General features: G+C 36.6%; 1 protein-coding gene across 1 annotated transcript; it reads right to left on the bottom strand.

Annotated features, from left to right (window-relative positions):
* Positions 1–31,492: 31,492 nt before the first annotated feature.
* Positions 31,493–52,392, bottom strand: LOC145670531 (uncharacterized). The gene is made up of 3 exons (XM_081739312.1): positions 52,206–52,392; positions 42,988–43,498; positions 31,493–33,243 (listed from the first exon to the last, which is right to left on the bottom strand). Exons 2-3 carry the CDS (start codon positions 43,359–43,361, stop codon positions 32,397–32,399), a joined length of 1,221 nt encoding a protein of 406 aa, XP_081595438.1. The 5' UTR covers positions 43,362–43,498; positions 52,206–52,392; the 3' UTR covers positions 31,493–32,396.
* Between the last annotated feature and the right edge of the window lie 19,697 nt (positions 52,393–72,089).

Here is a 72,089-nt window from a genome sequence, read left to right as displayed (position 1 = left end):
TCTGGAAGACCTAGAGACGTTCGGTGGATTATGTGGGATATGTTCGTGAAATATTCTGGGCATTTTTGAAGCATTACTGTTAATTTGGACTACGTATTAGTTTCAATTTTACAGCTATTTATTTATTTTTTATATCCTAGAATTATCCAGATTACATCATCATCATCATTATAGTTATTCTGCCATTATTGGCAGCCGTGCTCGTGGGTTTTCTCGGGGTTCTCCCGTTTCCTCCCACTTTCTTCATTCCACCATTTCACTCATCTCTCATCATCACCGTCTCCTTTAGCCTAACCGGCATAATCGTGGGACGTAAAACTTGAAGATTTCATTTTTTTTCATTATTGGCAGGTCATTTGATGCAACTGAGAAACATACATGCTCCACAGTCTTCCGCTAACCTCTTCGTCTTCACTTATGGTCTTTCTGTTTTTATGTCGTAAATTAATTGTAGTCTTCTTCGCCCTCTTCCTCTCTTTCCTGCCATCATATCCTCTAGGACGTCCTTCATGATACAATTTCTTCTTAGCCAATGTCCCGACCAGTTTCTCTTCTTGTTCTTAACGATATCTAAAATTATTCTTTTCTCCACCACCATTTCTAACACTCTCTCATTCGTTTTCCGCTTGAGCCAACTAATTCTCTCAGCTCTTCTCCACACCCACATTTCGAAAGCTTTCAGTCGTTTTTCATCATTTTTGCGTAATGTCATGTTTCTGACACATACAGTACAATACTCCACACGAAGCACTTTATGAGTCTTTTTTTCAGCTCTTGATTCAAGGTCCCACAAAATAGTATTGTTTTCCTCCTAAGGGCTTCTTTCAACATTTTAATCCTTCCTTTTATTTTACATTCACACTTCATATCATTACAAATAATACCACTCAGGTATCGAGAACTAATGAAATGTTTTATTTTATTCCCTCCTACTTCTATATTTGACACCGACTCCCTCGTTCCATTCACTATGGCTTTTGTCTTTTTAACATTTTTAACACCCGATTACGTAATAATGAAATATTCTTAAATAATAACTTTTAATGAATGCGAGTGCCACATTTTCAGTACAGAATGTAACTACACGATCTTAACTCTCAGTAAGTCAATTGTGTTCATTCAATTTACTAACTGTAACTTTCTCTTCACTGGATTATCAACTCCTGTGTACTTTTCTGTGATATCTCGTGTAAAACTGCAGTTAATAACATCAGCCTTAAGAGCAAATAAAAGAAAATGTTATCCGTAATGAAACGGACTTCCAACAGTTTGTTTTCACATTAACCTCAGAGAGAAGAAAAATGTCAGATTAGTTAAATCTTCCATGAGGAAGACCATGAAATTTTTCCTCGATTTATTGACTAGATGTTGAAATTAATCAGGTGAGAAAACAATTACAAATCGGTAACACTTTAGCAAATGGAATGCTCATTAATTGTTTCGCAATCTGTATGTTCTATATTTATAAATATGCTTATCGTTATTTTACCCCCAAAAAAATCATAGATGGAAAATAACTGCACAATGTAGAAAGATTAACATTCATTCTTTTATTTTGCGTATCATCATAAATTTGTTGGAGTTAAATACTTAACTTGTCTAAGTGTGGCTCTTTGTCGTTGTGCAGTTTTTGTTTATGTTGATATGAAGCCTGATATAGAGGTCATCGTGTAATTCCTTAATAGCAGCTTTCGGCTAATGGTCAGATTTATTGGTCTCTATAGGGCCTAGATGTTACGGAACTAGATTATTGCTTTATAATTGGATAGAAATATATGCATTCTTGATAGAGAGTTCGAGGTAGGCCTATATGAAGTCAAACTTTTGATTGGATTTCAAGATATTAGGTGTTTGTTAACATTCAAGTCCATGTTTCTCGAATTTGAAATAGGCCTCTTGAAATTCGGCTTTTTCGCGATTTTGGACAGGTCTAGCTCTGAAATTATGAACTTTTCCCCACAGATCCATATGAACTTTTTCTCTTATTTTGATGTGAGAAAGTGCCTCTTACAGTTTGTCGGTATAGTTCATTAACACCCTGTATATACTGAATAAGCCCCAAAACTAAGAGCCTCACTGGAGTTCTAGTACCTATTTTTAGGTACTAAACAGGCCGGTAGCCAGCCCAAAAATGTAGGGGGGGGGGGGTCGATCCAACCATATCATAGTTAATCACCATATTATAGTTCATTTGCAAGGCTACCGTAAAAATTTTAGGGGGCCAGCAAAAATTTAGGGGGGCCGGCCCCCGTAGACCGATCTGGATACGGGCCTGGTACTAAAGTAGTGTTTTCATTATTCGATTAAAAGAGAACCAATAAAGCTTTTTACTTCGTTTTTTTTTTCTTTTTTTTCTTCTTCACGCCTTTCCGCGTCGAGATATAGCAGGTGTTGATGTCATAACTTTAAAAAATATATTTTGTTTGTTAGGCCTATTTTTATTATCTTATGGAGGGCTTACTTTTGCACCTAGAAGATTAAAATTTTGCACATTCAGTCCACCGAGTAGTATTTATCAGATTTTTTTCAAAAGCTCTGCTTTAACACAAGGGGCATGATTCAGAGGGACAAAACGGTTTTTAAAAAAAGGCGATTTTTTAAACCAAAAATCCATTTTTGGCGATTTTTACGCCTTAGATACACGATAGAGATATATGAATGGTATCGTTTGAAAGGCAGTTCTATTCTGAAGAGAATGATTCTCGAACCATGATCCTAGGATAAATAGGGATGTCTCAGGAAATATTTACCTGAGATCCTGCTTTTTTTTTAGCTCTATTTTTATTATTTTATGATAGGCTTACTTTTCCACCTAGAAGATTTTTTGCACAAACATTCAGTCCACCGATTAGTATTTATCAAATTTTTGAGATCCCTGCGTTAACACAGGGGGCGTCTAGAGGGCTCAAACTTTGAAAAAAAAATATTTTCAGAGAAAAATCCAGATTTCTCTGAAAATTCCCCGCCTCAGGGACATGATAGCGAAATGTGAATAGTACCATTTGAAAGATTGTTCTATTGTGAAATAAACGAGGTATAAAACATGATCTACGATAAATAGGGATAATGCTGTAACCACTTGACTGAAAGTCTATAATTTACTTTAAAAGCCGGAATTTAAAAGAGTTTAAAAAAAAAACACCTCTCGTCAATCAACACCAAAGATAAAATTCTGGTTACTGCTCTGATGGATCCTCACTTTGCTGTACTCAGAACGTACAAGATTCCTGTAAAGAAAATTGAATATAAGTGTGTAATAATGTAGTGGTACAGTGACATTCAAGGGCACCGATCCTGGGGGACCGTCTTCCCCCCCCCCAAAGCTCATGTGGGCCTCCTATTTTATTTATAAATTGGCATAATTTGAATGCAATTTGTCTTAAGGGGGCAAACTACTAAATATTTTTGAAAAGCTAATAATTTTTCTTTTGTCCGTTTTACGTAAGTGGAAAGAGGTAATAAAATGTAACTTACCACAATAATAGATAATGTTATTCTACACCCGAAAATACGAATCGGAAGAATTTTCAGTGTTGCCATCCATAGAAATTACAGTGTGACCAGAATTTGAATTACTCAAAAATCTAGGTAAAGGCAGGGAGTAGAAAAATGACCTCAACGGTAATTGATGACTTATCATACTGTCTATGTTCCTTGTTTACTACTTTTTAAATAATGCTTCTATTTATTTTGTAATAACTTATTTATTTTGTAATAATTTATGTAAGTTTTATAAAATAAATAGAAATATTATTTAAAAAGCAGTAAACAAGAAACCTAAACTGGATGATAAGTCATCAATTACCGTTGAGTTCATTTTTCTAGTCGCTGCCTTTACCTAGATTTTTAAGTAATTCAAATTCTGGTCACACTGTAATTTCTATGGATAGCAACACTGAAAATTCTTCCGATTAGTATTTTTGGGTGTAGAATAACATTATATATTATTGTGGTAAGTTACATTTTGTTACCTCTTTGCACCTACGAAAAACGGGCAAAAGAAAAAATATAAGTTTCTCAAAAATATTTAGTAGTCTACCGTCTTAAAATCCTCATATATATACCTTCTGCAACTGAATGTCTCGCCCCCCCCCCAAATTTACAGAGAAATCGGCACCCTTGATGACATGTGTATGCGTGTATAGGATGTAGTTGTAAAATAACACGTTACACACATACACATACGCTCGATCGTTTTCAAAAATGTAGTGTGTATCCACGTACGCAGTGGCGGCGATTGGACGTTAAAAGGGGGGGGAGGGCAAAACATGATCTGAATATTTTTATATCAATAGTAGTTTCCCTGGTTGTTTCTAACACTTTGTTTAACGAAAGGTTGTATAACTAATAGGATACTATCTTTTTCAGTTAAAATACCGTATATCGTATTTCATATTTTATTAAGTAAATTTACAAGAAGAACGCGAGTAGGTCGGTAAGTAGCCCTTTGTACTCGTAAACAACGAAGGTGTATGAGGAGATTTGATTCCTTGCTCATAAACATCTTAAAATTCTTTCTGGAAAATTGTGTCATCAGATTATTTAATAACAAATTTGCAAAACAAATAGATGGAGAGGATAATATTAATCATAGTAATGAATAATGAGGCTTGTTTTGCAAGTTATATTGAAACTGGGGATTAATGAAACAGCTTATATTTTTAATACCACACATGCTATTAAATGTATGTTATTACTTTTAGAAAGACAGTAAATACTACAAGCATATGCTACGACATTTAAAGAAATACTTCTGCAGCTTCCCGAAACATGTTCGTTGCCATTAGATGTAGTTTTCACTTTCTTGGAACACATCAAAACACAACAATACTTAGAATCACTCCACCCTCCAGCTGTACAAAATAATCCAAACACCTAGAATTATGTTGAATTCATAAATTTAATTGTATATACACTCGTACAACCCTAAATACACCACTTCACTCATGTATTACACTGCAAAACAATGGAAAAAGATAGAAGTTACTTTTATTACTCTCTTTTTAAACAATATTCTTTACTTTAGAAAGAAGAAAAGACATTTTAGGAACTTTCAGTTTTTGTGCAATCAAAGAATAAATTGTGAAAGACTTCGTTTTTTGAAATGTTCTTTCAATCAGTTTCAAAGCGGCTGATTAACATATCAAGCCCTTGTAAGAAGAAATGAAAGTACGCTGGAATTGTTGGGCTCCAATGGGTTAATTTTTGGACCATTTTCCGTGGCAGTTAAAATGTAATTCCTATAGTTTCCTTAACTCCACGGGAAGACAACCAATTCGTACTCACGCAACGACAAATATTATATGGCACCATTTTTTCTGCGAACCAGTAATACACACAGAACTTTACATTTCCAAATGAAACTATAGACATTACTGGGTCACTTCAAAAAAAGTGGGGGAAACTGCCCCCTTTGCCCCCCTAATCGCCGCCCATGCACCTACGTGTACGATTGTTCTTCCGTACACGACCGCTCAAAAGTTTTCGAACATTCCCGATTTTTTTGTATCTACTGTGAACCTATTATTTTGAGACGAGAAGTTTGCCACCATGTTTCACAGGTATTTCTGTCTAAAGTATAATAGTCGACGGGAATTGAATCGAGATATTAGAGATACTGCTGAATATGTATAATTATATTTTTTAAAGTTGAAACTAAAAGGCAATTTGATATGGATATCGCACCGTATAAACAGAAGTGTGAAGGGTCAGGCAACATATTTGCTTGATTTGTAAGATCTAGAAATAGGGGGGCCAAAGCAGTGACAGAAATTTGAAAGAAAAAGCAGTTTTCCAAATTATGCAGTTCTCTATAGGCTCGTTGATATGCTGACATTTGAAAAGAAAAAAACAGAATATTTTAAAAGGTGTTTACGACGGCCAATATACGAGCTTCTGTGCTCCATTATCGCTCTGTGGGAGCATATATGTAGTGCTCGACGTTAGCAATTCAACTAGCAACAACGGGGTATATATATATATATATATATATATATATATATATATATATATATATATATATATGAAAAAACTATAAACATATTTTAAAGTACGTATTTTTGGGTTTTTAAATACTTTCATATCAAGATATAAAGAACTGCTATATTTGGAAAACTGATTTTTGTTTCAAATTTCTGTCACTGCTCTGACTAGGGATGCGCACGAGTCGAGACATGTCTCGAATCTCGACTCGACTCGACTCGAATTCGAGTCGAGATTCGAGTCGAGACACACTTTGTAAAATTCGAGACGAGTCGAGACAAACGTATTTCTCGACTCGAATTTTAGAGTCGAGACTCGAGTCGAGTCGAGACAGCTGCTAAAAATCTCGACTCGACTCTGATGTCTCGAAAATTTTTCTATAATTTTTAATATTATTTCGAAGAAAGTGCTCGCTCAGAAACACTCGGCACGAGTATTTCGGAAACTGCAGGACTTGTCAGGTGTTCGAGGAGTGCTGTGGTGATTGTCTTCAGCAAGTGGCGAAACCAAGGGGAAAAGACGTCCAAATGTCGAGGGGTTGGGTGCCCCACCTCATTACAGATGTCGAACGTCGTAGGCTGGGCAGACTGGTAAAACAGAAAAGGCGGCGAACTGCGTCGGAACTAATGCTGGGCAAAGTACAAGTGTATCGTAACTAGTTTTGTCAAATTTCCGGAAATTTTGAACCTGTTTTTTTAAAAAAACGTTTTTTCGATTTTCTGGAAAAATTGAAAAAATAAATATGTTTGTATTAGGTTAATTTTGCTAGTAATGATATCTTTTTTTTTCAAACACGGGAAAAATTTAAGTTCAAAAATTTCAATATTGCGAATATTAAAAAATAGCACTCGAAAATAAAATTATTCCAATTATTATCTATATATTAAAATACTAGATTTACGCGTATGTTTCTCCTCACAGGAAAGTTTATATGTTTGTCTCCATCCTTTCAACAATGAGACCTCGAACCCACAAGTGCTAGAAACGTGCCGTTTTCATTTGTCGATTCCAAATTTTGTGTAAATTGTCCAGTTCTAATTGAATATTTTTGTAAAAAAAAAAAAAAAAGCCATTAGTTCTTTATTGTATTTATAGGGGTACACAAGAAGTACTGTGGGGGCGCGGTGGCTCAGTGGTAGGACGTTCACCTCCGGTGCATGGGGTCCCTGGTTTGATCCCAGATCGCGCCATGTGGACTTTGTGGTGGACAAACACCATGCTCGTGGGTTTTCTCGGGGTTCTCCCGTTTCCTCCCACTTTCTTCATTCCACCATTTCATTCATTTCTCATCATCACCGTCTCTTTTAGCCTAACCGGCATAATCGTGGGACGTAAATCTAAATATATCATTTCACTAGAAGTACTGAAATTTTTGAAAAAGTAAAGCATCATACCCTACGAGTTATATATTCCAACATCATATAGTTGTATATAGGAGTTGTATATCTGTCAAGCGTTTGTTTCATGGCCAAATGATAATGAAAACGAAGGATAACCATTTGTCCAGTCTAAGATTAATCTTCATTGTTTGGAGAGTTTTTTTTTTCAATAAACACCGTTTATCACTGACATAATTAATTGTGTGTGTACTTTATTTACTTATTAAATAATGCATGCAAATGCATGCATACACGATATGGGCATTCAGTAAATGGATACTTGAAAATTTGAACTCAATTATCTATACAAGCCGGCTACGAGTCTTTTGTTAGCCGGCTACGGGTGCAGTGCAAACTACTCTTTGGATTGAGCTTCTTACCGGATGTGTAGCCTACCGAAGGACCACACAGATGTTATCGAAACTATTGTGCTTTGTGTTTTTTTGTATGCTTTGGCAGAAAGTTCTGTAGATATCGAAGCCCGCCAGTGAAGCCATATCTAGCATCTTGGTGCTAGATCTAGCATAATTCACTCCCATCTAGCATCTAGCATCTTGACTTTAGCATCTTGGCAAAATCTCATTCTTTCCTCTGGAGAACAGAAAAAGAACGAAAATTTAAATGGCTCACTGAGCGTTGGGAATTACCCTTAGTTGAAGCGATGGTTGGAGTAATAAAACCAGTTAGTATTTCCGCTGTTGTATTGTTGAATTCACAGAAATGTTCAAAAATAAGCAAAACGTGACTCTGTACAAGCTGTTTACTTATTCATAGTTTTATTATTGTCAACTGAACCCTGAGTGTCTGGGATGTTTCTGTCCCTTCTCACTTTACAACTTGAGCGGGAAGGGGGGTATGACCGCTAAAAGAAATGCTTCAGTGCTGCGTCGGAAGCGGCATGTTTTGTATATATTTCTTCCCCTGATTCTCTTTCCAATACAGAGATTCGACTCTTTAAATGAAGAAAGAACCCTGAACCCTCCCGAAAATGCAAAAATGAATGATGCGTACAAATAACAAATCTATGGATGAATCAAATAATGCAGATACATGAGAGGATGATGACGTGTGTCTTGTAATTGTTATATTAATATCCACTGGATTAAGTGAAAGTATAAAATGGATTTGATGACTACCAAATTGACGTCACCTTGGTAAGTCATTATTTTTTAATATTTAGTAATATTAAATTAGATTATAGTTTAGCGTCGTTTTCAGGAGCAAAGCTCTACAAGACGTGAACGTACAGTTTAAAATCGGATTTGAAACACATGAGCTCCTGCCATGAATCAAACCTCGTTCGAGAAAGGCGCATACGCTAACCACTTAGCAACGGGGAGCTCAACATTTAGTGATATGTATATTAAGTTGTAAAATTATATTCGTTTAATTTTCACTAATATAATCTTCACAATTTAAAGCATTCGCTAGGCACGTTATCTTGTTTAAAAACAAAAAGCCTATCTCTTATGTTTCCGTCTCGGGGTTGGACTGCGGGATGATAGAAATCCGAAAGAGATGTTTTTATTATATTTTGTGCAGTAGATCTGCTCCTTCATAATCTCCGTGTTTGATAAGAATGAACCTCCCTGGCTCACGAAAATGTACACGTAATATAACAAAATCATGCACATTAAATGCCAGACTAATATAGCAAACATTGAAGATGCCCCCCTACAAAATTTTCTTCGGCCGCCCATGTCTGGAAGTACACAATTTCGCAACTTAGTGGATACGATGTGGATGTATTCAAAGTCTACTGATTTACCCATAAATTTTAAATTTTATAACAATATTCTCAGTGAATACTATTATGGAGAACTATTTTTTTAATTCGATCGCTAAATGTTTTTTTTTTTTTGTTTGTTTGTTTGTTTGTTTGTTTTTTTGTTCACCAGGTCTCGGTAATCATCTGGCACGAAAAATGAAGTTTCTACAAGTGTTTCCCCAGCATTTTTTTTTTTTTTTTTTTTTTTTGAGAAAGGGGTCCTCCAGGAGCGTTATTGATGGTGTAATTCCTACGTTTGTTATATAATATATAGATATAGATAGATATAAATATAGAGATACTGCGTATATATATAAAGATAAGTAGGAGCGGGTCTTTAAAATTAGTTCGGAAAGATAATATGAAAATCTGGCATAATTTGCAAGAATCTATCTAGTCTAATATATATAAAATAAATAGTTTGTTTGTGTTTGTCTGTTTGTATGCGGCCTGGGGACCAGACGAGTGGACCGAGAGTTACCAAAGTTTAGTCAGGGGTATCCTGGCCCAGGCCCCAGATCAAGACGAATCTTTTTTTTTTTTAATTCGGACTAGGAGGTCTCAGGGGGCGCTTACAGGGACATGTAAAAGTGATAGAAAATGGCCGATATTACTGTCGAATTCATAGTTTTCGCGGTCGCTGAAATCAATGGTGAAACTCTGATCACATTAACTTACAAATTCACCCTATTCGGGCCGGGGGTCACCGGGGGGATCGGATACCGAGATAAGTAAAAGTAATTCAAAATGACCGATATTAGTGTCAAATCCATAGTTTTCGCAGTCGCTGAAATCAATGGTGACAATTCCATTAGCGATGATATGCAAATTCAGCTATAATTGTATGCGGACCGGGAAAAATCTTTAAGTTTCTACGTCCCACGCTTATGCCGGTTAGGCTAAAGGAGACGGTGATGATGAGAGATGAGTGAAAGGATGGAATGAAGAAAGTGGGAGGAAACGGGACAACCCCGAGAAAACCCACGCACACGGTGTTTGTACACCACAAAGCTCACTTGGCAGGGGCTGGGATCGAACCCGGGACCCCAAGCACCAGAGGTGAACGTTCTACCACTGAGCCACCGCGGCCCCCAATGAGGTTGGAAGCTGGTCAGTCATGGCGGGAGGTGGCACATGCCATAGGAGTGGCACAAAGTGTGATTTGCCGATTGTGGAATCGATTTCAAACAACTGGAAGTGTTCGAAGAAGACAAGGACAGGGCCGTCCACTAGCAACTAAAGCCTGAGACGATCGTTATCTGTTGTTAACAGCCCGTCGAAACCAGAATACAACTCTGCTACCGCGAGCCTTCCGAACAACAACAGGACGCATAATATCTACTCAAACGGTCCGCAATCGCCTTCGAGAAGGTGGTATCTACGCACATAGGCCTATGGTGTGTGTCCCATTAACTGCACGACACCCTATTGATCGAAGAGCGTAGGCGGAGGAACATCGTGGGTGGGGACGCAATGAATGGGGCAATGTTTTGTTCTCTGACGAGTCTCGATTCAGTGTAGAGCCTAATAATCGACGTGTTTTCATCTGGAGAGAGTGTGGAACACGACACAATCCCATGTTTGTGCGAGAAAGATCCCAGTATCATAGTGGTGGACTGATGGTGTAGGCAGGAATCAGCATTGGTGAGCGTACTGAGCTCCACATCATCCGAAATGGATCTTTGACGGCTCTCAGATATAGGGATGAGATCACGAAAACTTGTTCTTCCTTATGCTGGTGCCATTGGTGATTCGTTCCTTTTTATGGATGATAATACTCGTCCTCACAGAGCTCGGTTAGTGGATGAGATGCTGAGGGTATCGCTCGGATGAAGCGGCTAGCATGCTCTCCGGATCTCGTTCCAGTTGAGCATGTCTGGGATATGCTTGGCAGACGAATTGCCGCTAGGCCAGTAAATCCAACAACCATTCCAGAGCTGGAAGTCGCTCTTCTGGATGAGTGGCACAACATCCCCCAAGAACTCATCGATAATCTGATTGAATCCATGCCACGCAGGTGCGAGGCTCTGTTGGCTATTCGAAGTGATCATATGACATATTAAGGAACAATCAGTGTTGTTGCTTTGCCTGTTTATGGACAGTTCGAGAGGTGCACACATAACCGTCTTGTGTCATGAGCCATGTGAACAAGGTTTTCCGTGCAACAACACCAGTATGTGCCCCATTTTTCTAGTGTATCTTAAAGCATTCCTTCTTGTATGATATATATGAGTCAAACACAAGCTTATTCATACACAAGCTTATCTTAAGGTCTTGTGTGATATTTCAGCTGAACCCCTAATTTTTTTTAGCATTATATACAGTATATATATATATATATATATATATATATATATATATATATATATATATATATATATATATAGTGGCGGATTCAGGATATGATCAAGGGAGGGGCTAAACCATAGTTTGCAGTTTTATCCAGTGTAAAGCAGGATTGAAGCCCATTTTATGCAGTGTATACTTGAGTGTGAAGGGGAAGGGGGCTATAGCCCCCTTGGATCCGCCTCTGTATGTATGTATATATATATATATATATATATATATATATATATATATATATATATATATATATATATATATATATATATATATGATCGAAAATGGCCTCGAATCCATACTCGCTGAGATGAGCAGAAGATGCCGTTTAAATCCACAAATTCAGCCCCATTAGTACTCTAAGGAGGATGATGACATGTAAAGATAATTGAAAATTTTTCGATATTAATGTCAAATTCATAGTTTTGGGGCTCCACAAGTTCATTAGTGACAGTTTTGGTGCCCTTTGTGTCCAAAATGAAACGTATTCTCCCCGTGCGAAGAATGGATATTCTGCTAGTCTGTAATAATAACTAACGGAAGTTTCACTTAATATATTTCTCGCTGCTCAAATTTACTCACTTGTGCGGTATATGTGTGTAAAATAGAATTAAAACCTATTGCTTTAAGTATTTTTCCGTTAGCGAAATGCATTGTATATACAGTAGGACGTCGATAATCCTAACGTCAAAAATCCGAATGCGGTCCCTAGAAGCTTTTTACATTTTGTCTTAACGCTAGCGATAAACAAACAATAGCGTGTCCATCGACGTTATGTGAAGTCAGTGTTTTTACAAAAGTTCATTTATATGTAATTGTTTGTCATGTATTTTTATTTTTTCTTAGGCCTATAAGTTTTAAGTGTGACTTACAAGAACAGTGTTATTTAGAGTACAAGCAAGTTCTTCAGAAACATTAAATGTAAGTAGCCCTACGTACGGTATTGTAATTACTGTATGTACTGAATAACCACTGTATCGATAGAAGAACATACCGTACAGTATGTAAGCCTAAATGGCATTTTCTTGGTCATTTTCGAAAATCCGAACAATTTGAAAATCCGAATACCTGTGGTCCCAATTAGTTCGGATTTTCGACTTCCCACTGTATATGTTGCAGACATGTTACAGCAAGTAAGATTACTAGCTTCAGGCTAACAAATAGTTTTTAAACTACATTTTCCTGTTTTTGCCAATATTTCCGAACAAACGATTTTTTCTAATGGTTTCAAAATTTCCGGAATTTTACATAGAACAATCAAAATATCTCTATGAAATATATGTTTGATTTAACATCTTAACTAAAATGATTCTGTGGTTAACAAAGATGATGATTCTGATAATACCCAAATTTTCCGTTTTTTCCCCAGCTCGGAAAAACAGTAAAAACACTGTTTTTTTAACCCAAAATTTCCGTTTTTTTTCACAGGCCTTCACAATACTAGTCTGAACACACACTCCTAACGATGGCGAATGTTAACACCACGACATCGGCAACTATAACTAAAATGAACACGTGACCATCGCCACTAGACCTTGGCACAATGGCAGAGCGTTGCATTGTCTGATGAATCCCGATATCTTCATCATGACGATGTGAGGGTGCGAATACGTAGTGTTCATAGGGAACAGCTCCTTGACATCTGTACTGCGGGACGGAGACAAACTGGCTGCGGCTTAATTATTATCTGGGAAATATTCAGGTGTTTAGTGGAGCTTGAGCAAGGCACCATGACGGCCGAGGTATCGCACGCTGCTTGCAGACTACGTACACTCCTTCATGACGGCCATGTTTCCCATCGGTAGTGGCATTTTTCGACAAGATAATGCACCATGTCGCAAGGCCAGGAGTGTGATGGAGTGGTTCGAGGAACACAGGAGCGAGTTCCAAGTGATGTGCTGGCCCCCAAACTCTCCGGATCTGAACCCAATCGATCACATCTGGGATGTGATTGAAAGTGACGTGAGGGTGCATCACCCCCTCCCCGGAATTTACGGGAATTAGATGATCTGTGTGTGCATATGTGGTGCCAACTCTCTCCAGCGACCCACCGAGGAACATTGCGACCATGCCAAGACGCGCTGCCGTTGTTATTCATGCCAAAAGGTGGATATACTAACAATTAGGTAGGTAGTCATAACGGTCTGGCTGATGTGTGTGTATATTTTAACTCGTATATTTTGTCTCGACTCGAATTTCGAGACGTCTCGACTCGAATTCGAGTCGAGTCGAGACACGAGTCGAGACAGCAACATATTTTCGAGTCGAGACAACATTTTCTCGAGTCGAGTCGAGACAGGCTTAAATCTCGACTCGACTCGACTCGAACGCATCCCTAGCTTTGACCCCTCATGTGTACAGGTACATCTTTCAAACAAAGCTAATATGTTGCTTCACCTTCCACACTCCTGTTTATATTGTGCAATATCTATATCAAATTGTATTTTTTTGTAATTTTAGTAAATAAATCAGACATATAATCTACAATACCTCCTAGATCTCGATCCAATTATTTAGGCACGAGTCCCTCTGACGCACGATGGCAAAATAAATAGCTTCAGAGTAGATTAGTGGTTAGAATACATGTGAGCAGTAGCGTAAATATAAGGCTAATATATGCTGGACTACAGAGATATTAGGTAGGTATATGCGATATTCTCCCCATTACGTGCCTGTATGTATACGTGTAATTTCGTACTTACTAGCTGTTGGCCACGAAGCAGAAGTGTTTCCGCTCAACTGCTGAAGATAAAGGCGGCTCTCAGCTCTACACATCTTGTTCTTTACAACCTTTGAGGTCGGTGCAAACGGTGACAAAATGGAAGACAACAGAAAATGAGGTAACACTGTCGACTGTGATTTGTGTTCTTTCTCAGAAACAATTATTATTCCAAAAATACAGAAGAACGAGAAAAATCTCCAGAAGGCAATCATTTCTCGTGTAATCGGGGACGCAGTTGCACACGACACTTCATGGAAAATAAATTTATTACTTTACACTTGTAGGAATAAATGAGGTTATTTAGCGAAAGAGTCTAAATAAGGATCTTGCTAAAGCGAAGTTATTGATTAAATAGTTGAAGCAAAACAAGATATTACTCCTGTCCACGTCACCGTGACAACATTCAACATATCTTTAGAATATAACTCGTAAAATATAGTTGATCCGAGGAGACACTCAGTTTATTATTAAACAATTTCCCTTAGTTTACGAAAATGAGAATGTCTCTATACTTTGCAAGCTTTGTTGTTCTCAAAGAAAGCAAACATGCTAACAGGACTAACAGTTACACACTACAGACTGGATATGTACATCACAATCAATACATAACACGACTATAATTCAGAATCTACTTTTAAACAGAAAAGAAACTTTGCTTTCACTCACTTTCAACATTCCACCATTATCAATCATCTAATCAAAACCGTTTTCTTCGGCCTCGGTGCATAATCAGGAGACGTTAAAAAGGTTCAATTGGTTTTACAAGTAATGCAGTAGTATAGAAGTCAGTAGTAATCAGGAGTGGCTCTATAATGTAATCACAAAGTCACATATCTTCCCAACTAATACAAAGAAAAATAATTAAGAGAAATTGGACATTTATTCATGTACACGAATGAAGAACGACATCTCAAAAGAATTAGTTGTTTTAATATGGAGTCTGAAACCCTGTTTGATGTCTATGAGAGGTTTAGTAACATATTGTAAGTCGTGATGCTTGATATTGCTGTCTGCTCACATGTTCTGGCTTTGATCTGTCTACCAATTGCCTGCCTCACAGAACAGAACTTTAAACGTGTTCCTTACGTACAATGAAATCACACTTTTCATGGCTGAAAAAATAGGTGTCCCGACAAAACGTACCAGCGACAAAACGTACCACTTGAATTTTCGCGACAAAACGTACCACTTTTGACGACCTGTCATAAATGACAACCTATCATGGATTAACTAAAGCATTTCTGATATTTATTCCACGACAAAACGTACCACTTACATAAATTACAACCTGTCATGGACTAATTAAAACATTTCGGATATTTAATCCGCGACAAAACGTACTACTTCATGTTAAGAAAGAAACTACTTCCTCATGAACAGGTAAAACAACGGCAGTATACGGTTGAGAAGAACAGACATTGGTAAAAGAGGGCTCATTTACAGAGGAAATGTAGCAGCCTATAAACTGAAAGACACAGCTTTAGATTATGGAAGTTTTTTGGATATTATTCCTTTCTTAAGCAAATTTGATCTTCTGCTTAAAAGTAATTTAGATAAGGTCACCGAGAAAAGTTATATACGAGGAAGTAAGAAGGATTGTGGTCGCATAACTTCTACTAAACACCGTGAATTATGTTTTGAATGCTATCAGCACACTTATCAGAGAAGATATTTCGAAAGAAGTCTCTCAAGCTTCAATATTTTCTGTTCTATTAGACACTACTCAAGATATAGTAGTTTCAGGCCAGTGCTCTGTTGTTTTACGGTATGTTGTTAAAATGGTTGTTAAACAAAGTATTGTTGTCATTGTAAAATGCATATCTACCACAGGCCAGTGTCTTTGCGGTTTACTGCTGGAAATTCTGCAGAAGTTGAACCTTGATATTAAGAAGTGTATTTGAAATTCAACCGATGACTCAAGTAACATGCAAGGACAATATTCGGATTTTTTCAATTCACCTATGATGAGTTACACGTGTGATTCAGTTGATTTTGAGTTTAACGGCCCTTTTAGCAGCGAGGCCATATGAGACGGGGCATACTGATTTACGGGAAATCCGAAGCACATGAGCTCCCGCCGGGAATCGAACCCAGGTCTCCCACCACAAAGGCGCATACGCTAACTGCTTAACTATTAAGAAACTCAGTTACACGTGTGGTGTTACGCTCATATACTCAATCATGTCATATGTGATCTGACAAAAAAATTGCATTGATTCTGTGTCATTGTTCTGCTGAATGACTGTGCGATATTTATGCGTGAGTCTTATCAGCGAATGTACATTTGGAAGATCAAATGTTAACAAAGGCGTCTTAGAGTTATTGCGGAGACAAGATGGTAGAAAACACTGTTGTTCAGAAAAAGTTTGGTCATTTTTCGAACCCAAAAAGTGCTTTGTATATAGAGTTGAACATAACAATTAGGAAAATTGCTTCTACAAAAAATATCAAACCAAAAGCTAGGTGTAAAGCGAAAGGATATATAAAAGATCTTCTCAAGTTCAAAACAATTCGGACAGCAGAAAAGTTCCTTAAGATATTTCAAGTGACTACCTCTCTGTCAAACTATCTCCAAATAGAGGGCGCTGCTAGTGTAGCCCTATCGCATGGCGCAGACTACTCTGTTCAAATTGAAAGAGTAGAGAGATGATTTTGAATCCGTTAAGAATGCAGCATTAAGCTTTGCAGAATGGGCCAATAACAAATTTGAAGACTTAGAACGTGATTTTTTTTTCTATTGACCTGTCGACAATTCGCCTTCAGAGATGGACAAAGATTTTTCCTGTGAATATGAAGATGAAGCTGCTTCTATCCAATGACCAGGTACTGCATCGAAGCATTCAACACAATATTGGACATGGTAGTTTTGAGTATTTCTTCAAGATTCAAGAAGCAATGTACTTTATGGATTATTTGGACCCTAGCCACTTGAACCAAGTAACAGAACTTCCAGACGTGCCTTTCGATAAACTTACATATTTTCTGAAAACCTTCAGTTAAGAAGTTTCCAATGATACTATAAATGTATTTTCTTGGACTTTTGAGGGACGTGGATATCCTTGAAAGGCAGTCTTGATGACGAACACAACCGAGGAATAATGGCTGTGCTGATGGTGCAAATGATTCAGAATTAGGAGAAAATACATTTGTTTACAAGGAAAGCGAATGCAAAACGTATTGCAAAATTGTTCAATGTGCTGCTTTTTAATTTTGAAGAATTGTAATTTGTGCAGTAATACTTATCCAGGTTTCCAACATACAATTTTTTATTGACTTTGCCCATAACTCAGGTAACATGTGAAAGAAATTTTTCAAAATTGAAATAAACTGAAATACATTAAAAATAGGGTAACGAGTACCATGTCTCAGGAACATTTGAAAACTTTTGTTGATGTCTATTGAAAAAGATTTATTTAAAAAAATATTTCGAATGCAAAAGTGATAGATACAGTAGCATCAAAAACTAGTACACTAAAAAATTTTGTAATATAGTATACGTTCTCCTTGAACTTCATATAATATTTTGAACAATTCAGAATAATATACTGTTCAAAGAATATCAGGTTTTAATTGTCAATTGTTAATACTATTGACTTCCTGTAGAAAGAAAACTGTGCAATTGATTTGTGACATTGAGATGGTGGTGGCCCTTGTGGGAGAAAGCGCCCGCGCCCCTCTAATAATGCCTATCCGTCTCTGGTCCAAAGCCTGGATAAAGTGTGATGAAAATCAGCAAATATTCAAATATTGCATATGCAAGATTCTTGTTGGTCTTGGTCTGGCGAGAATCTTGCAGGCATGGTCTTAGTCTTAGCCTTAGTCCTAGTCTTGGTCTTGCATCGGTACTTTTCTCACCACCAATCGTTCAACTTTTAACCTTATTTTGGCCGATATATATATACTTATATACCGTCCTATCAAGTGGTACGTTTTGTCGCCTGACATTATTTGATGGCTGATTGGAAGACTCTTCGCAAGTAGCCCTGCAGGCAAGTGGTACGTTTTGTCGCTTGTCATTATTTAAAGTGTTTTAAGAAAACCCTTCACAAGCAGCCCTCAGGGTAAGTGGTACGTTTTGTCGGTGGTACGTTTTGTCGCGTATTCGAAAAAATAATCCTTACGTACAATGAAATCACACATTTTTCATGGCTGAAAAAATAATCCAGCTTTGTATGTCTTTCGGCACCGAGAGGGGAGGGAATAGAGCGGAGCGTAAGCATAAGTTCGTGCGGTTCTTATATTTTATTTTTATTCTGCTGTTCTGTTAATTCAAATACATATACAACATAGACATAACATTAACATATTCTACGAGTGTAACAATACATTGCATACATTTTACTGCCACTCAGTGATGTATTCACCTGCACTATCTATGATCTTCTGCCAATGTTCAGGTAACAGTTCAATGCCACGCCTGTAGAACTGTTTTGGTTTTGACTGGAAGAAATCTGTTAGCCATTGGTCAAAAGAAGCTTTTCTGAGCTATTCTTTTCAGCAGTAGCTTCAATACCGTACACTGCACAAATTGTTCTCGCAGCTTCTGCTACACTGGATCCTCAGTTAAACTTGAAGAGTAAAATGTGACGAAAATGATTACTTTTCTCAACTTGACATTCCATATTAGTTTGTCTTATATACAATAATACGTTCACAATCAAGAAAACCTGTGTTTCACAACACACAAACTCCAAACTACGGTAAAACAACGGAATAACGATAAACAATCGCTTCACGGCGCATTGTTGCCAACCCAAAAGAAAACCGCACGAACTTATGCATCGACCCTATACTTACTTTTCATAATTCATTCTCCAGCCTTCGAAGTTTGGCAGCATTGTTAATAAATTCGTATAATTTGATGTTTCTTCAAGTGTGCGCTCGGAAGGCGGCTCAACGAATAGCACCGAAATTTTCCGATGCATCATTAGAGGTTAAGAGAAACATTTGTATGATTGTTATACAGTCCAAGCGTCACAAATTATTGTGGTGATTATAGTAAATACTTTTTTCTGTGGTGGGTTCACAATTAGAGAAGTTGGAATAAGTTGATACTGGCCATTAGACATATTACAATAGTTTTCATCAACTGCAACAGTAAGACATATTCAAGCTTAGAGATCAACTTTGTCCTCGGTATATTTCAGAACAAACATAAGAATTTAAAAAAAAAAAAAAAAAAAAAAACAGATGGTAGCCTGTCCAAGAAAAAATAGAACACCCTCTTTAAACTAAAATTAAATCAGGGATAATTTCTTCTTTTGCACGTAATTAGCCGAGTGAGAAATTTTTCAGAGTAATGCCGACCAAAACACGTGTCCCATCAAACTCAGAAACAGGAGAGTGCATATCACATAGACTTGAAATTAATTCATTGAAACATTAACGATTAAGATAATCAATTAAAATTGTTAAATTTATTTAATTGATTAAACTTTCCAACAGTTAATTTTTAATTGATAATTATTTAATAAATTTCTGACGATTAGAAATTTAATCATTTACTAAATGGCCTTTCTACTACAAAATACTTCGTGATTCTTGGTTTTACAACAAAGTCCCATTTCGTCAAAGAAGGGAAAGCTGGAACGCACCGTAAAGCATTTCATAGTTGACAGATTTCTCCAGATCAAGAAACATTTTGGATGGTCATTTTCTTTCGTATTAGCCACAAAGTGTGAATCTTTGGGACAGAATTATTTGACAGTTGTTTCCCTCCCCAATTTTTGTTTCTATTTTTGAGCTGCAATGATATTTTTTTTTTTAAATTTCTTTCCCTTAATCTCGTCCGGCAACATTTGGTTAAAAAGTAGTTCCTGGTTTCAATTATATACAGTGAAATTGCCGCTACTGCCACAGAAAAATTGCCATTTTAAATACCACTTAACGGAGCCTTATCTAGCAGTTTCGCGGTAGCTCTGCACTTAAACATCTGGGGCAAATCTAGCTTACTTGCATCATTTCTTCTGGAGAAGAGGAAAAAGAACAAGCAGGGGTTTGGCAAGGGGGCAATCGGAGCCAGGCCCCCCAAATGATTCCTCCCCCCCATGACCAGCCCTTGAAACATCATCGTAAGATTACTTCACTTCAGTCATTTAGAAATAACAAAGTTTACATGTAATTAATAATTTATGGTAAAATAGTATGGAAAAATACTATTTTACCACACCGATCGAAAAGTAGTATGGTATATATCTTCCCTATACCGATCGGAAAATAGTATGGTATTCTTTTTTTGTGATAGTAGATTACACAATTCACTGCGATTTATATTTGGCAGTTTGAACACAAACGTTTTAACAAGTTACTATAAATATAAAGGTAACCAAGAAAGTTCTGTCGCTTTTTCATCCACCATCTTCGAACATCAATATGCCACTTAAGACGTACCTAGAAGATCAAATATAGTCCCCGTCAACATAGAACACCTTCTTCCAACGTTCTGAAAGGCCATGGATTCCATCGCCGTAAAACTTGGTGGGCCGTGTAGCGATGAAGATACCAAGTGCATTTATTGCACTTCTACTAGGGATTTAAACTGGCGTCCTCTTAGGTGATTCTCCAATGAATGGAACAGGTGATAATCGGACGCTGCAATGTCCGGGGAATATGGTGGATGCAATAGTGTTTCCCATCCAAGGCGTAGAATGGTGTCCCGGGTCATCCTAGCCACGTGAGGCCTAGCGTTGTCATGTAATAGGAGGACACTTTTGCGATTTGGAAACGTTGACTTCAAAGTTTTTAGTTTTTTTTCTCGAACACGGCTCAACTGCTGACAGTACACAGACGCGTTGATGCTCTGACCAGCTGGTAGCAGTTTTCGATGCACGATGCCGCGAGCAGTCCACCAAACACACAGGAGGACCTTCTGATGCAGTGCTAGTTTTGGGTGTTTTGGAAACTGCTCATAAGATGGTAACCAATGATGGAGGGACCCTAGAGCTTCGTACAGCTAATGAGGTAGAATATGATGCATAAATTAATTTTATGCGCTCTCAAGGACCAACAAAATAGTTTCATTGGCTCTTAGAGACAGACATTTGTTGGGTTTCAGAGCAGTACATTTTGATACTACGTCTGCTCGAATAGCGAGTGCTGTGGGAAGACATTTTTCCTTACCAGAAGAAGCCATATCTAGGATAGAAAATATTTCAGATTTCAACATAAAAAATGAAATGAAATCTTTGAGTTTTACGTCCCACAGTTATGCCGGTTAGGCTAAAGGAGATGGTGATGATGAGTAATGAATGAAATGGTAGAATGAAGAAAGTGGGAGGAAACGAGAGAACCCCAAGGAAACCCATGCACATGGTGTTTGTCCACCACAAAGTTCACTTGGTGGGAGCAGGGTTTGAACCCGGGACCCCATGCACCAGAGAGTTTTCAACATGAGTTGAATAATGTGCTAGACTCATAGAGAGAGTTAATACATCATCATTGGTGGGTGAGTGGGCCTGTGGCTGGACTTGTAAGCTATCAGACGTGGCCCCTTGGCGATGGGGTTACTAATCTCTCCATTGCATGAGCCAAATCTTTAATTTTTACATATTTTATTGACTATTGACAAGGATTTCCAAACCAAATGTCGTAATAGCGAGCTGTCTCACCATTCTCAGCCAGGGATGTCATGTTTTCATCCTTGTATAGTGAAAGACAATGTCAATCTTCAGTGGCGAAGCGTACTATGAGGCCCTGAGGCCGGGCCTACCCTGTTTTTTACCATATATTTTCATTAACTTGGATTTCTTATAAAATAAAGTCAATACTTCAACATTTTTGTTTTTCGGTAACAAAATAGTAGGTTGGAAACACTCGAAGGCTCTTGCGTCTGAGCCTCACCAGCTAGACAGGTTTACGGGCTATGCTGCTCACGGAGCGAAGCTATTATCGCTTGTGATTGCAAGCATTGTTGGGAAGGCGCGAAGGCTTGCCTCTGGGAGTTTAGTTTTAGCGTTGAAGACATCTTTCAATGCTAATATCTTATAAAATGATTTCTTTAACACAGAATACGAAGTTTCTGTGTAGTATTATGTATTTCTATTAGTGATAACGTATTTAATTTAGGTATATACTCTCAAGAATTATTCAAAGTAGCTATTTTTTTTTCTACATGAGGCCTGGTCCATAATAGCTTGTAGAATATAAGTCTGATACATTAAACATATGTATAAATTTACCAAACGCATCCGTACACGATAAAATAATAATATTTGTGTGTAATTTTAGTTGTTTTACATTTCATAGAATCAGTGGGGTATTTACGATTTTGTTTCGAGGGGGCTTTGCTTGTTTCGAGAGAGGTTTTGCTAACTTTATTCCTGGAAATGTGAAAATTCTGCAATATATCTAAAACAATCAAAAGTTGAGATAAAATTTCGGTGAATGCTTAAGCCCGGAAGCCATCCCCCTTAAATATGTCACTGCATGGAATACAATATTAAATATCTTGCGTGATTCAAACTAAGTTCCTTCTGAGCATTAACATTTCTAGTGAGGTCATTATCACGTTATGCATTAATTAAATGCAGTATTTCATTATCACTGATGTATTAATTAAATGCAGTATTGTACTTGCTTTAACCCTTTGGGGATCCTATGGTACAATTTTGTACCATACGCGTTTTTCATGGTACATTGCGTTATTTCTCTTCTATTTGAGCTTTTTCGTCCGGGTTTTTTTTTTTTTTTTCCAAGTCCAGAGGCCTTGTAGAAGACATTACGTATGGTTTCAGACCTTCCTGCGTCCAGACATAGGAGATGATGATGTCATAAATCAAAAATTTATTTTCTCATTTTCTAAGCCTATGTTCAATATTTTTTGGCGGGCTTATTTTTCCACGTAGAAGATTGAAATTTTGCACAAACATTCAGTCCACCGAGTACTATTTACCAGATTTTTTGTTCCGATGTCAGTGCTAAAACAGGGGGGGAACCAGAGGGGCAAAGGGGTGAAAAAGGGATATTTTTACCCCCAAAATCCCGTTTCTCGTCATTTTCCCGCCTCACATACATGATGGGGACACTGAGTCATACCGTCTGAAAGGCAGTTCAATTCTGAAGAGAATAACGGTCGAATCATTGTCCTAGGGTAATTAGGGACGTCTCAGGGATTTTTTGAAAAATATACTTCTATATAGGGAAAAATTGTACATGGTGGGTATATATATATATATATATATATATATATATATATATATATATATATATATATATATATATATGGCGGGCTTACTTTTGCAGCTAGAAGATTGAAATTGTGCACAAACATTCACCCTACCTAGTAGTATTTATCAGATTTTTTCAGATCTCTGCGTTAAAACAGGGGGGTCCAGAGGGGGAAAAAACTGAAAAAAGGGATTTTTAGACCCAAAAAATCCCGTTTTTCAGGATTTTCCCGCCTCACATACATGATGGAGACACGTGAGTCATACCGTCTGAAAGACAGTTCCATTCTGAAGGGAATGACAGTCGAATTATTATTCTAGGGTAATTAGGGACGTCTCAGCGAATTTTTTTCAAAATATACTTCTGTATAGGGTAACATGGGGAAATTTCTGAATTTTTTTTCTGGCGGGCTTATTTTTGCACCTAGAAGATTGAAATTATGCACAAACATTCAGTCCACCGAATAATATTTAACACATTTTCTTTCAGATTTCTGCGTTAAAATAGGGGGGTCCAGAGGGGCTAAAAGTTGAAAAAAGGGAAATTTAGACCAAAAAATCCCTTTTTTCCTGCAATTTCCCGCCTTAGATACATGATGGACACATGTGAATGGTACCGCCTGAAAGGCAGTTCTATTCAGATGAGAATATGGGCGACACATGACCCTAGGGTAATTAGGGATGTCTCAGGAATTTTTTTCCCTGAGATCATAGTGTTTGTGGTAATTTGGGGCATGGTGGGAAATTTTGATAAAATTTCTCCCTCCCTTACTATTCAAGATAGAAACTTGAAATTTGGCACACACATTCAGTATACCAAGTACTATTTCTCAGATTTTTTTAGATGGCTACGGTGACACAGGGGGGCCAAAGTTCGAGAAAAAAAATTCCCTCCGAAACTTTCACTTTGACATTTTTTCCCGCTTCTGGTATATGGTATAAGCATGCAAGTGGTACCATTTGAAAGCCAGCTCTATTCTGAAGAGAATGAGGTATGAACCATGATCCTAGGATAAATAGTATCGATACAGTAGCTGCTTGACTGAAAGTCTAAAAAATAGCCCAAAAAGCCAGGATCCGGAAAGGGTTAAAATGGGAGATGCAAGTAACAAACACTTATCCAAAAAATTTGACAGGTAACTGTAAGAATGTACTTTTTCCTTTCCCTCCATTTTCAAATATACAAGAAATGAAAACAGCAATCGAGGAGAAAATTCCCCTTATTCCCCTGCAAATCACAGACAGAAGAAAATATGAACTGCGCTTCAAAATATTTGTACTGGAGCTAAATGGGAATATTCCACTACCACATATCTTTCAAATTTTGTCGGCCTTTACAGTGACTGCTTTCCATACCTCTACAACAACAAACCCTCCGGGTAATTAGAACTGAAGTTAACCGCCAACAAATGTTAGGTTAGTTCTATCTTACGGTGGCAGCTGAAACTTCCTCTTTACAGTTCATAGTTTTACCGACAGAGGACTGTGCAACTTGTTTCATATTTTGTGCAAAGTAACCTCGTCTTACGGTATATGAAGAAACAAACTACTTTGCCTTTATATATATATAACAAAATTTTAAGAGGAACTACTGAGACAGAAACCCAGCATCTCCACCATGTTCAGGTGCGGGTCGTCAGTTCAATTAACTCAGGTTATAATTTACACATGAATTATTAAAGTACACAGATAAAGGGATGTAGATTGGGATGAGAACTGAACTTAAACGCAACTGTTACAATGAAATGCATAATTGAAACTTAACAACTTTAAATGATAAAATAGCGACTAGATTGGGTAGGAACTAAAACAGGGAGAAAAGAGTGAATTTAACTATTAGGATAGGAAATGAGCACCTAACCTTAATTATTATTATTATTATTATTATTATTATTTTCGATGACGCTATAGCTGTTCTAAATGATCAGTAGGCGCCCTGATATGCTGTTTAACTTTCTGGCTGGTAAGCAATGAAATTAAGCTAGTGTTCACGATTTTGTATTCCGTTAAATCTGCCAGGGGCGATGGCCTGGATTTCCCTCATGGACTACTCGGATGAACTGTTTGCTTCTTAGTCCGTGATGACCTGGAGACGGTTTTAGCTTCCAATGGTTATGTTTGTCTTCTCACTTCTGGTTGCACAATTGACGTCTGATCCATTACTACTTTTCTGAGAAATGTCACTAACAGTTTTGTTGGGAGAGGACAATGATGTTCAGATTCTAGTGCTCGTGCAGTGCAAAGGAATATTAGTTTTTCGTTTATTGGCTAGTTTTATAATAATGAAATTAATGTAATGATTTTACAAATACTTGTCTGGGAATGTATAGCAGTAGTTAAATATTTTTGAAGCTGAATTAATGAACCAAACATGATTTAGAATGAATCAGAAAGACCTTAAACGATAAATATAAAACAGGTGAAAGTTAAAAACGAAATCCTAAGAGAACCCTCCAATTTCGCTAATAAAAAAAAATACTAAACTCACGAATATGCCGAATACTCAGTGGACGATAAAACCTTCACAACACGCACTAAATACGAATGAATGAGATGAGGATGTGCGATACGCACGCGAGTCAGAATAACTTGATCTCGGTGACTACTCAAGTCACCAAAATCGATTTTATTGAATGGAACTTAATTTGTTCCTTTAGTTTCACTCCACTTGAAAGCGAACCCGTTGGAAGAAACAGCTATTAATATCAGAACACAGAAATGGATGCTCTAGTGCAATTTCTTTCAATGTGGTGTTTCTGGCTACAGTGTCGGTATGTTCGTTCTTCAGATGCTGACGTGTCCCGGAATCCAGTAGTCAACGACGACACAATCCTATTGCTGTAGTTGATAAGATCTCACAAGAATATCTTGCACTATGGCGTACTAAAAATATTCTGCAGACTTATGATAACGCTTTGCGAATATTGCAGATAACCACATCATACAGAGAAAGATGAAAAGCATGATCAAGGTCAAGTTAATTGATCTTAGTTCAGCTGTGAATAGTAAACACACGCAATGCAGGCCAAATTCTCAACTGTCCTCGTCTGGATAAAAGCACAGCCAACACTATTCTGTTTTGGAACCGTCCGTATAAAACACATTAAAATGTTCTAGTAACGCTCCAAACTTCTGCTGGATTCCCTGGTTACTTACCTACTGGAAGGTGGACACAGGAGACCAAGGTTCTTCTGTTTGGGAGCGACGGTATTAAATGAATTCGACCACTAGCTATTAAATTTTCGGGTCTTAAATATCAGGTATCGACGATGAAGCATGACAAGAGGAAATGTCACAGTCTGGAGGTCCTGTTCAACTAAGGGAATGACAACATTTCACAGAATTGTGAGATCGATGAATCGTCAGATTTACATTACCATCTCAACAAATGTCATGTTGCCTTATATGAGGTGTTCTCATGGTCTAGATGTCTTCATTAGTAGAATAACGACCCGAAGCTTAAGGCAGCTGATATATAAGTATAGCTCCACCATATTCCACTTATAATAGACTGTAGCACCCAAAGCCCTGATAAAACACCTGAATATTATACAGCCCTGTGGAATACGTTCAGGGAAATAAAAACGAAATACTGCTGAAAATTTCCAGTACCTTCCAGAAGAATAAAACATTCCCCAGTCAATTATCCGTTTGGGCCGGTGTAGACAACTGAATTCATTACGAAGAATAAAGAATGGTGAATCGTGTGTATCATCGATATTTTCGTTTTCAATGGAGACGTGGAAATACAGGTTAGAGTAAAATTCATGCAACGTAAGATCCCGCCGAAAATCGAACCCGGATCACCAACGTCAAAGATGTGTGCGAATAAGATCTCATTGTTGTCAAATTTTAACTTCGGTGTTTGTTTTCGATCAGCGTATTATTTTTTATTAAATATTCCTTGTGTGTACAAACGAGACTATCATGTAAGTAAGATAATATTGAATAAACGAAATATAGCTGTGTACAAACGAGACTATCATGTAAGTAAGATAATATTGAATAAACGAAATATAGCGTTAGAAAGAACGTATCGCAATTTGGTGAACATCCGTCTACTCTGCAAGCTGTTACAACCTAAATATCACAATATCATATCTTTTTGACTGGTGCTGTGCGATCGATGCCTGGAATAGAATTGGATGACTCACGTACGGCAGAGTAGAAGTCAAAAGCCGTAAATGGAATGTTTTATTTCTGTGTAAAATTTTACAGGTTTCCTCGATACGAGTACGTAAGTAATTAAACTAGTCAAAATAGTGTAAAGATTCAGATTGATTATCTCTGTAAGGTTAGTGTCCTGGACTTCATCCTGGAAATCATGCATACTGGTAGTAGTACTAAGACCATTAAATGAGAAAATCCGATGTCACACAGTAGTCAAAGGTGTGCTATTGCTGAGGGACGAGATGTCATATTTCCAGCTTTGCAGCTTCGATCATACAATGAGGTAACCAGGGTTTGCCCATGTGGACCCAGCCCGAAAAAAACTGTGGTTTTTTTCGGGTCGGTCCCACCTGAAAAACCCACCTGGGTTGTTGAGCTTTTTGTTCGTATATTATTGGTACAAATAAGGTAATCACATTGAAAGTGATCTTTATCAGATTTTAGACTATTCTAGGACGACTATTCTAGACTATTCTAGACTATTCTAGTTGCTTTCACGTTAAGGTATACAACAACATTTAACATAAGACCTTTATAAAGTTCTCAATGCACTAAATAAATTAAAAAAAAAAAAAAAACTTAGCTTGCGATAGTTATAGAACAAATTAATGTATGAATTGTGCTTATAGCCTATTTGAAGTAAAATGTGCAATTTTATATTTCAGAAAATACTTTTCGTGAAAAGTGTGCTCGCAAACTTGGCGACAAGAAGGGACGTTATCCCTCATACGTTTGTTAGACCATAGATGCTGCTACTACAAGTAAATATATATGTAAATACATTAGTAAAACTATTAGTATTATTTCTTACCTTTGATGTAAAACACAAGTATTCTTCAGTAAAATTTGGTTTTCCAACAACAACAGTTTAGTTCAGTTATTTGTCGCTACTCTTCAAATAAGCATTGTGTAGAATCAACACAGCAGTAGCGTAAAAATTCTTGCCAAATTTAAGAAGCTTAATGCTCGGAGTTCCAATGACTGTGTAACGCTTTGTATTTCAAGTGCTGAATTCAAATTTCCGTACTAGTGGAAGTTTCGATGTACAGTAAAGAAATACAAAGCGGGAAAAAAATCGCCGTGAAAGAAGTGTTCGGGGAATTCCCGCAATTGAACGCAGAAGCATCGGAAATGAATACTTCAACAATAAAACAATTTATTTTACGCTGGAAGATATTTAATTTCATTTAACACATTTTGAAACAATTACTTTATAAAATATTAATTATATCTTTGTTAATTGTTTCAAATTTATTTTCGGGAAAGAACCGTCTTGCAACAAGTGCTCGGGAGATTTCCGTTAATTGAACACACAAAGTATCGGAAGTGAACTTCACCAATAAATTCATTTATTTTACGCTGGAAGATGTTTATTTTACATAAGACATTTTGAAACATTTATTTATTTCATACAACATGAAATTGTATCTTTGTTTTAAATTAATAGACCCCTTTTTGATATTCACATTTTGCTTCTGGATGACTTAATCTACATTTGTTCGTCTGCCGAGCTCCTTCATGGCTAAGCGGCTAGCATACGCGTCTTCGGCGTGGGAGATCCGGGTTCGATTCCCGGCGGGAGCTCATGTGGTTCGGATTGTACGTTAATCAGTAGGCCCCGTCTTATATAGCCTCGCTACTGAAGGGGACGTTAAACATAAAATCAACTCAACACGTTTGTCAGCCATTACTACACACACTACAGGGTACAACTTTCGGTCTTTTAAGTTAAAATTTTCACAGTACAAGCACGAGACACTAAATTTCCTGTATAGATTTTGTTGGCACACCAGCGTAAAATTTCAAAGTGGCGTTTATTTTATTTATTTATTTTTTTTTTTTTAAATAGCGAGTATCCACGCTACAAAGCGCCATTTTCAGTCTTTTAAGTTGAAATTTTGACGATGGAAGCACGAGATATGCTAAATTTGCTGTATAGATTTTCTCACCGACCCAATGTAAAATTTCAAAATGGCAGCCATTTTTTCAAAACAGCGGTGAGTAGAAAATTGTTGCAAATTGTGACAATCTTGAAATATAAATCACATTTTAACACTTTTACCTCAAAGAAATTGAAATATTTCGAAAAAAAACGATTAAACCCGAAAAAACCATATGGGCCAGGTGGGTTGGGTTTTCTCAAAAAAGCTCGAGTTTTTTCAAACCCTGGAAGTAACGAGTACGAGTATGCAGAATACCAAACTTTTGAATATTCGGCAGTGACATGTTGATTAAAAGCTTTAAGAGTGAAGCGATAAGCGAGAATAGCATTATGGATATCCTCGGACTTCTATAGAACTTGTCATCGTGGATCGTTCCCTCTGCATTATGGAATGAACCCACAGACATCATCTGTTACATTTTGCTTAAATAGATCTACAGAGATAATCAAGAACATGAAACTCACTCAAGTCCCAAAACGTTTGCCAGTCAGCACACTTAAAGCTGACGTGTGGAATAGGATTCAGATTAGCAAGAGGCAGACTCCCAGTGAATATTAGGAAATGATTACTGGTACAAAGATGGGGATATGCTTTATATGTTAATGAGCCAATAAAGGACACACTGCACAGAATAAGGTCAATACACGAATATGGACACTGCCACTTGAGAAGTAAGTAAGACAAGGCACTACTACACACATCGGGATGTATGTTCCACGTTTATAACTCAGTGGAAGACACACTGCAAAGAGTGAGGACAATACACTAATGTGAAAGGGGCAATTGAAATATTGGTAGTACTGGGCACCACTACTCAGAATGGGATATACACTCGTCAGTGAGGGGCACACTGCACAGAATAAGATCAATAGATTAATATGTGAAGGATTAGCCAAGAAGTAAGAATGGCGTCGTTTAGGACGAGCATCTACTTTTATCAAGGAAGTTCGTCATTTGGCACTGGTTCCGAAAAGAAGCTGTTCTTTTCATGTTTGTAACTAAAAATTTCCGGAAATTTGTATCTCTAGTTGTAATGTTTGTAATGTCTGTAATGTTTGTAACCTAGTAGTTCCACGAAACCAAAATTACGTGACTAGATTTGTTACTCGTTACCAAGTCAAATAAACCGCAATATAGACTGCTGATTGTCTAATTAATATTTTACCGAGCGAAGTAGCTCAAGTGGTAGAGCGTTGGCTTCGCATTCGGAAGGTCGTGGGTTCGATTCCCGCTGCCGACCATCCTGACTGGGGTTTTCCAGCGTTTACCTCAGTCCTACCGGGCAAATGTCGGGATGGTACCTACTACACAGGCCCTGGCCGATACCTTCCCAAATCCTTTCCATTGTTATTGTTGTTGTTAGATATCCAGTGTAAAATGGCCTCTGAGCTGTATTTGTGATTGTTAAATAAATAAATAAATAAATAAATAAATAAATAAATAAATATACAAAGCACATTGCAGAATTTACTATCAAATAAATAGTACAAAACCTGTCTACTCAGTTCTAGCTATCATGATTATGTACAAGGACAGATCATAGAGAAAATTGTAATATCATGATCGTTATGCAAATGAATATAATATTGACATTCAGTTGTAAATACTTCTAAATGTTTAATATATAAAATCAGTACCGAAGATGGATTTAGTAATCAGTAATATTAGTAATTTGACAATTATGAAAATTTTGTAACATCTATAGTGATCCCATTATATAGTGATTCGTTTGATTGGAATTTAGCGTTCCTTTTAGGAGCGAAGTTGTATGAGACGTAGACCTACAGCTTAACGTGGGATCCGAACCACATACCAGAAACTGAATCAGGTCTCCCGCGCCCAAGGTTAACCAAATAACCAAAAGAGAGCTGAGTTGATTTTGAGTTTAATGTCTCTTTCAGCAGCGAGGCAATATGAGACGGGGCCTACTAATTAATGTGAAATCCAAACCACGTGAGCTCCCACCGGGAATCAAACCCGGGTCTCCCACGCTAAAGGCGCGTACGCTTAACCGCTTAGCCACGAAGGAGCTCTACCCAAAAGAGAGTCTTATTCAGTGAATGTTACACAATCATTCAACATTTACTATCAAGTTATATAAAAAGCAATGTAAAAATGTTATGTAAAAAATTAATTTCTATGAAAATTGCTAAATGCAAAGATCTTCCACATTGGTTTATTTCGTTTCCACACGTGAGATGAGCTCGTAGTTTTTTTTCTTTTTTCTTTTTTTTTTTTATGGGATTACACATTGTCTAGGGAGGGGGTGAAAGAGACTCCAAGTAACAAACGATATCAAAACAGAAAAATCATACGTGAAGACGAATAGGTTAGCAGAAGACCGTGGAGCATAGAAGCTTCTCAGTTGAAACAAGTGACCTTCCAATAATGGCAGAATACATATGATGATGATAACAATTTATAAAAATTAAAATTTAAATAGCTTTTTAATATTATAATTCCTGAGTGCAAACCAAAGTTAAATAAGCAGCACTATCTGCTGCTCCGTGCTTACAATAACAGAGAGATTAACACATCCATAACCTTGACGTCATAATTTATATTTCGTCAAATAGATTTTCAGCGAACATATGAGACTTTCGTGAAGGAGATGCGAACTCAGCAACAGATACATTCAATCTGAACACTCGGAAATTACATTTGATGTGTTAAAATAATAATACCAAACTGCTCTCTGGAAGCCAGTTCTCGTTCCTATAAATATAGTTTGTGGAAGTCGTTCTTCTTTCCCTTACGATTACTCTGACCATGACCATACAGAGTGCAAACAAGCTTTTGTTGAGTTCGCTTTCACAATTCGGAATGCCTTATCTTACCTATGTAGGACTGTTGTCTCTCACCTGTGTTATGACGTGTTTTTTTTATTCCCGATTTACACGTGAACGTTTTGTCAGAATATCGGCATAATTACGATTTATCACCTGAATGTGTTAACTTATGTCTACTCAAATTAAATTTATTAGCAAACGTCTTACCACAATCTTCGCATATATGTTGCTTCTCACTGGTATGTGTTGTTATTAGGTGTCTATTCAAATTAGATCTATTTGCGAACGTTTTACCACATTCTCCGCATGAATGTGGTCTTTCATCTGTATGCGTTAACATGTGATTGAGTAAAGAAGTTTTCTGAATGAAGGTTTTACCACATTCTAGGCACGAATGAGGTCTCTCACCTGTATGAGTCAAAGTGTGGTTTCGCAAAGGAGTTTTCTGAGTAAATGTTCTACCACAGTAATGGCATGAATACGGTCTCTCACCTGTATGTGTTAATGAGTGTTTCCTCAACGTAGAATCATGAGTGAATGCCTTTCCACACTTCTTGCACACGTATGGTCTTTCACCTGTATGTGTAACTGAATGTTTTATCAAGTGAATTTTTTGAACGAACGTCTTGCCACACTCATTACAAGAATGAGGCTTTTGGTTTCTATGTGCTTGTAAGTGAACTCTCAAATGAGCTTTTTGAGTGAATGTCTTGCCACACTCCTGACATGAATGTGGTCGTTCGCCTGTGTGTGTCAGCATGTGTTGCGTTAAAGTAGCTACTCGAGCAAATGTCTTGCCACACTCCTTGCATGAATGTGATCGCTCACCTGCATGAGTTACCACATGTTCCGCTAAAGAAGTAATTTGAGCGAACATTTTGCCACATTCCGGGCATGTATGACCTCCTTTATGACTCAACATGTGATTCCATAACGTAGATTGATGATTGTGTTTCTTATCATGCATCCGACTCTTAACACCTGTCCTGGAAAAAATAAGCTTTCTTATTATTATAATGCTTTATTGAGATAATTTCTTTCTACACATAAACCTACAACCCAACATGACTCTTTGTAATACAGCATTCTAATTAGTTTTACTTTATGTACAATAGGATGTCCCTTATATAAGGTAATTTCGTGTTACGATACGCACACCCGCGAATTGTATTCTATGTAACCGTAAACACGCATTAGTGAAATAGCAGCTCTCTACGAGAACGTTAACCCGTCCCGACATGACAAAATCATGAAATGACGTTCCATATTATATAATTTAAAATGTCCAACTGTGATAATGGAGAATCCAAAAGAGACAGAGAAACGAAACTTTGCATGAAGCAATTAGAGGAAGGACACCTGCCCGTGTATTCACGAACATCATAGAATGAACAATGTTGCCAACCCAAGAGAAAATTATGTTTTTGTCAGGGTGTAAAAAAATCATGATTTTTTAAAAAAAATCATTTTTGATGATTTTTTAAATTTAAATCGATTTTTTGATTTAAATCAAATATTTCTCCTCGCATAATACAAGTCGCGAACTGAAGAAAAAGCATTACGAATTAGTATTAAATGCCAATTATGCCATATAAGTGAAAATATTGGGGTTGAATTTTGAATTAATCCCCAATCGTTAACCTATTTCAATCCCAAACAATGTTTCTTAACAATTTTAAATTATGGCTTTTTTTTCTCTCTCTCTCTTTTTGGTAAATTTTAGACTTTCAGTCAAGCATCATCCCTATTTATCCTAGGATCATGGTTCATCCCTCATTCTCTTCAGAATAGAACAGTCTTTAAAAGGGTAACATTCACATTTTCCCTATCATGTCTCTGAAGCGGGAAATTTTGAGAGAAATCAGGATTTTTCTGATTTTTTTTTTAATTGACCCCTATGGACTTCCCTGTGTTAACGCACAATTCTCAAAATCAACTGGGAAATACTAAGGGTTTACTAAATGTGTGTACAAAATTTCAAGCTTCTATCTTGAATAGTAAGGGCGGGAAAAATATTTAACAATAAGCTAAGAACATCCTCACAATACCCCAGATGACCCGGATGTAATATAAAAATTTCCTCAGACATCTCCATTTATCCTAGAATCATGATTTGTACATTATTCTCTTCAGAATAAAACCGAGTTTCAAACGGTACCATTCAAATATCTTCATCGTATAGGCTATCTGGGACTGGAAAATCACTAAAAAAAGGGATTTTCTGTTAAGAAATATCCCCTTTTTTACTTTTTACCCCTCTGTGCCGCCTCTGTTTAAAGGCAAAGATCTGAAACAAATCTACAAAATACTAAGGGGTGCAGTGAATGTGTCCAAAATTTCAAACTTCTATTTGCAAAAGTAAGCCCGCGAAAAATAATATCCCCAAATATCCTAGATTCCCGTATAAAACAGGATCTCAGGTAGCAGTTTCCTGAGACATCTCTATTTATCGTAAGACCATGGTTTGTACATCATTCTCTTCGGAATAGATCAGCCTTTCAGATGGTACCATTCATATGTCTTCATCTTAGGAGGGAAAGTCGCGAAGAAAGCTATTTTTTGTTAAAAATATCCGTTTTTTTTTTTTTTTTTTTTTTTTTTTTACATTTTTGCCCCTCTGGACCCCCCTGTTTTTACGGAGAGATCTGAAATCATCTGAAGAATACTAAGGGTTCACTGAATGAGTGTGCAGAATTTCAGTCTTCTGAATGCAAAATGTAGGCCCACCAAAAAATAAAAAAATAGACACAACAAAGAATATCTTTTTTTAATTTATGACGTCATCCCATCCTATGTCTCGACGCAGAGAGACGTGAAAGCATATGTAACGTGCTCTACAATGCCTTCAGTCCTGAAAAAACGAAGTAAAAAGCTTTATTGGTACTTTTTTAATCGAATAATGAAAATTTTATCCTATTACCTAAAAATAGGTGATATAATTTAAAAGGTTAAGCGTTAAGGAAAAAGTACAGCAACGCTTATCAAAGTGACACTTTTTTTTCCACAAAAGTTACTGATATTTGGCAGGGGCATACTTTTAAGGAAATTGTAACTAGCTTACGGCACGAAATACATAAATTTTGCCTAAAGTTATATAATCTAAAAAAATTCGGAGAGGGGATAGGACACTTCTAAATATGCCCTATTATGTGGGAGCAAATACGCGCACACAAAAGAATGTCGTCTTAAATGTCAGTGGTGATTTCCCCATTGGAATAGTTAACGATTTACAATATAAACCCTATGTTACGAAGAGAAGAAAACAGGATTGCCCTGTTACCCGTTCAAAACGGGATTTTCCCTAATCATCCTCTGCATGACACTTGTTTTTATACTATGCTCTACATACGGCACATTTGAATCTCATTATATTATGATTACACTAGTTAACAAATTTAAACTTTTTGTTTGTTACATGAGAAAAATCACCTGATCTTAAAGGAACTTTTTGCGCTGAATTCGAATATGCACTCGGTTTCTCTCCATCACGTACAGTTTTCCCGTAACAGAGGGATTTTCGGGAAATTCCCTCAAAATTTCCCTTTTTCAGATATTTTATTCCCCTAGCTCCTGTCCCCTTACATATAGTAACATAGAAATTATACCTAAGTATACCTTGATTTATATTTAATAAACCCTAAGTTTCGTAAAAATCGCTTTGTTCTTTCTAGAGAAATAAATATATTTGTATGTATACTGTGTGCACTGTTTAATGCACCTGATAGTAATGCTTTCAGATCTCCTGAGTTGGGGTAAAAACGATTTGCTTTATTACTACAAACACAGACATAAAAATGAATATTTACAATAGTCAACAACACACTTGTATTGCTCTCTGTAAATTAGAAACGTGTATAAAAATAGAATGTACTTCCAACGTATTTTTTTTAAAACGTACAGTATATGTATATCTTAATACATATATATACAATTCTCCAAGTTTTTTCGTTTTGTTCATGAAATGGTTATCAATATTTGTTATCAAATGTAACAGAATGCAAAAGAACTTCCACTTCCAGAGCCCCCTACCAACTGGGAAGAGATATGGCCAAAAGACTCTGATGATGATCATGACCTTGATGAACCATCGACATCAACATGTACATCCAAGGATCCAACGTTCATCCCTGACTGTGTTCGCGAGCCACATTTCACATTCCGGCAATGTTAACTTAATGACCTAGTCCGTGATTGGCACCTGACAAAACAAGAGGCGGAACTTCTGGGATCAAGGCTCCAGCAGTGGAACTTATTGGATGCAGAAACGAACATATCAGTGTACAGGAAAAGGCATGTTCAATTTTCAAGCTATTTCTCAATGCAAGATAATGTGTGCGTATGTACGGATATAAATGGGTTGATGGTGGAGCTAGGAATTCCTTACGTTCCAGAAGAATGGAGGTTATTTATCGACGCGTCAAAGGTCAGCCTTAAAGCTGTCCTTTTACATAATGGAAATAAAAAACCTTCTATACCACTTGCGCACTCAGTGAAGATTAAAGAATCCTATGACACCATCTCAACTTTGCTAAATCTTATAAATTACAAGGACCATTGTTGGCAAATATGTTGTGATCTCAAGGTAGTTGGTATTTTATTAGGATTGCAGTGAGGTTACACGAAGTACCAATGTTTTTTATGTTTATGGGATAGCCGAGCTGATGACAAACATTATGAAGTGAAGGAATGGGAACCTAGAGTGAATTACGTACCTGGAGAATGCAACGTCAAATACACTCCTTTGGTAGATCCTAATAAGATATTACTACCGCCACTTCATATCAAGTTAGGACTTATGAAAAACTTTGTCAAAGCCATGGACACATCTGGTGAAGGTTTCAAGTATTTGCGAGATAAGTTCCCTAACCTGAGTGATGCTAAGATTTCAGCGGAAGTGTTTATTGGTCCCCAAATTAGGAAATTAATGCTTGATGATAGCTTTGACAGCAAGTTAAACAGTGCTGAGCTAGCTGCCTGGACAGCATTTAAGTGTGTTGTGCGCAACTTTCTGGGCAATAACAAAGCTGAGAGTTACACAGAAATCGTACAGGATATGATACAGAAATACAAAGAGTTGGGTTGTAGGATGTCTTTAAAAATCCACTTTTTGCACTCCCACCTCAGCTTCTTTCCTGCTAACCTAGGTGCTCTCAGCGACGAACAGAGGGAAAGATTCCACCAAGATATAATGGCAATGGAGAAAAGGTACCAGGGACGATGGGATCCTTCAATGATGGGGGACTATTGTTGGGGTCTTGTTAGAGAATGCAACATTTCTTACAAAAGAAGGAAGTAGTGTACGTTTTTGTAACCCAATGGAAGTTTCATATATTGTGATAGTTTTGATTGTCTTTTCATGACCTTTTGGTACATTTGTATTATTGTTTATTGTAAATTGTCACACTTGTAAATTATATTGTATTATATTTTATATATGTGTTTGTGGTAATAAAGCAAAACGTTTTACCTCAACTTAAGAGATCTGAAAGCATTACTATAAGGTGCAATAAACAGTACACACAGTATACATACAAACATATTTATTTCTCTAGAAAGAATAAAGCGATTATTACGAAACTTGGAGGGTTTGTTAAATATGAATCAAAGTATACTTAGGTATAATTTCTATGTTAGTATATGCAAGGGGACAAGATCTTGGGGTGTAAAATAAACAAAAAGCGAAATTTTTGAGGGATTTTCCCGAAAATCCCTCTGTTACGGGAAAATCGTACGTGATTGAGAAAAACCGAGTGCATATTCGAATTCAGCGCAAAAAGTTCCTTTAAGAACAGGTATATCCTTTTATGTAACAAAACCTTTGTTAACTAGTGTTATCATTTTCCATAATCGAAATAACAGAACAGAAACGAGATTTTACTTATTTTCACTTTAAATTATTTCGGAATTTGACTTAAATCAACGATTTTTATTTAAAAAATCAAGTGATTTAAATCAATCCACCCTGTTTTTTGTAAATCGAATGACCTAAATTGGATATCATTATTGGAAGCAATATGAAAATAAAGACGAAAGAAATAATAAACGCAGATCAATGTTGCAAACTTTTCGAGAAATACCGCGAATCATGTGTTAAATGCAAACGTCGTTGGACCACACAGGATGTGAGGTAATAATATTTCGTTCCCCTTAAGTATTTACAAAAACTGTTTACGCTACCTCCAACTCTAGAAGGGTCCGTTGAACAGTGTTGCCATCAACATAAGATAAAAGTTGAGTTTGGAAAAGGTACAATAACTCGGAAAAGTAACTAGTGCAGTGTGGTTTAAAACCTATAATGCAAAGCGGTAGAACATGAGGAACAGTACTGTGGTTATGTGAGATCGATAAGTCAAGTACTGACTGAAATATTCGGTATCCTGTTAAAGCTGAGAAGTGTTGTTTGTAAAAGATGACAATGCTCCGTGCGCCAATGGCGTTTGCATGTTTCACGTTATTTGTCGAAACCTTTGCAACATTGATCTGCGTTTATTATCTCTTTTGTCTTTATTTTCATTGTTGCTTCCAATGATGGTGTCCAATTTACAAAAACAACTTTCTTTTGGAAATGAAATGAAATCTTTAAGTTTAACGTTCCACGGTTATGCCAGTTAGGCTAAAGGAGACGATGATAATGAGAAATGAGTGAAATGGGCGAATAAAGAAAGTGGGAAAAAACGGGAGAGCCCCGAGAAAACCCACGAGCACGATGTTTGTCCACTACAAAGTCCACACGGCGCGAGCTGGGATCGAACCAGGGACCCCAAACACCAGAGGTGAACGCTCTACCACTGAGCCACCGCGCCCCCATTAACTTTCTTTTGGGTTGGCAACGCTGTTTATCCGGTGATGTCCGTCAATACATGGACAGATGTCCCCTTTCTCTAGTTGCTTCGTGCAAAGTTTCGTTTCTCTGTCTCTTTTAGTTTCTCCGTTATCAGGTTCGACATTCTAAATTGTTTTATAATGTGGAAACGTCATTTCATGACTTTGTCGGCACGGGTTAAGATTCTCGTAGGGAGCAACTACTTCAGTAATGCATGTTTACGGTCACATAAAATACATTTCGCGGGTGTGCGCTATCGTAACAGACGGGCTAAATAGCCATAAATGCTGAAAGCCCAGAAATCTAAATCCTAACCCTAACCTAAATTACCTTATGTAAGGGACATCCTATTATACATATATCTCATCGCAAATAGAACCTGTACATTACTAGTATTATAACTAATAATAATGCTGTGTACAGTAAACGGGAGTAAGAAATTCTTCTAAATTCCGGTGGAATTCACGGCCTTACGTTCGACAGATTTCAATGCCAAGCAATAGTGGTTTTAAGCCACAGCGGAAAATCAGTCCATATTTCATTATTTATTACTATTATGAAAGTTACACGAAACACCATCTTAAACCTGGAAGTGAATTCAACCAATTTAAACTCAAAGCAATACGCCTATTGGGAAGCTTGAAAAGAAAGCATGTACTGTAAGTAATGAAAATCGGATATTTTTAAAGGAAGTTGCCTTTCAACAATTTTTTAGATATAACTCATCTCTTTCTCCTGATTTGTTCAACATGGAATAAACTACCGTTGCCAGATCTTACATTTATAGGAATTTCATTTCTTTTTATTTTTCCCGTCCGCCTACTCTCTCTAAATATTTTAGCCTTATCTGTCATTCGCTAATTGGAGTGTGGAAAATAATGGTACTGTTTTTCATTTCTTCAAACTGTTGAAGTAATTGAAAAATTATAACCTTAAGCCGTGTGGAAATATCAAAGAAAGCCGTTCACCATTCAATAATTAAATACACCTTAAGCAACCGTGTTTATTAATTTGTTCTTACATGTTTCGACAACTGCTTGTCATCATCATCAATACGTGAATCTTAAGGAATATTTACGTTGATTCATGGACTCATGTAATGGTAACTTTTAGTTCTTAAGCAAAAAGAACTATGACTTTGAAATTTTTACTCCATTAAATTACTTGAGAATGAAGAAGCTATTTTAAATTTAATTTTTTTTTACGAAAAACGCAAAAGAAGATTTTAGAGAGTAAGGTTTTTGAAATATAGGTGTAACCGTTAAATTGAAGCCGGTCTGAGTGCGAACTTGATACAAAATAAATAAATAAAAAAAAAAGTTCTAATTTCATTGAATAACGGACACTGAACTTCGTATAGTACATACCAGAGAGAACTTATCATATTATGTTATTTTCATAATTTGAGCCCAGATAAGCATATAAAAATATGGTCATTAGATTAAAATAGTCGGTTGCTCATATCTACGTATTATTTAACAGAAGACATGAACAGGTTGCCACGTAAACTGCGACACTAAACTTCATCTTCCCTTCCAGTAATTTTATGGAGTAAAAAAATTCACAACTGTATTTTGCTGTTAACGAAGTTTAATAGTAGTTTTCTTCTAAGAACTAAGAATTTATAATTACGTAAGTAATATTTTACGAATCAATGTAAATATTCCATAACAGTCAGGTACCGGTGATTATGATAATGGCAAACAGTCATTGAAATAAATTAATAAATACAAGTGCTTTAAGTGTGTTCAAGATTAGTGTTTCATCATTAAGTGTGCACTCTTACCAGTTCATTTAGTGATCTAAACTCAATTATGGTTTGAACATTTTCATTTATTCTTATTAGAACTAAAACTGAACGTAGAAGTGTGCGTATGGAAGTTAGAAAAAAGAATATGATCTTTCAAACACAGTTTGTGATATATATATATCCAGGGGTGCCCACAGAGGGGGGCTATGACGCATACTGCGTCATTGAAATAGTTGGGGGGTTAAAAATCTATATAAATATGTTTGAGGGGGGTGTAAAAATTAATCGAAAAGGAGATTTTTTCATGGAAGAACACCTCCGGATAGACAATTGGAGGGGTGCGTCATGGACATAAGGGGGTGGGCACCACTGATATATATATATATGTACAAAGTGCCGTGTCGTGGAGCAGGGTTGGCTGATTTAAACCAGCTGTTAAAAAAAAAAGAAAAAAAAAACTGGTTTAAACCAAAAAACGAAAAATGTTCGTAAAAGTGTAAGTGTTCGTAAAATCTTGATGAACAAATATTTGTGAGTTATCACATATCACTCCCGTATAATATTCGTATTATATTCAGAGACTTAAATTCTCCATTCATTACTCAAAGAGATTATACTACAAAAGCAGCTTTTGTTTTTTTTTATAAGTTTATGAATGCTTCTTTTGCGATTTTTTTATAGTTTATTATTATTATGCAATTGCAATCACAGAAAACTCCTAGATATTGTTTCGTTTTAATAATGTTTACTATTGATAAAATACATCGAAATGTCATATTTTGTGTATATGTGGCGGGGCTCATACAAACCCCATGAGAGGCATTTATTGAAATCAGAAGTATTTTTGGTATCTATTTATGTATAAATGGGTCAGAACCAAAGTAGACTCAAATAATTCGTATCTTTATTCACTTTTCTTACTAATATGAAAATTAAGTCGTTGTATTTCTTTAACTTGGACTAATAAAAGTCGTAACTTGGACTAAATTAGTTCTTCTGTACTCTGCAGTATTTTGAAATTGTCCATATTTAATTCTGTATAATGGTTTCACTTGTGCAACTGTTTATCTTTTTGTCCTTCTGAAATGACTCTTGACAATTACGTAAAGATCAGTATAACGTATTTTTATCAGGAATTCTTCGTGAGTGAGTCGGCAGACGTATCGCATTTGTGACGAATTAGTCCCGGTTTTGAGTTCAAATGGAGGACAATTTCTCTCGAATGTAAGCCGAGCAGCGGTTTGGATTCCGCTTTAAGCTTACTTGAACCCTTCCAGCATAACCCGGTTGTTGCATAATAACACGAAGGCGAAACAAACTTATTTCTGTCCATATGTGATATAAATAGATACAGTAAATTATTAAACCAAAAAAAAAAAAAAAAAAAAAAACGAGTTTTTTGGTTTTTTCAATAAAAACAATGGTTTTTGCCAACCCTGCCGTGAAGAACCAGAGCCCGGGGAGAGGGTATACGACGGCCTCCCCACACATATGAGTGAGGTCGACAAACCAGCTCCAAAGCGCCACTATGGTTAACCCGAAGCGTAAGAAAATTTTCAAAAATAAACCCTGCTTTTCCTTGATTTTGAGTACTTTTCATAACTTTTCTCCTTCTATTTTATATATGAGGGGTCTAGTAACAAAATCTACCATATTCATTTTTCACTTCCACTACCATATCCTATGCATATTGTCTCAAAAAACGTTATTATTGCTGTGCTCGATTTTATGCGTGCGAACATTTTTGTAGAAAATAATGAACAGGTTTCACTGTTGAAAGAAAAAAATTACAGTCGCTTGTTAAAACAGAGCTACATGTTTTTCTCATTTTCTCAAAAAGTGAAAAATGGATATGGTAGGTTCTGATACTAGACTCCTCATATCTGCACATGCATATTCTGACCCTGGTGAAATTAAATCTAAAAATAAATAAATAAATAAATCAAATCAAATAAAATAAAATAAAATACTGCTGTTGATCTAAAATATTCCAAGTAATTTTTCCTCACTTGCCTTGTCTTTTTACCCCCGAATTTTGCACCCCTTACTTCAACGCCTGGGGCCGTCGCTCCGCTCGCCTCACCCCCACAACACGGCACTGCATATACAAACATACATATATAATTTAAAAAAAAAAAATTAGAAATACAATATTACCTTTTAACTTGTGATCCGTTTACATCGCCTATTTCATCTTCGCTTTTGTCATTTAAGATTGATTCAGGTGATTGTGTAAATATGTCCAAATCTTCCATCTTTAACTCGACGTCAGAATCATTTAATTGGACGGCTTCATCGTTGATTTCAGGCTCTGGCTTTACTAAACGATCTGAGTTGGATGTCGAAGCACATACCACACTTTCACGCTTTGACAGATCATCTTCAGTCGATTCGTTGATTTCTGTGAATGTCATATCCTCTGTTTCCTCTTTCTCTTCTTCCAAATATGAATCATCAGTTTCAACTTTAATAAATATTTTAGATTCCATGAAGCATTTATCATTTTGCGTTTGATATTCAGCACTCATCATGACGTCAAATTGTAATAATTCATCAATTTTAACATATCTAGTATTTACTAATTGCTTTACAATATGTTTATTTTCAACTGTGTAGCAGCATGCTCGATAGTCACCTCTTGTTTGACAGATAGTCCTTTTAATGCAACCTACAAAAATAAATGTAAGAAAGTGATACAAAAACACGAAATAATGATTGAATTCGTGCAAACATTTTTATCATCAAAGTACAATGTTAAGAGCATGTATTATCATAAAAACAACAACAACAGACTTTCATAGTATTTCTCTACTTTTATGAAACACACCTTCTTTGTGAGCTCCCTCATGGTTAAGCGGTTTGTGTACACGCCTTTGGCGTGGGAGGCCCCGGTTCGATTCTCATTAGAAGCTCACGTGGTTCGGGTCCCACGTTAAGCTGCAGATCCACGTCTTATATAGCCTCGCTGCTGAAAGGGAAGCTAAAGTGGAAATCTATTTTTTTTTTTTTTTTAATTTGATGTTAGTCTTACTCCAATTCTTTCGGTCGAAATTAGTCAAAAGCGAAAAACATGAACTTTCATTTTCACATAACTATCAAATGCACAAAAAAATGCACGGTAACCCTCCAATATACAGGGTGTTTCAAAACACCACCGACAACCTTCGGGAGGTGATTCCTGACAGCTAGATATAAGGAAACAAAAAGTATAGACCAACCTGAGAGTACAAATGCTTGCTTTCGTAGTTATAGGCTGTCGAAAACACGAAAAAGTTAACTTTAAAGGTCCACAGCTCCAAAACTATGGGACCTACAGTAGTAGGATCAAGATTTCACTTACGAACTAATATGTGCGCTATCCAAAAATACATGTTTTAGAATTATAAGGTACTCACGCAACAATTTTTATTAAAGAAGTTTGGCTACGGGCATATAATCTGAAGTACTCACCAACTATCTCTATAAAAATTGTTGTTGAAGTATAGACTAATAAATAAGTAAGAGATGGTCCTAATTTACGTACAAATTGACTCTAAATATTACACTTTACCACCTACAAAATTCCTACAAAATTGCTTAAAGATTAAAGTAAACATTAACTTTGTACCAAGACAGAATATTTGTTATTTTCATATAATTTTGACCCTCTCTGGGGTCTTCATAAGCAGTGACGCAACCAGCTATGAGCTCACGGGACCCAGCCCCCTCCCGAAACTAACCTGGCCTATCTTATACAGCAGCACTACAGACAAATTTTGTTGAAATTTGCAAAAGTCATTATTTGATTGTCATTTGTCCAGTATCTTTAAAATATGCAAACTCAGACATACACACACACACCCTGAATGATGAGCACTCTTACAAGGGAACATCTTATATTGATAGTAGCATTACCCAATCAAACAATGCACAATTTATAGAGGAGTGAAGAAATGTGAGAAATCCAAAGTTTTATGGGCCGACACCCAGAAACACAAGAGATACAGAGGAAAAAATGAAATGAAATCTTTGAGCTTTACGTCCCACGGTTATGCCGCTTAGGCTAAAGGAGAATGAGTAATGATGAGTAATGAATAAAATGATGGAATGAAGAAAGTGGGAGGAAACGGGAGAACCCCGAGAAAACCCACGCACACGGTGTTTGTCCACCACAAAGTTCACTTGGCGGGGGCTGGGATCGAACCCGGGACCCCAAGCACCAGAGGTGAACGCTCTACCACTGAGCCACCGCGGCCCCGTGAGATACAGAGGAAAGAAAGATCTAGAATCATATGAAGATAGTAATGCAAAAGATGCACTGACACAGAAATAACCTCAAAATGATTAAAGTAATCAAAATGGTATTTACACAACAGTACAGTATGCAAACATTGTACCCACAGACGTGCTTAATAACAACATATGTAATGCAGTGTTGCCAACTGAGCACAAAATGAAATTTTGTTAAATAGCACGGAACACAAGTTATAACATCTAGCAAATCTATTTATGAGTAGAACCACACCTGTGAAGTCTTGATGTACAGTGTTGCCAACGTTTGAGGATAGGTCACATGAATTCCTTTATGAATCTTGGAAGTAGAAGACTACATATAGTACACGATTCGAACTAGTTAAAACCAAACTATGAGACCATAAACAAGAATATAATCACTGAAGTACGAAAATAAGGGACGAATCACAGTGTCGAAGCAGTTTTGCCCAAATGGAAAATCAGAATAGTATCAAACACAATACACAAAACTTCATATAGGACTTCATATAGGCCTGTCTTTAAACGTTGGCAACACTGTAAGGCACGACTTCACAGGCATGGTTCTACTCATAATTAGATTTTCTAGATGTTATAATTTGTGTTCTGTGCCATTTAACAAAACTTCATTTTGTGCTCCGGTGGCAACACTGCATTACATATCATTGAGCATGTCTGTGGGTACAATGTTTGCTTATTACTGTTGTGTAAATGTCATTTTGATCATTTTAATTATTTTGAAGTTATTTCAGTGTCAGTGCATCTTTTGCATAACTATCTTCATATGATTCTACATCATTCTTTCCTCTGTACCTCTTGTGTTTCTGTGTGTCGGCCCGTTAATCTGTCGAGGTTTATGTGCCAAATGATAATACATTTTTTAACCTGTGAAGTTATGTAGATGAACAATAATTGAAATTGGTAGCTTATATATTGTTCATAATATTGTAGGGTTTAACTGTACTTTCATAGCTATTAAAGTGTTTGGTTTTTGGAAGCATCTGCACCTGTATCATAGGGTTTCAAAATTCCTATTAAGTTCTCGACTATATTTAAAAAACCGTCGTTGTAATTGTAAAGTGTATTTTTTGTACATTTTATTGAATAGTTTTGCAAAGTTTGTAATATATGAACAAACCTAGAATCGATCAATGTATAAATGAATATTGAATTAAGTCAAAGCTTTGTACAAAAGGTAAAATCCAGTGATAACCCTAAATTAATTTCTCAGAATAGTAAATGTTAGTAAAGAGTGCGTAATCACATGCAAAAGTAAAGATGTACAGAATAATAGAGTGCAATTTTTAAAAATTAGAACCGTTAACAGGGAATTTGTGAATTTGAATTTTTATTTTAAGGCCTTTCAGAATGTTACTAATAGGGATAACTGATTTCTTGTAGTAGGGAGAATTCAAACTTTCAATTTTATCCATATTAGATGGTGCAGCACGTCATTTGCACATTCTGTATTAGATAGTTATGGTCCCTCCCGAAATAAAATCCTCGTTGCGCCACTGTCCTTTACTACTATTTCTTTTCTTGAATTATTATTATTATTATGATTATTATTATTATTTAAAAAGGTATCTCACTAATAATGACAAGAAACTATGTACAAATGTTCGTTACTAAGCAAAATGAATTCTATTTAGATAAAAAAAAAACTTTCACACTTATTCACAATCTGAAATAACAAAAAAACTACCAAATTTTCCTCCTCCTTTATGAAGCTTTTATTGCTACTATGATTTGTTATTTTTCTTTTAACTAAAAACTTTAATATATTTTGCAAAATCACTTAGTGCTAATTATTCTGGTTTTCAGTCCTCTATTGAATAGTACTCAATGGTCTACTATATAGTCTACTAAACAGTATAAATAATTACCAGTATTTATACCGTTTAAACACTTATAATTCATTTTTCAACAATAGGAGCCCAAACGTAGACATGTGAGGATCTACAAAGTACACAAAAAGTTATTGGTTTTGCGGTAGATCCTTCATTTTGGTATTTCAAGAATATCATCTACGGAATTAATAATCAACAATACAAATAGCAGTAAAGGAGAAGTTATTTATAAAGACCCCAAAGAGAAGTTGAAATTATACGAAAAGAAACTATCCTTTGGCAAGATGGGGGCTAAGCACCCAGATAACCGCGTTTGATTGGCCTATGACCTCGCATCTCTTAAACCCACACTTCTACCGAATTTCAAGTGTATTTTTCTATTTCAACTATCTAAAAGATCGTTGTATCCCAAGGAAACGCCTATTTAAATAACATAGGGATTTCTTCATCCCCCTTGAGACTCTTTAAAAATTAAAAAATATTCATTTTTGGCAATTTTCCTGTCGGTTAGTCCCGGAAGGTTACAATCACGCCAAATTTCATAATTCTAATTCTGCCACAAGTGCCTAAACATTTTGTGGTTTAGAAGAAGTCTCATATAAATAACATGCCAAAGATTTTTCAATTTCCCAAAAAAACACTCTAAAATTAGAAACTTTCATTCTTATTGATTTATTTAGGTAATGCTAACGAAAACGTACAAGCATACCGAATTTCAAGTTTTTATTCTAATTCCAAGTACCTAAAACATGAAATTATAGGTCCAAAAAGGACCCATTTAAATAGCATGGGGAAATTCTTCATTACCCCCTTTAGACCTCCTAAAAATTAAAAATATTCACTTTTGGCAATTTTCCTGTCGGTTAGTCCCGGAAGGCTACAACCATGCCAAATTTCAACTTTCCACCTCAACCGGTAGTACCCCTTTAATTTACGTCAGTTCATGTAGTTTTATATAGTTAGGATTAGGATAGGATATTCTTTTGGGATACAAGATTAGCCCTTATTTTAATTTATTAATTGTGCATGATTTAGCGTCCATCAGCAAATATTTCTAAACACTGTACGAATTTTAAGTATTTGAAGTTTTATTTGTACCCAACAGCGTTATATTGGATTTTTTTTTTTTTTTTTTTTTTTAAGTTTAGCGTCCACGATTATGCACCAAAGTGAAGAAAGACAATGATGATGAGATGAATGATAATAGTGCAATAACAAAAGTGGGAGATCCCCAAGAAAACCCATGTACATGGTGTTTGTCCACCACAAAGCCTACTTGGAATGGAAGCTGAATGAAACCAGGGATTCCACGCGCCAGCTTTCTAGTACTGCGGCATTGCGGTCTTCTTCCTTTACTTGTATTAAGATATGTTTTCTAAATCACATAAAAATTATTGAAATATGTCCCTTTGAATCTGCAGGAAAGATTAATGTAAAACGAGTACGAAATTTCTAATATGCTTTTGCTTTAGTTTCCAATGCTGGGTGTTGCGCTTTCTGCATAGCCGATGTGTTTGCGTTATGCATATTATCGATGCCTTATTACATTAGAGTAATAGCATGAGATATTAGTTTCAACCAACAATGAATCATATGGGATCTCCGTATGTATATACGATGTGTCACACTATAGCTGCATTAAACTTTCCTTTACCATATTCTTTCCATCGTCAACGTGCCTCCCGTCTCAGAAAGGTCCCCCAACCTTACTATGACCTGGACTAGGTCTAAGAAGAGCTTCTAGTCACTGCCTAGAAAACGTTGGTGCGTTTTTCGCACTTATAGGTCTCCTTATCGTTCAGTATAACTAAATAATAATAAGTCTTTAAAATGAAAACTACTGAATTTACCTTGATCTATTCACGGAGTACCTCCTCACACCTACTCCATACATGGTAAACATAAAGGTCTAAATTAACCTAACCTATCTTATTGCACTGTATTTCTGTAATTCTACAGGTACTGAAGCGAACCCTGACCATTTTATATAAAACTATGTCTAAGCATCATGCTAACTTATTTTAAGTCAGCATATTTCCATTAATGAACATGAGAGTTTAATTTAACGTTCTATGATTATGTCCTTTAGGTTAAGGGAGATGGCTGTTTCAGGGTGATAAAATATTTAGAGGAATGATATTGTAGGAGGAATCCAAGAAAATCAACGGAAATAATATTTTCCACCATAAACTTACTTGGCCGGGGATCGCCATTATAGGTAAGCAGTCTACTATAAGCGACCGTACCCTTTTAGTGCCATTAATGATATATTCACGAAATTCAGTGTTACTACCTTAGGAACTGTTTCTTAAGGAAGGAGTTACATCCCTCAGTTCAGATTCACTTTAGCAGGACTTTACAGTGTAGCGTAGAAATACAGTGTCCAAATATCTGCAATAAAAACTACGTGCTAAGTAGTCAATAAAAAACATGGATGTTACCGAACTAAGTCTGGGCAAGATGAAGGTGATAGCACATGGAGACAAACGTACAGAGAACACGCGTCTGTGACTGTGGGTATAAGCGTACACGAGAATATCGCTAAGAACACTTTACATATTACTTCTGTATGTTTTAAGGGTCTACTGCCACATAGAACAAGAAATTAAGAGGTTATCTTACACTGGAACATTGTTTCACAAAGCACTTGAGTTCACCATGGCTATATGCAGAATCCCATGCATACACATCGGATTACGTTTTGGAAAACTATTATGCATACCAGAGGTTAAGATTCTCATTACACAGAGTTAACTAACGTATATAGCGGCCCCGAAATACTAACTTAATGGAGAAATGAAGAGAATCGCACGAAATGTCAGCATGAGAGTAACAAGAAAGGTAATAAAGATCATCAGGGTAAAGTTATTAATTAGGGAGGAAAACAAAGTTAAATTCTGGACTGCATGGTCCGCGTATTGATGTGTTATTAGAAAAGAGGCAATAAGGCATAATTGTAACGTTAGTTCACTTTTCGTTACTTTCCCTGATTCAAATATACTTGGAGTACTTATATTATAAATGAATTGCACCACAGTTATGCAATATTAGATTATATATATTTTTCACTTATACGTTATTTGTCACCTTAAAATAACATACATCCAATTATAACAATATGGTTCTTCGTTCTATATTCTTCTACATTACCATAGCCACCAAATAAATAAGTTGTCATAGCAACAACAACAAAAAAAATCTCAATATAATACAAAATATTTAAATTACTTCTTTATGTAATTTCTTCTTCTTCTTCTTCTTGGTAGGTTGTGCCTTTTAAATAGCTCCTTTTGCCCGTAAATAAAACTACTTAAAAGTAACATAAGAAATATACATTATCGTTGTATAATGTGCCAGTGTTTAAAACTCATTTTCTTATTACACACATACATTAATCCTACTCCTCCCTTAAGGAACACAAGTTTATATTCCATGCATGTATTTCCCTGTGAGGCAATCTAGTACAGGAAAGAACTATTTTTCGTATGAGTTTTTGTAATTTTTGATATCCCAGGGACATGTATTTGACAGGAAGCTCCGGCCCCAACCACTCCTCTAAAAGTTTATTTACTTAATACAGTAGTAGGGTGTAGTTTATAGTGCTGTTTGGAAACATGAGAAGAGATGGATTCATTGCTTTCGTTATTTCTGAATAGTGTGTATTTGTAACACCTAACACTTGGAAGGTACTAGTTTTACGCAGAAATACATGAACATATATCTATTGAAGAGCAAAGAAAGCATGAAAATACGAAATATTCGTGACTAACAGTAAAAAAATGAAAGACGGGAACAAAGAAAGAGTAATTCTAAGTAACGTACATTATCGTGCGGGTTAAGTTTAGGGACACTACTCGAAATAATAGTTCAAAAATTAATTCACTCACTAATTTCCTTCTTATTGTCCTCCAAAACATTTACGCTGGACATGTCAATATTTCACTTAGTATATTTGAGACTGAAGGTGACCACCAGAAAACTAATTCTTAAAAATTATTGTTATTTCATGTTTTGGGTGTAAATACAGCGTCCGGATATATGCATAAAAATGATAGTGCACAAGATACCAAGAAAACCGCCACGTGGCCACTAAAAACACAAATGTCATTTAACCGAGTCAAGGCAAGACAAAGCAAATTGGCCCGCACATTAGCGTGGGAAGTATTCGAAGGGATCAGGCGCGTCAGCGTTGGTGGGTATCCACGTAAGCAAAAGTTGTGATAACACGTGGATTTTCGCTATGATGCGAGTTCCTATACCACTTGTAATGGTTTCACATAATATCTAATACAGTAATCTTTCAAGTGCACTCGTTTATTTTAACAGTCGTACAGCATTTGTAATGGTTTTACACTAGTAACCCCACATCTGTAAACATAAAATATAACGTGCAGGTTTACTTTTGGCGTACAACTCGAAATAATTGTTGGAAAATTATAATACTTTCCAAAATTTTCTTTTTATTGCTTTCTAATAGATCTGCGCTAGGCGACGTGAAAATATCTCACTTGGCTTAATAAAATTCAAGGAGGCCACTAGAAGTAATTGTTGAAAAATTACAATTCTTTAATTTGCTTATAAATACAGCTTCCGGATGTATGGCAAGAAAACTAGTATAAAAACAGGCCTATGTTTAGCAGAAGGGGTCCAGTTTTTTTCTCTAAAAAATGTTACAATTTTGGTAATTTCTGTTCACTTTCGGTTAGTTTAGGGTAGGGTTGGTTAGTTTAAGTTAGGTTAGGCCAGTTTAGGTTACGTTAGGTTAGTTTAGTTTGTGTTATATTAGTGTAGGAGTCCCGCATAATTTTCGAAAAAATGATAGAATTTCGCTTATTTCTATTAATATTACGTTAGTTTAGGTTAGTTCAGGTTAGCTTAAGTTAGTTTATGGTAGGTTAGGTTCGATTTGATTACGTTATGTTACGTCTAAGTACTTGCATCACTCGTTTCTCCTGTAAATTTTGTGTTTTTTACGTGCTTCTGGACCCCTTGTACTAAACATACCCCTAAAAACATAAACCAACCTGTGCTAGGTGGCTACTTAAAGTACGAATATTGAGTCTCGAAGAGGGCGAAGCTGGTGGGCCCGCTCGGTAGTGCGTCCGAATGGGGCAATCTCGTCAGCGATGGTGGGTATAAGCGTAAGCAAGGATAGTAAAAAAAAACTAGGACAACACCGCAAGCATGAACCTGATCCTTTCTAATCACCCCGTGCACTTCTTTAAGAGAGAATACACATTACGTACTGCAACCAAGTAAAACAATTATATTTACCTATGTTCCATCTGCAAAAAATAACATAGATACCATCAGAGATGACTCTTTCGAACTTCACGTCGTACGGTAATTATTATATTGTTTTAGTTAATGGATATTGTAAGCAATTTCATTACGTTTTCTTCCTCTCTACATAAACCATCCTGCTCACTGATTTTGCTCCTGTCACTTTCCACCCTTTGAGCAGTTGTACTATCATCAAGAATATGAAAGGTGTTTAGAGCTATCGAACGATTTATGTTTTCTTTTTGACAAAATCGTCCCGGATGGAATAGAATATTTTAGTGTCATTCAGCTTTACAAGTAATAGTCCAAATGAGATATACATTGAATATATAGTCTATATTGTCAGTGTTGGGTAAGTTACTTGTAAAAATGTAACGCGTTACAAGTTACTTTACTTTCTCTTAAAATGTAACGCGTTACTTGCCTCAAAAAAGTAACTGTTACTTTGCTTTGAAAGTAACGCGTTACTAATGCGTTACTTTTAGATCCGAAACTTTGAATATGTGAAAAAAACTTATTACTTCAGTTTTCCGTACTACTATTACTATTATTATTATTATTATTATTATTATTATTATTATTATTATTATTATTATTATTATTATTATTATTATTATTATTATTGCACGTTCTGGATCGGTTTATGTAAATGCAACGACAAATTTTTACTTGACAGCTATATGAACATTTTAATGTAATGTAACATTGACTAAAATACCATACTGCGTTACTCGTAGGGATGGGCACGAGTGAGTTGGAGCAAGTTTTCTTTGAAACTCGATTCGACTAGAAACAAGCACCTTTGAGTTCGACCCGAGAACTCGGCTTGAAAAATTTCCTCCAACTCGACTCGAATTCGGGTCGAGTTTCGAGTCGAGTCAAGCCAAATCTGGTGTATAGTTTCGAGTACTCTCTTCAAGTATCTTACATAGACAATATAATTATTATCAATGGTACTACTACTACAACTTATTATTATTATTATTATTATTATTATTATTATAACACTGTGTATAAACATGAAAGATAGGCGGTTTATATCTGAATACTAAAATGTAGTTGATTGCCAACCTCGGTAGTCGTGAATTCTAGGAGTCAAGGAGATGTTCACGAGCTTCTGAATTTGGATTGAGGGTCTAGGTTGAGTATTCGGGTTCGAGCCAAACATTGTTAAAAGTTATAGGGTACTAGCCAAATATCTTCAAAACTGCTCGGCCCGGGTTTAGAATTATCATCGACTCGAGCAGCTCGGCTCACAGCTCATTCACTATCGATCCAAACCGAGAAATGAGCCGAGCCAACAGCTTACTCAACCGAGTCGGCTAGAGCCCTTCGCTCAGTTGAGTCGAACCTAGCAGATGGCTCACCCCAACCAAGCCAGCTCGAGCCGATGGTTCACCCCAAGCGAGCCGGCTTGAGCCATCGGCTCAGTTAAGCCGAGCCGAGCTAAGCTTGTTATAAAAATCTCTTGTAGTCTCTATCGAGACGCGACGAGATGCGAGCAGTGTCCCCTCTCGTGAGCAACACTAAAAGTATTCCATATTACTGCTTAGCTTACATTTCTCATGGTTTTCGCTTTCCAGTGTAATCAGGCCATGATTTCAAAACGAGTTAAAACGAGCGAGCCATTTATCAAATTCGACTCGACTCGAAACTCGACGCGGAAAACAGGAAATCGGCTCGGAACTCGACTCGAGAATATTACTTTTGACTCGACTTGGATTCGAGTCGAGTTTTAGCTTGACTCGTGCCCATCCCTATGCGTTAGAAAAATGGTTGCTTATTATTATTCTGCTAAACTAATTATATAATAATAACGATGTTATGTAAAATTAAAAATACAGAATATAGAGAAACATTACACTACAACTGAAAAATGAGAACACATGAACTGGGGGTGAATCAAAACTTGCCAAAAACTCTAAAATCGATACTTGCTTCCGTAAGTTCGTAAGGCGAAACGGGAAAATGCACATCGAGATTTCCCGTTTAGCCTTACATTAAGATGAAAAATGATAACAGGTTTTACATGCAAATTTAATTGCTAGAGGTCATAAGGCGAAACGGGAAAAGGCGAACAGTGCAGGAATCGTCGGTCACGACATCGTTCAAGCTCCATTGTTCCATTCTGAGAAATTCACTTACAGGAAAGAAACATTTGTTTCCGAAAAAATATACATATATTGTAGTTAATCATCCGAAATGTAACGCAAAAAAGTAACGCAAACTAGGTACGTTATTTAAAAATTTGTAACGCGTTACCGTTACAGTTACTTTGGAAAAAATGTAACGCGTTACTAGGAAACGTTACTTGCGTTACGTTACTTCCCACCACTGTATATTGTAAAACTCTGTCCCATATAGGTTGTAGGTAGAGCGTTAATAAAAAGAGCATCTGGAATCGACTCGCACTTCTGGCTTCTATTGTAAAATTCCACTATGAACAGTATTTTACAAAAATACTATACAGATAATTTCTCTAAGTTTGCAGTGTTACATATAGGTAGTTTTTGACCGAGAGGTCGCAGACAGGATCTACACAGAGCCCCGAAGCAGGCTAAGCATAAGGAACCCAAAGCTGCGAAGCAAGCAGTAGGTTGGTTAGGTGACCACAGAGCCCCGAAGCAGGCTAAGCGGCTGAAGTTGGGATTCCCGACAAAACCCCGGAGAAAGCTAGGCTAGGAGAAAGGAAAAGCAAAGAGTCCCGAAGCAGACTAGAGGCCTGAGGTTAGGTTACTCCTAATGTTCCGATGCAAACAATAGGAGGGCCACCAGAAAACTGGTACAGGTCTGCTGTCCGCCTTCAAATGTATAGGGGCCTCGGACGGCGGTGGTGCTGCTGCTCTGTTGTCATCGTTTGCTTCGTGAGAGAAGCCAAAAGTCCATCGTCTGCAGGTGATAGTGGATCCATCTGGTGTGTAGAATCCTCTTGTAAAACCATGTGCTGGTGTTTGTAAACATAAGCGTGAAGTTGTTTGTATACAATACCACGTGGGACATTACAATATAAAACAAAAGAGAAGAACAATATTCAAAATATACAATCAGTTGCTGGTTAATAGTATAATAAATAGTCTAATAATATTTGAAAATAGAGTGACTGGAAATTACGACACAATTTCTTGACATTCACTAAACTCTTCAATTGAATAAAATGGAATTGCTATTAACCAATCATGTAACTTTCTTTTATAAACCTTTAACGGCAGCTGCTGTATAGAGGTTGTTAGTTTATTAAACAGCTTTGGTCCTAAACCTAAATAACTATTTCTGATCTTCGATAATCTAGTAAAGGGTACATCAATTTTCTTACACCATCTAGCATTATATGTATGTACTTCGTCCCTAAGTGTCGAATAAGCAAGGTTTTGCTTAGTGTAAAGTAGCACTTGATAAATATATAAATTAACTACCGTCATTAACTATAGTCAGGGTAAATAATGATTTACAGTGTTCTTTATCATGCGTTCCAATAATAATCCTGATAGCTTTTTTTTGCAACAGTAGGACATCATGTGCTTGACTACTGTTACCCCAAATCAAAATACCATATCCAATTATACTATGAGGAAATGCAAAATATGAATTTCTTATATACTCATGAGGAATTGTATCTTTTAGTTTTCTTAACAGAAAGACCGCTGGGGAAAGCTTGGTACATACGTATTTTACATGCTTTTCCCAGCTTAGTTGGCTGTCTATACATATACCAAGAAATTTAACCTCAGTTTTATCGTAGTTTTATTTATCATTGCAGTGATTAAGACTAAAGATTCCTTTTTTGTTTTGTCTCGATTAAGGACAAGACCATTACTTTTAAACCATGTCGCAGCATCTCATAGTGCGCCTTAAGTTTCCATATATACTTCTTCAAATCTTGTATTTATATTAAGTAGGGTAGTATCATCCGCGTATAGAATTGATGTGGCATTAGTATTTAAAGGTAAATCATTTATCATTATTAGAAATAGTACCGAACCCAGAACTGAACCCTGCGGTATCTCATATTTCACTTCTAAGATGTTTGAATGCATGTTGTTAACACTAACTATCTGTTTACGTTCATTTAAATAGGATTTTACAAAATGTAAACTGTTGCTATGGAATCTGTAATATGCTCATTTTATCACATAGGATTTTATGATCTACACAATCAAATGCTTTACTTAAATCGCAGAGTGTCGCTAAAGCCAAACCCATGTTTTCAAAGACTTTATATATATATATATATCGTTAACAGTTCCACTGCATCTATTGTGGGTTTCCCCGGCCTGAATCCAAATTACTTACTTTTCATCATGGATTCACATTTTGCAAGCAGAGAATGGTGGCTCAGTGGTAGAGCATTTACCTCTGGTGTGTGAAGTTTCTGGTTTGATCCCCGGATAATTAAGTTTATGGTCGACAACATTGTGTCCGTGGCTTTTCTTCCGTTTGTTCCCAGTTTCTAATTTTACCAAGTCTTCAATTATTATTCACTTACCTTAATCATCTGTTTTACTTAGTCTGACGGGCGATAATAGTGAAATGTTAAACTGAAAGACTTCATTTTTCGTGTTTTTCAGCCATATCATGTCATTTTGGGCATTAAGAGAACAGTTTCTATATTTTTGCACGAAATCTTAATTACAGAAACCAATATATGCTTGGCAGAAATTATTAGCACTAGATTTAAATCAAGAAATACCAAAACAATTTACAAAGTATGAAGTAATTTGCAAGATTACACACACACACACAATGAGTTATAACATATTTGATCATCTGGCTCTCGTTCGACAACACGCTCTAATCAGCAGAGATCAATCATAAAATGAAGATTTTTATAACCCATCAATTGCAGCAAAAGCCTGTTTCAGTGCTCCACAATCTTACCAACTGTTTGAAGAGTTGCATCCATCCAGGCGTTTGTGATAACAGCAGAAGTTGTGGACCCGAGGTAGTGGAGCAATAGCAGTCAGCACAGTGGCGTATTTACGATTTGGTTTCGGGGAGGGCTTTGCTAACTTTCGGGGGGTGGGCTTTGCCTGAAAATATGAAAATTCTGCAAGATATTTCATATACTTTACTATAGTAAGTAAGATTTCGGGATGAGCTTAAACCCGGAAGCCCCCCTAAATACGCCACTGAGTCAGCAGTAGAAGTACTTTTGTGACTGAGTATAACAAGTTTCCTGCTTTTCTTGTTCCTTGTGGATGGCTGATTATTTTTTCTGTTGTGTTTCCAGTAGAATTAAGTGCAAAGAACGAAGACACGAATCAAAGAACAGAGAATTAAATAGTTACAAATGAGGTAACTATAAGATTCATTACAGCCAGGGCCGGCCTTAAACCGATTGTTCCCAATGGGTCCCGCGCTAGTGTCGTCTACTCTACTGTCCAGTCTTATGTACTTTGCAATACCGTTTTAACAGCATATTAGGAACCAGAGCAGACAAGTATATTGTGGTCCTTATGACAATTTTACTCCTAATACGTGTAATTAATACCATTCCGTTTGCGGGGACCTCGGCCAAGTGGCTATGGTACCGTTAAGATGGCTCTGCTACTTTCGGTTGTCAAGTACACACAACAATATATTGCAATACAGATACATTCATGGACCCCACAAGTAATTGAACAGTTTGTATTGTTTCTGGGCATAAACAAATACGGTATTTTTTGAGTTCAGTACTGCATTATTTTTTTATTATTATTATTTTTTTTCTTTTTACGTTTACAACTTCTGTTGTAAAAATGGATAATATGTCTAGGGAGTATTCTGCACACCCCAACACTCCTAACACTCCTCCTGACGCGTTCTCCTCAAACATGCTTCTTCATTTGTCCGAAGAGATCGAAATCTCTGGGTGCAAGGTCTGCGCTGTATGCAGGGTGTTCCAAAACCTTCCAATTGAAATTTGTGACATGGTCACAGGTGAGATGGGCTGTGTGCGGTGACAAGACACCCTCTCTTAGTCTGTTCAACGTCTGGTAATAGGTTGAATATCTAGGTCTAGCAGTAAGTTGAATAGTAGGTCTGGCAATAGGTGGATATCTATTTATCTATCTATCTATATCTATCTACCTATCTATCTATCTATCTATCTATCTATCTATATTGGTTCTATAGACCTTGGTACAAGTTAGTTGTAAACTTGGGGCAACGCAAAATGTTTCCAATCGGGCCCCGCACCACCTAAGGCCGGCCCTGATTACAACCTCACATACAAATCTCTGCTCAAAAAACTAATACACAATTTTTAATTCCGTTTAAGAATTGGTTCGAATTGGTTAATCTGTAAAAGTTTGACGAAAATGTTAGTGCAGTAGGGCTGTATTATTATAATTTAATAAATTAAGTCCATGAATTTCTTATCCAACTTTGTGAATCTTTATTTTGTTTTGTTTTATTTTTCAAATTAATCGACTTTTTTATTAATTACAAATTTTAACACTGCAGAATTTAACATGTTACGAACTGTGTAGATATAGATAATAAAGATTCAAGGGATAAATCAAATTATAATTACTTATAGAATCGGATGTAAAATTGTTGTAAATACAACAAGTTTTGTATAACAGGGTGAAGATGCATTCAGATGGAGCTTTTTAAGAAAAAAACAATGTTGTTTCCTGTGACTTGAAGGAAAGTACAAAAATGGCGTCCGATCTTTCTTCTAAACTCCAATGTTACTAGTCCACACCCTCTTATAAGTAGACCATTCCAAATAATGTTGGATTTACCCGACAGATGGAAGTTGATGTATATATTTGTCTTTCCGATAGATGTCACTAGCGACCGGTTTGCCAGGAGCCTTACTTCGTGAATGTGGAAGATCTAACGCAAGGCCATCAGCAGCCAGGCGTGCGGTCTATGTCAATGTCAGCTCGAGAGTTCCTGCAAAGAGTATTTTTAAAACAAGGAAATTAATTCCATTGCAACAGAAACTGATACAGTTATTCATACTTTCTTTCTTTTAAATAGAACAGATACCGTCACATATGTTTCATAATTCGAAAGAATCTATTCAGAATTAACATCTAAATAAATAAAACGGTGGGAGTTAATATATTGTTCCTCACATAGTTTCGTGTTATTTCTTTTTTTCTCCGTTTCCCATTTTTATCAACTGTATTTCGGACAAAATTATAGTAAAATCCGTAAATTTTAACATGTAGCATCGGTAAATTTTATTGATTACACAATAAATGTAAGGACACTAACAAATGATGAATCCGGCGGAGCTCATGTGGTTCAGATTCCGCGTTATAGTGTAGGTCCCGTCTCATATAACCTCGCTGCTGAAAGGGACGTTAAACTCAAAATCAACTCAATCGGTAGATTCTAGGTTGGCTAATTGTCAGCATGGTTGGAAATTGCAAAAAAGAAGTTGAAGAATGCGTTGGCCCAATATAACAAGGTGTCTGTTGGCTAGCCAACAATTTGCCGTTATTTATCGAACAGTTTTCCCTTCTAATATCAATTACAATTTTACTTCTTTCGTAAGAGTTACATTGTCTATTGAGTTTGTTGGCAAGCTCGGCAAAGCGGACAATTACAACGTAGGGCTAATATGAGAGTTGGAGACCCAACAATTTCCCATCGTTGGGCCTAGTGTCTATGCTGCTAGGGATGGCTTCACCTCTATACAGGGTGTTTGAAAACAACACCGACAACATTTGGAAGGTGATTCCTGACACCAAGATGAGACGAAAAGTATAGACCAACCTGGGTGCACAAATGCCTCCTTTCGGAGTTATAGGCTGCCGAAAATACGAAAAAAATTAATTTTAAAGGCTCATAGCTCCAAAGCTATGGAAGTAATCGTAGTCGGATCAAGACTTCACTTAGGAACTAGTTTGTGAACTATCCAAATATCCATGCTTCAGAATCCTGCGGTACTTCTACAACAAGTTTTATAGAGATAGTTGATGAGTACTTCAAATTATATGCCTGTAGCCAAACTGCCTCTATAAAAATTGTTGCGTATCTTAGGATTCTGAAAAATGGATTTTTGAATAGAGCACAGGTTCTTAAGTGAACTTTTGACCTGACTACGGTAGGTCCCATAGCTTTGGAGCTATGGACCTTTAAGGTTATTATTATTATTATTATTATTATTATTATTATTATTATTATTATTATTATTATTATTATTATTATTATTATTATTATTATTATTATTATTATTATTATTATTATTTTATGTTTTCGGCAGCCTATAACTCCGAAAGGAAGCATTGGTGCACCCAGGTTGGTCTTTTTGTCTTACCTTGGTGTCAGGAATCACCTCCCAAACATCGGTGTTGTTTTGAAACGCCCTGTATACACCACCTAGTTATACGATCAGAAAATCTAACTGACTGATCAACTGCCAGGTCAAACTATTTATGCTAGAAACTTTAAATTTGGACACTACATAGGATTTGTGATGCAAGATATCAACAATAAGGAATTTTTTGATATTGAACAGAGGGATATAATTGTTATCACCAGTGCTCGAAGTGAGGAAAAATAAATAAAGGCGATATGTTTACTACAATTTTGACTTGACATACCGGCTACCTAAATGTTGAAATGCAGTGAGGGTATGTTGCGTAAAAGATTTCATTTCTACTTGCATAATGAATCGAAACTGTTGGAGTGCTTGTCTGTAGTAACGTGAGGACGCGGATGGAGAGACTTCGATCCTCTCAAACTTTCTGAAAAAAAAAAAAAAAAATATATATATATATATATATATATATATATATATATATATATATATATATATATATATATATATATATATATATACCTTTATGTTGTATTATAGAGAATTATTCAGGAAAATGGTCAAACACCGAATGAGGATATTAATAATTTCCTGCGGGAAAACTCGCGGTCCTCCACTCGACTCTGGAGTATTCCAAACATCCGGAAGGTCCGCTCTCACAGCAGACAACTCCTAAACCCCATGCTCAAAACACGGTACTTATACGCATTAAGGCAAGAACACACACACACACACACATAAAGAAACAATTCACTATGGCACATCAAAATATAAACTAGATGAACTTCTTTGCATCACTTCATTTTAAAAACAATAGGTAGGAAAAAGATAACGAAAATGTCGGTGTTCTCAACTTAGAAGTTATTTCTATTTCTACATAAGAAATAAAACTTATTACGTGCAAAGCTATTCGCCAATTACTGTGTATAAAAATGGGTCTATTTATTATTTAGCATCTACTTTCCAGTGACGGTATGTTTTAATCATTGGAAAAGCAGAGACGGTATGTCTTCATCACAGAAAAACCAGAAGCGATATGGCATACCCAATGGGGTATCTACGATTTCGTTTCGGGAAGGGGGGGGGGTAATTTGCTAACTTTGATCCTGCAAATGTAATAATTCTGCAAGATATTTCACTTACTTTCATATAGTAAATAAAATTTCGGGGGCTTACGCCCGTAAGCACCCCTAAATACGCCACTTGGCATACCACCGCATACCGTCTCACTTCAATGATTATAACATATCCTATGTCTGAATCCGTTCGAGTTAGAAACATGAAATGCGGTATTTAGGCTTCATTTTTATAATGATAGAACACGTGTTTCAGAGTTTATACCTATAAGGGTTATAATATGCTGTAAGCAAGACGGACCACAGATCAGATAAAATTATTGGAGATTATCAGTGAGGATTTAGGCGAAATCGATCAACTATCGACCAGATATTTACTATTCGTCAAATACTCGAAAAGAAATGGAAATACAATACCCATCTGGTACATCAACTATTTATTGATTTCAGAAGAACCTACCACTCTGTTAGGAGGGAAATATTGTTACCGAATTTGGAATACCGAAAAAAAGCTAATTAACTTAATTAAGATCAATTTAAATGAATCCCAAAATAAAGTCCGAGTAGAAAAATGCTTCGGATCTACGAGTTTTCAAGCCACGATTTAGGTTTAGCGTCCCGTTCAACACCAAGACAACATGAGACGTGAGCCTATAACTTAAGGTGGGATTCGAAGCAATGAGCTCCCAGATAGCGACATCAATTAGCCTAAGTGCTTATTACTAGGATTAGCGTGGCATTCAGAGTGAAGGAGTAGGCTTAAAGACGTTTGCTGTTTGTTATTAGGAGTCTAGAATAGTGGTTCTCAACCTTTTTCACTGATGATATAATAATAATAATAATAATAATAATAATAATAATAATAATAATAATAATAATAATAATAATAATATCTATTATAATAGTTAAACCAATTAGTTTTAATAATGACTCTATATAGCACTGAGCATTGATTATTGCTGTTGCTGGAGATGTTGACTGGTACAATCTGTCTCGATTTTAACTAATTACTATTAAATTCTTTATGATTTTAAAATTCTAAAATTTCGCGACACACCTTAGGAGACTGCGTGACACACCAGTGTGTCGCGACACATTGGCTGAGAACCACTGGTCTAGGAATAGGCATTTTGCCTAATAACCCGTCTCTGCTGATAAATAATAATTGGAAAAGAGCAAACTGCTTCCATTATTCTAAAGGAAAATGAAAGAGTTGGCTGCTGGTAGGTATCTCTTCTGAGACTGCCAACAGCAAATTACCTAACAACTCGTTCTCGGAGAGACTGGCACCGCACTCGTCCAACAGGAGCGTGGAGGGGAGGGGAGGGGAGACACAGGTCTTCGGACGGACCCGGCAGCAACAAATACATATAGAATAAAATGCAACCAACATGTAATTACATGGAATCACGGCAAAATTTTCTTAACAATATTTTGCTTGTATTCTCGAGGCCTTAGGACAAAGGCAAGGTCGTTTCGCTAATTTTCGTCTAAAAATAGAAAGAGCAAATACCTGTTCCATCCAATGCAGCTCTGCAACTCTTTTGGACTTGGGGGAAGGACAAAGGGAAATTATTAGTGACTATATAGATGGGTACAAGAATAGCAGTATGTTCTGAATATCCAATTAGAAAACAGTTTTAAAAATGGAAAACGCTCTCATAAACCAATAACAGTTTAAAGCAGGTTATTTATTTATTATTAGTGAAACATATGTACCTTAATCAGCACCTCCATTATATGCACACAATTTTTCACCAAATAAAAATATGTTCGTTATTACAGGATAGGACCCTGCCTTTTATGGACATTGTCAAGTACGAATATGGACAAATCTTCTTCTTCCCCCTTCCTCAACATGTTAGTAACCTTTGCATAGTAGACAGTAATTATTTTTAGTTCATAGATATTTCTTACAGAAGGAGAAGGTACTAAACTTTCTGTAATTTAAAAATGAACGTGTGATGCAGTCAAGGGCGCCGATCCTGGGGGGCCTAGGGGGCCCGGCCCCTTCAAGGCTCATGTGGGTCCCTCTCACATTGTATTTATGAATATACAATATTTGGTATAATTTGAATGCAATTTGTCTTAAAATCCTCATATATATCCCTTCTGCATCTGGATGCCCCTCCCCCCAAATTTACAGAGAAATCGGCGCCCTTGGATGCAGTGCAGTATGCAGAAAATCCCTTCCTCACAAAACGTCTATGATAAGTTAATGACGTGCTGAACTTCCACACAGAACAGTTGCAAATCTCAAGTTGAAATCCTTCTTTCCTCTGTCCACATTAAACTGCTTAGTGGTTGGAATCCTAGTAAAACTAGAAAGCTTACGATTACTAAAACCAATCGTGGAATGTAAAACTAATCGTCATTGGCGAAGAATTGTATCTAGTACTCCTTCTGTACCCTCATACATTCAGTCCTCTTTTCCTGTTTAGGGTTTCACATTTTTTCCTCTAACTTGAAAGATAAGGATATAAACGTCGTTAGTTTTCGAATAAAATTTCAGTGAAAAATATTTCCCGTCTTACCTTTGTTACAAAAGTCTCCCAGTAATTCGAAAATGTCAAAATAGTATTTATTTTGTGCTGTTTAAAATTAACCAGCTTAAGAGCTGTGAAAAATCTGTAATTCTGGAGACACTTTTGTTGTCGTTGTTGTTGAGTTCAACGTCCTACTCAGCAGCGAGGCTACATGAGACGTAGACCTACTGAATCCGAAGCACATGAGCTCCCGCCGGGATCGACCCGGGTCTCCAACGCCAAAGGTACGTACGCTAACCGCTTAGCCACGGAGGAGCTCGACAGACACTTTTCATTTACGGACAAATAAACAAGACTCATAGGTGTCCGTTATTCAGAGATTTCACTGCGTTATATCTATTTCAGAGCTGTGCAAGCAGGTAACAGTCCTTCACCTGAGTTTTCCCAGAAATTATCAGTTGAAGTTTATCAATTGTATTTAAGGAGTATAAGTTGAGCATCAAATTTGGGCGATACGTCTTTTTTCCTTTTTGTTCATATTTACTTGACATGACGAACGTATTTATGACACTTTTCCTGTATAGATATTAAGTAGATGAGTAATAGAGATAAGAGGGAAAGTAGATTTAGGTTAAGGTAACATATTGACAGAATCCGGGAACTTCCTTTCCTTTCCTACAATATTTCCTAAAACCAATCTAGATCAGTGTTCGTAATTTAAGAGAATTTTCCCTAATTTAGGGGAATTTTGTAGTAAATTCAGCAAAAAACGGGATTTTTCGATAAAATGTTGAAAATCCAGGGAAATTCTCGCGTTGACTGATTGACCAATATAAATGTTTTGTTTGTTTCCTAAAAATAAACCAAATGTGTGTGTGTCCAAAGTAGCATAATTTATACATATATATATATATATATATATATATATATATATATATATATATATATATATATATATATATATATATATATATATAGTGTTTTATTTCTGGCGGTACTACGTACCGGCACTTTTTTAAAGAGAGCGGAATATTTCCTTTCCTGTCTTAAAACGGGGTTGATGAGAAACTTTGAAAATACCCAGTGGCGCTATTCAGCCGGTTGTTAAAATATTTCGAGTTCGCAGAACCGTTTGTTATACCCAAACATAAACACATACATACACAATCAAGACCTAGCCAAGATTAAAGGAAAGAAGCCAAACCAAACAAATTTATGAAAACATCTCTTTATTTTCCCGCTTGCTTGCATTGTTGTGAAAGCAAGCAACTTTGAATTATTTCAATTTAATGGGCAGACTAAAATTTGAGTACGAATTCCGGAATTTCGTCCGGAATACTGGAAACTGTGAGTGCAATGAATGTGATTTGTATACAATGCCTATTACCATGGGCGGAGTTATGCAGGGGCATGAGGGGCATTGCCCCCATCTTTTGACAAAAAATGTCACTTATAAGATAATTCAATTCTTATTTTTGTTTACCGTGCACCCCAACAGACAAAAGGCCTGCCCCCCAGAAGACAATTCCTAACTCCGCCCATTCCTACTACGTGTGATACCTATTTGTTTTTGTATGATCCGATATCGTCGTCAGATATGTGTCGTCGAAGCAATGTGTACGAAATATTGGTCTTTTCATCGATATCTCGAACGATTGCTTGTCATGACCCATACTGTCATTCCTCAAAACATGGCCCTTTCCTAATGGGACAACCTATATATATACGGTAGGGCTATATACGATGCGTATTCCGGCAGTCCGACAACGGCAGTCTTGAGATCTTCATATTTTTCAACCGTTGTCCACCAAACCACCGTTTCAAATGCAAGAAGAGGAAGTAATCGTTGGGGGCAAGGTCGGGACTGTATGGAGGGTGGTCAAACAGCTACTAACAAAAATCTTGAATCTTCCTTTCGGCGAAGGCAGCGGTATGAAAACGCGCGTTCTCGTGAACGAGGATGATTCCGGACGACAGTTTCCCTTGGCGTCGATTTTGAATCGCACGTCGCAGTTTGTTGAGCGTGTCGCAGTGCACATCAGCTGTAACTGTTGTCCCACTTCCAAGAAATCAACCATCAGGACGCCCTTGTCGTCTAAAAAGACAATAGCCATCAGTTTGCGACTCGAGTGCTGCGATTGCTTAAACTTTGTTGATTTGGGGGAACCTTGATTGGCGCCACTGCATGGACTACTGCTTGGATTCGCTGTAGGTGTATGAGATCCACATCTCGTTGCCCGTCAAAATGTGGGAAAACAAATCATCTCCCTGTTTTCGATACCGATCTAGAAACTGTCGGGCACTGCAGATTCGTTGCTCTTTTTGCTGGTCTGTTAGCATTTTCGGCACCCACGTTGCACTCAATTTGTTATATCCAAGCGTTTCTGTGACAATGGTGACGTAGATGGTGGTTCGTGCAACGTGCGGAAAGTCACGAGCCAGAGCACTGATCGTCAATTGCCGATCACTTCGCATTTTTTGGTTCACTTGGTTCAGATCATCCTTCTAAACACTAGGCCGGCCACTCCGGTCTTCATCGTGCACGTTGGTGCAATCATTTTTAAACTCGCGACACGATTTGCGAAACTTTCCTCGATGGATATCAACAGCAGAAGTTCCTTTTGCAAGCAAAAATCGTATCACACCGCGCACTTCACGACTAGCAGGAGAAGCAATTCTCGCGGCCATTGCGATCTGCCTTCCACGGCTGCCAACATTCGTAAATCGTTTATATCATGATACAGGTGTTTGCTTCCACATTCTTAGGTTTTGCTAGTCCAGTATGATAAGTGGATTCTTCACTATCCTTTGTAAAAAAGTTAACGTTGGCGCAAACAGGATTTGAACCTATGTTACTTAGCTGTATTATTTACAATGCCATGACGTTACCTCTACACTATTTTTTTTTAAAGTTAACTGACTCACCGAACGTGTCTCAGAAACTTGAGTAGCCTCACTCTATAGGTAGCCACTTGCTCACAAAGGGAAGCCGCCCTCGTGTGCGGTTTCTTTTCATACTGTCCTGTTTGGTTTTCCTCTCCCTTGAAAACTGACTGACGGGCAATAAACTGAACCCAAACTGTTGCCAAATTTTTGTCAATGATCCTTTTTCTTTCCTTCTTTCTGTTAAAAGGAAAACAGTTTGAGATAGATACGCTCTCGAGTTGAAAGCTTAAACACACACTGGAGGGAAAGAGAGGGAGAGAGAAAAGGGGGCGAGGGAAAGGAAGGTACTACGTATGGCAACGTTTAGCTTTTTCTTCTTCCAAAAAGACCACAAACTTTATGACGACTTCTTTGTGCTAAATTCAAAGTCTCCCGACTGGCTATCGACTGGGCGCGCTTTCTATACTAATTTTACTTGCTTTACTCATTTTACCTTGCTTTTACAATGATTTAGAACAACAGGGACAAGAACACAGAAACATCGAGGACAGTTAAAATCACAAAGGCTCTCCCACCGGGAATCGAACCCGGGACCCCGTACACCATACTATCATGACATCTTAATCTACAAGCCAAATATTACCTACTTTAGCCCTGATTTTTGGAACGAACCGGCTTCTTCCTGTAAGGTTATTTGCACTAAAGTGCACAACAAAATTCATTTATTCGACGGCCTAGAGAGAAATTAGTGCCCGCTAATAAAGGAAAAGCATACAATCCAGGAAAAATTACAGAAATAAAACATATTTTGCAGTAATTTCACCATACAAGTTTAAAAGTACGTTAATAATAATAATAATAATAATAATAATAATAATAATAATAATAATAATAATAATAATAATAATAATAATAATAATAATAATAGCGCTGAATTTTATATATCCCCTGCCCACCCTATCTTGTGGAGCACGGCATCTGCAGTGTCATTTTTCATCTCAACGAGCCCATAAACTATAAACTATGAATTCGAAACTAATATTGGCTATTTAGATCATTTTTTATGTCTCACACTCCTCCAAATTGCGGGGCTGAATTTGGATTTAAACAGCATCAGATGTGTCACTGTTAATCTCAGCGACTCCAAAAATTATAGATTCGGCACTAATAGCGGCCATTTTTCGTTCTTTTTTAAATGCCGTTCCCCTTCCCACTCCCTTAAGTTACACCGTCAAAGCGATATGACGGAAACCATCTCAGGTTCGAACTTCATCTAGGTTGAAAATTTTATCGATATTGGTTTGGTGGTTTCGAGTTATTAAGTGTTATTTATGTTTATATATCTCCCTCTCCCATTCCACTCCCCAAGTTCTCCCGTGAAAGTGAAATGATAAAAATCATCTCAGGGCCGAGCTTCATCTATGTTAAACATTTGATCGAGATTGGTCGTTTGGTTCAAGATTTATCAAGTTTTATTTATTCTTTTTAGCTCCTCCCTCCCCTCACAACTAAGTTATATCGTCAAAGTAAATAGATAAATACCATTTTAGGCCCGAACCTCATCTATGTTGAAAATTTGATCGCGATCGGTCGCGTGGTTCAAGAGTGATGTTGTCACAAAGACAGTCACTTTAATTTTTTTAAAAGATATATCTCTCTTCTCCGGCCCCTACGTTGCACTGTCAAACAGAAATGATAAAATATATCCCAGATCCAAACCTTATCTATGTTGAAAGTTTGAAAGAGATCGGTCTAATGGTTCAAGAGTTACTACGTTTTATTCATTTTCATATATCTCCCCTCCTCCTCCCCCTAAGTTCTACCGTTAAAATGAAATGAAAAAGCTTCCCAGGCACGAATCTCATCAATGTTCAAAATTTGATCGAGATCTGTCGTATGGTTCAAGAGATTAGGAGCCACAAACATAGTTACTTTCAATTTTATAATATAGATTATTATTATTATTATTATTATTATTATTATTATTATTATTATTATTATTATTATTATTATTATTATTATTATTATTATTATTATTATTTGCGTACTTTTGAACCTGCATGCAGAAATTACTGCATAATATGTTTTTATTCCTGTAATTTTTCGTGGATTGTATGTTATTTCCGTTTTAAGTGGGCACTAATTTCTCTCTAGGTCGTCGAATAAATAAATGTCGTTAAACACTTTGCTTCAAATAATCTTACAGGAAGAAGCCAGTTCATTCCAAAGATCAAGGCTAAAGTAAGTAATATTTGGCTTCTAGTTTAAGGCGTCATGATAATGTAGAGGTAACGTCATGGCATTATAAATAATACAGCTAGATAACATAGATTCAAATCCTGTTCACGCCAAAGTAAATTTTTTACAAAGTGATTGTGAAGAATCCACTTATCATCCTGGAATAGCAAAACCTAAGAATGTGGAAGCAAACACCTGTATCATGATAGAAACGATTTACGAATGTTGGTTGGAAAAGGGCAATGGAATTACAAGACATTCGAAATACATCATTGATCTGCAGTACACACTTTACGTCTTAACATTCACAGAGAGAAATACTACACCATTTGTTAAACACACTTTGGGTAAAGCAATCTGTGGTGTAGTGGTAAAGTGCTAGACTTCTAAACGGAAAATCTTGGTTCGATTCCCCGTCAGGTAGTATGATTTTTTCGCATAAAATAATGGCTGCAAACAGAGATTCATCTTCTATTGGAGAACTTACAAAGACTCACTGGCGATAATTCAAGTAAACAGTGTGTGTGTTCTATATCATACACTGTAATGATAAGAATGTTTCATATTTATATTCGTCCTTCCTCTCCCTCTTTCTGGACGTTCCCCTATCCTGTATTTCCATCTTTCACTTCTCGCCTCCTCTCACTCCCACAAACACGCACTTCATGTGCGTGTGCGTGTTCCAAAGTTAAAGGAGCAGTTCGACTTAGAAATGCATTTTTTACAATTCATTTCCATTTGTAGAGTTGAAAATTCTAAAAGGAATGGTGTTTGTTTGATCGCGATACGTTCAGTCGTTAGCGAATAACAGAGGAAGAAAGATTTTGTGATGACGTCATAGGTGGGCAAAGAGCGAGAGCAGGCTTACATACTACACAGTGCCAAGCATTTCGTTTGTGAGAGGTGCGGTGGCACGTTCTAAGTGCGGTTTCCTTTTCCAGAACTGATTGCAAAGACTTACAAATATCATCTGCATATAGAAAATGATATCTGATTGTGGGCTGTACAAACGTTTTTATATTATAAAACATATCCTATAAAGCATGAGTTCAGCGTTTCAAAAAAAAAATCGAAACCAATATGTAAATAGATGGCGGACGAGATTGCTGCAACACCTAAGTACCTTTTCTTTAATCATTCTTCCGATTCACAAACATAAGTATGTTCATTTTCACGTTTTGTTGCAATTTTTAACGCTGACCTTATAATTTTGTGCTTCAAGGTATGTACAGGAGCGTAACATATGAGGCAAAAATGAAATAACATCTGTAAAGTTTGCCAGAATACGAAAAACACTTCACCGGTTAAATTTCTTTTATTCTCGAAGCTGTCCGCGGAACAACTCTCATCACCCGTTTCATCATCATTGTCACATGATACAGAGAAATTAAACGATGGATCAATGTCTTGAGGGACAGTCATCGTCACTGATTCCTTCTACAAGTCGGTATATTTCACTCCCTAATTCATATTGTATAGCTTATTTCTAAAGCAATATCTTCAGAATCATGAGTGACATCGTCTCTATTACTCTCTAATGCTTCGTCTTGACTACAACCATCAATTGCGTCTTGTACGATATTTGTATGTTGGTAACTGGACATAGATCGGTGCTTGTTCAATGGCTCGGATTTTAAACCTTTCAATAATATAGTTGGAACAGCATTCTTCATCAGTTTGCGTGTAAATAATTATCCTGGCATTAGCCAGAAGTGGATCTAGACGGTAAAAACTCAGAGGGGGGGAGTCAGAACCCAGACTATGATATGTATATCATGTTTACTAAAAACTTTCAAAAATATCTAAATAATAGCTTAAATCAATTTTGTCACTCAAAAACTGGGGGGTCTAGGCCCCCGGCTCCAGCCTAGATCCGCCACTGGCATTAACTTTTCTTTCGGTAAACTTGACTTCTCGAAGACAAGCTCTTCAAGATGTTTGGAACACGAGTTATTTTATTTGGTTTCTTTTTTTTCTTCTTCTTCTTTTTTTTCATTGATTTTCTTGGGCCATGATTTATATCGATCTGGTGATTTCTCATAACTTAGAAACGTAAGAAAAGATACTTTACGTCCTCAGCTTTAATTGCACAAGAATTACAACCGAAAACACAGCAGGTGTTAGGCATTTCTACTTCACTTCACAGATACAGCACGCGCTGTACTAACATGTGTTTTCTACTTCACACTAGTGTTTCTTTCAGGAAAAAAAAATTCCGGAGGGGGGACACTTAGTATTCGGAGAGGCACATTATTTTTACACAGTACTATTATATTTATTACATTATAGACGTATTATTTTGCTCTCCTCCGGGGGAATCTCTCAGAGCTCCGGGAGACAGTGCCACCCTAAAAACATGTCTGGAAGAAACACTGTTTCGCACAACAAACGTAATTACTGCTCTCTCTCTCTCTCTCTACTCTTTTTTATACTAATGCTATAGGAAAAACAACTAACAGAAACTTCCATCAAGAAATCAACACAGAGCAAGACTGCTAACAAATCCAAAACACAATCTATTAAATCCAATGCACTATTAAAGGTTTATCAGCTGCGTACAAGGGAGTGGTTGCTGACTCACATTGAGTTTCTCGCGTCCCACCAATGACGTTACCATTTACGATTCATCAAAAACAAATGCCTGTAGAAGCTGAACGAGACGGCCTATCAAGATATAAAAAAATACGGGTCTCTTATTTTTTGTTTCTCTTTCTATTGCACCAAACTTGTTTTTAACTCGAACTGCTCCTTTAAAACCGAGCAAGAGCGCGATATACTTGGTCTGGAAAATCTAATTAACTGGGAACTTGGGTGTCGTGTTTTCGTGCTCTGGGGATAACATCTCCAGTCCTCGTCATCTCTGATAGAAATAGTGTTTAAACGCAAGGGAATAAGGGAAATCACTATTTTATTCTCTAGGTTACCGAGTCTC

Source organism: Thermobia domestica, chromosome 14 (genome assembly GCF_964235325.1).
Source record: "Thermobia domestica chromosome 14, izTheDome1.hap1.1, whole genome shotgun sequence".
Lineage (NCBI taxonomy): Eukaryota > Metazoa > Arthropoda > Insecta > Zygentoma > Lepismatidae > Thermobia > Thermobia domestica.
The sequence above is the reverse complement of the archived record's forward strand: the minus strand, read 5'-3'. Positions and strand labels throughout refer to the sequence as shown.

Bases quoted from the DNA above. Each gene is read 5' to 3' on its own strand.
- LOC145670531 (XM_081739312.1), bottom strand. From the start codon at position 43,361: ATGATGAGTGCTGAATATCAAACGCAAAATGATAAATGCTTCATGGAA. The intron at 33,244-42,987 runs GTAATATTGTAT...TATTTTTTCCAG, and splicing joins AACGGATCACAAGTTAAAAG to GACAGGTGTTAAGAGTCGGA.